The sequence below is a fragment of the Amblyomma maculatum genome, chromosome 1 (assembly GCF_055883805.1).
Source record: "Amblyomma maculatum isolate TAMU_Amacu chromosome 1, ASM5588380v1, whole genome shotgun sequence".
In the NCBI taxonomy this organism is placed as follows: Eukaryota; Metazoa; Arthropoda; class Arachnida; order Ixodida; family Ixodidae; genus Amblyomma; species Amblyomma maculatum.
The window spans coordinates 418,456,008-418,528,096 of NC_139344.1; the positions used below are offsets into that span (position 1 = coordinate 418,456,008).

At 45.6% G+C, this 72,089-nt stretch overlaps 2 protein-coding genes across 2 annotated transcripts; one reads left to right on the top strand and one right to left on the bottom strand.

The window, feature by feature from the left end:
• Nucleotides 1-8,081: 8,081 nt before the first annotated feature.
• Nucleotides 8,082-38,538, bottom strand: LOC146209187 (uncharacterized). Its single transcript, XM_084587365.1, has 7 exons — nt 38,454-38,538; nt 31,788-31,894; nt 19,904-19,957; nt 18,315-18,347; nt 12,792-12,914; nt 9,949-9,990; nt 8,082-8,123 (listed from the first exon to the last, which is right to left on the bottom strand). Exons 1-7 carry the CDS (start codon nt 38,521-38,523, stop codon nt 8,082-8,084), a joined length of 471 nt encoding a protein of 156 aa, XP_084443491.1. The 5' UTR covers nt 38,524-38,538.
• Nucleotides 38,539-52,780: 14,242 nt separating this feature from the next.
• LOC146209188 (uncharacterized) lies at nt 52,781-55,540 on the top strand. The gene is made up of 2 exons (XM_084579772.1): nt 52,781-54,108; nt 54,292-55,540. The coding sequence occupies exons 1-2, from the start codon at nt 52,781-52,783 to the stop codon at nt 55,538-55,540; spliced, it is 2,577 nt and encodes an 858-aa protein (XP_084435898.1).
• The last annotated feature ends 16,549 nt before the right edge of the window (nt 55,541-72,089 follow it).

Here is a 72,089-nt window from a genome sequence, read left to right on the forward strand (position 1 = left end):
CAGCGTCCCCATAGTGGTATTGCCCGCTTGATCAAGGTTGGGATCACTGGTATAAGAGATGCGGTCAGAGGGAACGCGGGACATTTTCTGCTGAATTACTGCACCGACAGATCTCAAGAGTCTCTGCTTGTTTCAGGGCTGCTAAAAATTTCGCAAGGATAGTTCGGTAGAAGGCTCAGGGATGTAGATTGTTGTCCACGCTTAGTTAAACTGTCTGCCCTAATGTTTTGGTTACATTTTTTAGGTTTCTTTGCAAGGGGACAAATGTCAGGCTAAGTAGTAAGAACACTATCTTTGGCCGTAAGTTTCAGTAGTACTTGCGAGCGGGCTAGTTAGCTATAGAGCACATAATCGGTGTGAACGCCTTGGTTTAATTCTCTTGTGTATGTGTTGTTTTCGTGTATAACCATGCAGCGCCAGAGGTCGTCGGAGCCGTACATTTCTCACTTTTCATTTATGTAGAGCTGTAGAATTATAAAAAGTAGAGACGACCTCATTTTCTTGTGGACGGCTGCTTTTATAGAACGCAAGTATTTAGGTATTGTTAAATTCATCAGAAAATATCAGTATATCTGAAGGTCTAAATTCGAGATGCTTAATTTCCTGAGAGAGAGAGAGAGAGAGAAAACTTTATTTTCCACTGGTGTGGGCCGCAAGCCCGGGCCAGGCACGGCCTCACTGCACTAGATGTGTGACAGCCCATGTCACTGCAGCACATCCGCGGCCCACGTGATGGTGGTCTTCTGCCGATGGGAGTCCGTCGCGCGCAGTAAGGTCTCCCATTCCTCCCAGGTGGAGAGCTCCAAGCCCGGCGGGGAACGATCAGCCGGGCACTCCATCAGGGCATGTGTTAATGTATCGGCTGGATGAAAGCACAAGGCACAAGATGGGGGGAAGCACCTGGGTGCATGTGGGATAGTAGGTAGGGCGTGGGAATGGTTCGGGTCTGCAGGCGACGCTATAAGGTTTGGTGGTGGATAATAAGGGATGGGTGGGGTGGGGGGTAGAGCTGATTGATTGATTGATTGAAAACATCTTTATTTATTCAGTATTCTCAGAACATGCGGGTGGGCCGCCTAGTCCGGTAGTCCATTGGCTGCTGCTGCTGCGCTGGCCCTCCCCACCAGCCAGTGCTGACGGTCAGGATCATCGCTGAGCAGAATAGCCTCCCACTGCTCCTCCGAGGGGTTGGGAATGGGGTCGACTAAGGGATTAAATTGGCATGCCCACACCATATGGTAGAGGTTAGCTACCTCTCCACAGTGTGGGCACTGCGGAGAGTATAGTGTAGGGTACCACAGGTGTAATTTAGCTGGTGTTGGGTATGTGTTGGTTTGTAGTCTCCTAAGGATGTTCTCTTCTAACTTATTGAGGGATTTGTGTGGTGTTGGGTACTCCTTTCTGGCTGTTCTGTATGGCGCGAGATTGTCAGCATACACTGCTAAACCTATCAGGTCACGGCACCCTTTATGGTCATCAGGGGGAGACGCCCGGTATAGAAGAGCTCGGGCATGCCTGTGAGCGGCTTCGTTTCCTCCTGGTAGTTCCAGGTGACCGGGAAACCAGATGATTGATGCTTGGTTGGGTGGGTGCTTAGTTAGCAATGACAACCCTGACTTATGAATTAATCCGTAATTGAAGTTGCGACAGGCGTTTTGAGAATCAGTGAGCACAACGGCGTTGGGGTTAGATGCTACAGCTAATGCAATAGCTGCATCCTCTGCGTGAGTGGGGTTAGATGTTTTCACCGAGGCGCAGTTCACCATCGACCCCGCAGGCGTTGAGACTACGATAGTCATGACTCCATTGTGTGGTCCTGCTGCGTCCACGTAAAGGGTGTTAGTCTGCTTGTCCCATTTCTTCTGCAGGGCTTTCCCTCTTGCTATCCTCCTCTCGATGTTATATGCGGGATGCATATTCCGCGGAATGGGGTACACGTTGATGCGTCTTCTCACATCGCGTGGGACCTCTTCCCTTTGGTCAATTGTATAGGGCTGATTAACATGGATCTTCTCGAGCAGTTCTCTGCCGGGTGTTGTAAGTGCGAGCCTATTGAGTTGTGAGAGCCATTGTGCTTCCCACATCTCTTCGAGGGTATTATGTACTCCTAGAGCCATGAGCTTGGCCGTTGGCGTGGAGTTCGGTAGCCCCAGAGCCGTCTTGTAGGCTTTTCTGATGAGTGTCTCCAACTTTTCAATTTCCGACCTGGAGAGGTTAAGGAATGCCGTCCCGTACATTATCCGCGAGATCACGAAAGCTTGTACCAAGCGGATGGTGTCCCTTTCCTTCATGCCATGGTGTTTATTTCGGATACGATGTATCATCCGGAGGATTTGCTCGGTGGATGTTGTAAGCTTCTTCATTGTGGTGGTGTTCTGTCGCCCCTGCGGGATATACTGCCCTAGGATCTTGATCTCCGTGGGTTTCTGTACTGGGTGGCTCTCTATATACACCGAGATGTTCTGTGCTAGGGGTGTCCTCGGGTTCTTCAGAATTAGCAACTCGGACTTTTCCGGCGCACACTGGAGGCCTCTCTCCCTGGCGTACCGGGCCACCGTGTCCGCTGCTGCTTGAAGAGGCTCCTCGATCTCGGCGTCACTCCCCGAGTTGCACCAGACAGTGATATCATCCGCATACAATGTGTGTTTGATGCCGGGAATTTCGGAGAGAAGGCCTGGTAGATCTTTCATAGCTAAGTTGAACAAGAGGGGTGACAGTACCGCCCCTTGCGGAGTTCCCCTCGGGCCTAGAGTGATGAGATCTGATTTTATTCCACCGAAGTTTATAGTGGCTTGCCTGGCTGATAAGAAGTTTTTGATATAGTTGTAGGTTCTTGCGCCACAGTTGGTATCGGCGAGGCTTTGCAGGATATTTTTATGTAGAACGTTATCGAACGCTCCTTTCAAATCAAGTGCCAGGATGGCCCTTGTCTGTGACTTGGGAGGTGTCTCAAGGAGGTCTTTGTACAAGTACAACAGAGCGTCCTGTGTTGATAGGTGTGGGCGAAAGCCGAATTGAGTGTTAGGTAGGAGGTTGTTATCTTCTAAGTATCTACTCAGTCTCGTGTTGATGACCCTCTCTATGAGTTTCCCCAAACACGAGGTCAGCGATATCGGTCTTAGATTATCCAGTTTAAGGGGTTTGTTCGGCTTCGGAATGAACCGAACCTCGGCTGTCTTCCAGGATATTGGTAACGTTCCTGTAGCCCAATGCTGCTCGTTGAAGCATTCCACCAGCGAGGTGATGGTGTCATCGCTGAGGTTAAATAAGAGCTTCGCTGTTATCTGATCTGGACCTGGAGCTGCATTTTTTCTCATGGCCGCGATTTCTGCTTTTATTTCTTCTTTCGTGAGTGGGATGTCCAGCTCGGGATTCGGCAGCCCAGAATACTCCGGCTGTTCCACGACTTGGTCAGTGCACAGATACCTGGTCTTGAGCTTTTCCATCAACTCTGTGTCCGTACCCGGGGTGGCGTGTACGATCTTCGTGAGCCTGTCTTTAGTGGCCGACTTGCTGCTGCTGGGGTCAATTAGGACACGTAGGAGCTTCCAAGTCTTTGACACCCCTAGCTTCCCCTGAATACCGTCACAGAGCGAATTCCAGTTTTGTCTGGCTAAGGATATGGCATAGGATTCTGCCTTTTTGTTTATCTCCTCTATTTTTTTCTTGAGTTTGCGGTTAAGCCGCTGTCTGCGCCATCTCTTTGTCAATGAGTGCCTCGCTTCCCATAAATGTAGAAGGTGCGTATCGACCGCTGGGCAGTCCTCTGTCGTGCAGACCTCTTTTGTAAAGGCTTTCAAAGTGTGCACCTCATCTTTAACCCATTCCTCTAGGTCGGTAATAGGGTTTGCAGGAGATGTCTGGGCCTTTCTCCACCTGTCCCAGTTCGTAACTCTTGCGATACCTATTTTGCGCTTGCACGCATTTGTGCTTATCTCCAGAGAGAGTATGAAGTGATCGCTTCCCAGGTGCTGTTCGGTATTCTTCCAAATGGCGCTTTGTATGTTCTTGGTGAACGTCAGGTCAGGACACGTATCTCTACTGACACTGTTTCCCAGCCTCGTAGGGTAAGTGGGATCGGTGAGGGTCGATAACCCTTCTTGCGTCACTACTTCTTCCAGTTTTCTGCCTTTTGGTGTCGCTGCCGGGTAGCCCCATGAAGGGTGTGGTGCGTTGAAGTCGCCCCCAATCACGTAGGGGGAATGGCCCACTGAGGTCAGAAATTTCTTTATGAGGGAACCCAATTTTGCGTGCCTGTCTTTAGGAGGGCTGTATACATTCAATACGTGCGTGCTTGCCGCTCCTCTTTGGAGAGGAAGAATAGTTATATAGCAGTGCGCAATATCCGGCTCGAAAGGGTCGTGCAATATGGCAGTGTATAATTTGTGCACTAACGTGGCAGTTAACTGGTCCTGCTGGTAAGTGACATAGTCTTGCAGTTTAATAGGTATTAGGTGGGGTTCTTGAATTAGGATAGCTGCCGGTGGGTCAGACTCCTGAGATATAAGTAGATTTAGAGCAGCCTGCTTTCTCCTGTATCCCCGGCAGTTCCACTGCCAGATCTTTACTCTAGGTTTGGCTGGCATGTTGAACCCGTATCGGATGGCTCGTCCACTTGCATTGTACGAGCGAATTTCGACTTATGTCTTTTATACGCATGTTCCTTCCAAAGTGCAGAAATTGCCGTCTCCGTGTATCGTCGGTTGTTTGCAATCTGCTCTCGAATTTCTTGGAATTGGGCGTTCACGTAAATTGGAAAAGCTTGAAACTCCTCCTTGAAGGACCTCAGTTCTTGGATAATTTGTTGATAGACCTCGCCTAAGGCGGGCTGGGAGCTAGGTACTACCTGCTGTTTTTGGTTTTGAGGAGTCGGCTGAGTTACCGGGGTTATTGCGCTAGTAGTAGCTCGCTTAAGCTCTTGGTTTTGGATTGTTAAAGCACTGACTTGTTTTTTCAGACTTTCTATCTCTTTTTTGAGTGCTGCCAACTCCGTGTTATTCTGAGGGGAGGACGAGGGGAGGGGAGGCCACTCTGCAAAGCTCACCTTCGAATCTGAAAGCTGACCCGAGGACGTCTTCTTCGGTGCCCCGGTGGTCTTGATGAGGTTCTCTTTCCCTTGTTCTTTACCCGCCTCCACGTGACTAGCGTTCTGGGTGGAGCCTGTTGCCCGGCGTCTTGAGCTGGAACGGCCGCGGGAGGCGGAACGAGAGCGGGAGACTGATGACGACGCTCCTCTGTGTCGCTGTGCAGGCTGCTTCTTCTGCCTTGGCCTGCTCCTATCTTCTTCATCTTCAAGTTTCGTTGTTGATGCCGCGTTTGATGACGCGGCACTAGCGTTTTTGTTCAGCGGTCTCTGGAATTTCTCCTTGCAGTCTCTTGCATAAGTCTTGTGCGGGCCCTTGCACAGCACGCAAACGGGTGTGCACTCGTGCGTCTCATCTGGACTCGGCGTTCCACAGGTTTGGCAAGCAGCCCCCTTGGGTTTCGGGCAGACATCTGCTCGGTGACCTGGCGTTCCACAGTTGATACAAGCCGCCCTTGTTTTCCGGTAGATGTAGCAGCGGCGCTCTGACCACCCGTAGTTGACCGTGAAGGGAACCTTCTGCCCGGCGAAGACGATGACTGCCGACGTAGTCTTGCCCAGTCGGCGCGCTCCCAGGATGGAATGGCTGGGTGAGGACACGTCTTGGAAGATAGAGTCATCACTCACTTCAGGCTTGATATTATGTATGACACCCCTGCAGACATCATCTGGCAAGGCAACATAAGCGGTGACCGTTATACTCTTGCCGTCGAGGTGCAGACAATTAAGCTTGGCGAGGCGGAACGCGTCTTCCTCACAGTGAGTACACACCATTATAATGTTCTGCTGGCTAACAGCGCGCAGCGTTGGCTTTTCTTGTAGAGGGGTGTTGAGGGCTGCTTGGATCCCTAATTCGAGATCGTAGGAGCGTGGAGCCACAGATTGCAGATCCACCGTGGTTTTAGGTCGGATGATGACTTTGTATGGAAAATTCCTGAGACTCGGTAGACGCGGAGGTCTCGGTGCAGGAGGCTCTCGGTGTTCTTTGTTCCCCTGCTCTTTCTTGGGAGGCGTGGATTTAGCTTGCGCCGCTCTGTCGTTGTTGCCCCGGGACCATATGTTCCAGCCATGGCTGTTGTCTTCCTTCGGGAGATCCTGCGGGGGCATCAGCTGCTGCTGGGATGTTGGTACAAGAGTGAAGTCCATCTCCGTCGGGTCGTAGCCTCTTAGAGAATTCATCGTGGTCGTGGTAGTCATCAATGAAGCGGGAGCACTCACTGGCGAGCGTCTTTAGACCCGCGTTGCGCGAACGCTATGCCGCGCATCCGCGGGCGCACCGGCGTCTCCGCGGCGGTAAGGCACCCCAACCCCTTGGCCGTTAGGGTTAGCGCTCTTCACGGGGTAGCGAGAAGTCAGACAGCCGAAAATGTGGCACTCACAGGCTCACTGGTGGTATCAGGCGATGTCAGGTGTTGAAGGCAACCCGTGGATGCTAAATATATGGTGATCCAGTATTCTAATCCGCCGCAATCGAAGATTGTCAGCGGAGCCCATGAATCGCACGTCCGCTCCCAGTGGTGGAGGAACGCGCTCTAGAGCTGACGCTCGACACGATGGGCCTGCGTCAGCTCACCGAAGGTATGCATGCGCTCCCTCGAGTCTTCCAGGCCCGAGTCCGCCACCACTCGGTTTATAGGTCCTCGGGCGTGCACATTGGCGACCTCGTTGCCAGGACTTCCTAAGCGCGCAGGCACCCAGATCAGCTCGACTTGAAGGGTTGGTTCAGAAGAAACCGATTCTAGCATGCGGAATGTGGTTTCATGGATCTTGCCTCTGGCGAAATTGAGCAAAGCAGTTTTAGAATCGCACAGAATGTAACGAGCTTCAGTGTGGGCAATGGTAGCTATAGGAGCCTCTTCTGCTGATTCCGGAGTAGAGGTGAGTGACAGGGATACAGAGTTTAATGGGCGCCCCGTGTTGTCCATAACCGCCACTGCGGAGCACGTACCCGCACATGCTGCGTCCATCCATACGACGTCCTCCTCGAAACCGTAATATTTGTGGAGGGCGCGTGCCTGGGCCGATCTTCGTGCGGTATGTTAATCAGGGAGTGTGTTGCGTGGGGTGGAAGCTGGGGGTTGTTGTCGGGTATTCGGATACGCAGTCTATCACGTATGTGTCTACCTGTAGCAGTTTTAGTGAGCCGTAGGTATTGAGCTTGTCTGTGAGCTTCAACGAGCTTGTGTACAGTGCTGTGGAGTTCTAGTTGTAGGAGGTTTGAGGTCTGTGTATGAGGGGGAATATGGAGAGTGGTTTTGTATGTTTTCTGAGGAGGGCTTCCGAGGTGTCTATTTCTCTACAGTATATTCTTAGGTATGGAAACGCATACAAAATCATGAGATGTTTCCCACTTGTTCTTTAAGATAGCCTATAAGATGCGCAGTGCAAAGGAAAAACTGTCCTTGTAACCGGGATTTCGTTACTTGCAGTAAGGTGCACCATGTGCATGTATATCGTCGTAACCGCGTTGTATACTAATCGACGGCCGCCTTACAACTTCAAATGATGTGCTTGAAACCTGGACATGCGTTTGGAGATGGGAAGGTTATGAAACGCGGTACGCTGGGGAATATATACTTATGAGTTCTGTCAAAATACGCAAATTTACTGTCATTTCGTAAAGCGTTAGTAAGCTGATCAACGAAAAAGTCAACGTTTATTGCCCCGGTCGGCATCTCTGTGTCGGTTTTAGCATTTCTACAGTCATCAGCCGTTTTCACAATTTCTTCAATCATCAGTTCCAGCTTTTTTTAAATAACGGCCGATGCATGACGTATATATCAGAGGTGCTTTCATATTTTTATGAATTAACGTTGCGGAAGCTCGTCTAGAGATTTGAAAAGATCATTGAAGGGCAGATTTTATTCTGTAAATATGAAATTGATCCGCAGCATTTACGACAGCGTCAACGTACCGTGGCGCCAGTTTCCAGGCGTAATTTAAACATTTGTGATTAATAAAGCCATACTCCGCTATAATAGTTCTCAGTTGGACATCTTTATTCGGTTTCAGGAACCATCTTGCAAGCCTTGTGCAGCATCTGCAATAAATCGAGAGGAATTAGCGTGAATGTTGGATTCATCTATTTCGTTCCATCTTTTTGCATAAATGCAAATTCGTTGTGAAGCAGCCAGCCTATCGGAACCATTCAACACCCTATTGCATCAATAGTACTAACCTTTATTGATTCCAGTGGTGGAGTACAACACCCCTCCTCGCTGAGGGCGTCCCGTTGACTTTAAATGTTTTCAGGGTCGTGGGTCAACGGTGCCGTTTACATAATTTATACTTGCTCCGGGGCAACGAATACTGATTCATATGCTGGAGAAGTGGGATAGTTGTGCTTTTGAATTTCTCCTCATTAGACTGCTTAATAAACCCTGTTCAGCTGCTTCATGGTGTCACCGAGTGTTCGTGTAGAAGTGACCCGGCTCATGGAAAACCCTAGACGCAGTGAACGAGTAAACAGTGTCAAATCTTGTGAATTGAGCATTTTTTATTTCACAGAGAATTTCCCCTATAACCTTAGAAATTTTCAAAAGACGGACAAGAGGATAAAAATGTCCTTTCTGGGTTTACTTTCAGCTGTCTGTCTTTCAGGTTCATAGCAATGCTTTTCTACAGAATGAGAAATGGATGACCAAAATTTAATTTCCTCACGTTGTGACATGCGGAGTGCACTGAACGTATCGGACTTTTCGAGATTCGTTCACACGTGTTTTAGAGGGTGATCTAATGATCCCTTCTTCATACGGACCATGTTATAGCCTAGTAATAAAAAGAATCTGTTGCAAAGGCATTGACATGAATAATAAAAGACCTGGCTCAAAAATTTACAGAGGGTGCCTAAGAGTGTATACGTGCTATAAAGAGGACCACAAGGACATTTTATCAACAGATTACTTCATTGTAAGATCCTCTCAATCCACCCCAAATAGAATATTATTGAACGTAATCCAATTTTCAACTATCGCCATTATTCCACCATTGCACCATAATCGCCTCACAACCCAACATATTCTATTTTAATTTAGTTGTGTTCATCACAGTGCTGTTCATTCAATTTATACGCCTTTACGCCTGGAATACGCCTTTACTACAGCGCAATTAAATCATAATAAACCGTTGTTCACTCAATCCAGTCTAATCACACGTAATCCACTCTGAATCTAACATATTTAACCTGATCGATTTTAACATAATCAAACTCACTTTTATTGAAACAGGCCCTTTGAAATCTGATGTCGGTTGATTGATGATTGGTGTGCGGAGCGATGACCTACCAGTCTTGTTCGACCAACCTGAGATTTTGGTACCTGGGTTTTGGTGGTTCGCGCTCAATGACACCCGGTTCTGTTGTGAGTGAGTAGTACAGGGCGTTCACGTTAAAAAAAAAACAATTGGCTCTGGTTTAGCTTCGGTTAAGCCTAGTGTAAATCTCTATCATAGCCATGGTAACACATGGAATCGATTAAAGGTGCCCCTGTTGTTCTTCTTTGGTCATTGTTGCTGCTGTCGGTGGTGCTGCTCATCACTCAAGCCTTGAAACATCGTCGCAGCGGCATTTCGCAAGACACTATTCATGTTGTTCCGGCGTTTCTGCCGCTTTTTCGGCTTTTTCGGCTTTATCTCCTTTTCATCTCCTCCACAAACTTTCAGCTCACAGCGCAATGTCCCTCGGAGCGTCAGATGCAGTCAACCGACGATCATAACGAGCACGCGTTCTCAGTTGCTCTTCCTCTAAGTTCATAGCGCGGCTCCGTCCAAACAACGGTACCACTGTGTAAAGTGCTGCCTGTCTGAGCGCATGTGGGTGTGGCCGCGTAAAGGCCATGCTTGACTAAAATGAAAAATGGAACGCTTACCTTGAAGATTGACGTGCTTGTGCATTGGACTAACTCCTCCATCTGCAAGACCAAAAAATCAACCATTGGGATTACAGCATAGAGTGAATGAGTTTCGTACTACAGTCTTAAATTTGTTGTCTTAAAATGGGAACATGCTCTCGTGGACTCACAGCATACAATACTCAGAGAAGGCCCGCGAAAAATCAGGAAATAATAGATAAAAGGAGAGTTCCTGTTACGGAAGCATTGCATATATGTATGTAAAACTAAACTCTGCCCGTTGTCTGGTAATGCATTGAGGTTAGGTTCTGTAAGGAATGAAGAGCAGACTGTATTGAGCTGGAGTGAAGAGGTCGATATGTGTAGAACCCTGTCATTGCTTTACAAGGGGCTGCAGCACGCTAGCTTTGAACAATGACAGGTCGCAATCAGAAGCTATGTTTCCGGATCTACAAGGTCAATCAGCTCATTGAAACTGCGCAGTTAAGTCGAACAAGTACCCAAGAGTTGATTTGTTTTTAAGTTTTTACTAGGAAATGTGCGTAATGGAAAATAAGAAGACTATCAGTACGGTGCACTGAGTTGGGCACTGTACTTAGTTTATGTATAACTGTCGATAGTTATTGCTTGTTTCTGTAAAAAAAGATCGAAGTTCGGTCGACACTAACGCGCTGATCACAGAGTAATGCAGCCTAGTCTATACAGTGAAAAAATTGGCATCTGAGATTAGGGAGATTTAGCTTACCGCGATCCGCCGCCGCGCGTTCCACTGCGCATGCCCAGATCCCCTGACGCCGATAGATGGCGCCACATACTTGATGTCGGTACATAGACCTGCCGTGTCGGGACCAATCAGCTTGTGCCCCGCCCACGCGCTGTAGAGAGTCACGGTGGCGGATCACGGATCACGGTAAGCTAAATCTCTATATTATTTACTGATTCCCTCGGCATGCAAGCGTCCAGACAAATAAACACCCGTATAGTCGCTGCTCCGCTAAACACTCAGCACAGCTTGCTTTGGAGCGCTATATAATTATTGCGAAATAAATTTTTCATCTACTACAAAGATGAGACCATTAAAATTCACTAAAAATTTAGGGCGCTGTAGTAAAACAATCGGCTCCCTTTTAAGAATACAACAGATCAAGTCGCCAGAATCGTGTGAAGAGTCAGAAGCATAAAGGAGGGTACGAGACAGCCGGACAGCTTTAGACTCATAGACAGCCTCGTCTCGAGCAAGGTAACGTAAAGTTTACTGCATCACCAACTGAACAAGATGTCCCACAAATTTACATCTTACTACGCAAATGTTGCAAAACGGCGCTAAGGCTTCCGAGGTCAACACTAATCGAAAAGCTAATGGCACCAGGGAGTGTCGAAATTCTTCGACGACGTACGAATGTAAGAGCTTTGGAGAGTCTGTATTCTCTCCGGATCAGCTTCTCTGCCCGTTTCTTCATGATATCGTAGTAAAGGTTGTTTCGTAAGAAGACACCTCGTCTTTGCTGGGACCGTTGATGCCGTCCGCCGAGCCACGGAGCTGCCAGGCCAACGCTACCGAGGGGCCGCGAGCCGCACGTAATGACTGCTGGCAGCGGTAAGATACTCAGGCGCAAGCCCAAACCTAATAGGACATAATGAAACAAATTAACGCGGACGAACAAAGGTTTGCTGTGGAAATCGCCCTAGCAGTACACATGTATGCCGCCACACACACACACACACACACACACACACACACACACACACACACACACACACACGCACGCACGCACACACACACACACACACACACACACACACGCAAGCACGCACGCACGCACGCGCACACACACACACACACACACACACACACACACACACACACACACACACACACACACACACACACACACACACACACACACACACACACACACACACACACACACACACACACACACACACACACACACACACACACACACACACACACACACACACACACACACACACACACACACACACACACACACACACACACACACACACCCGCCGGGGTGGCGCAGTGGTTAGGGCGCTCGACTACTGCGCCCAAGGACGCGGGTTCGAATCCGGGCCTCGGCGGCCGCTTTTCGATGGAGGCGAAAAGCTAGGCGCCCGTGTGCTGTGCGATGTCAGTGCACGTTAAAGAACCCCAGGTGGTCGAAATTTCCGGAGTCCTCCACTACGGCGTCTCTCATAGCCTGAGTTGCTTTGGGGCGCTGAACTCCAAAAAACCAAACCAACACACACACGCACACACACACACACACACACACGGTAAAGAACTCCAGGTGGTCGAAATTTCCGGAGTCCTCCACTACGACGTCTCTCATAGCTTGAGTCGCTTTGAGGCGTTAAACCCTACAATCCAAACCAAACACACACACACGCACACACCTCAGTCAGTCGAAGGGGGGGAGGGTTGAGAAATTGAGGTTGCTATGAAACAGTGGTTTAGCGGTACAAGAAGGATGAAGGTACAGCTACAAGCAATGTGAAAGGGAACATGGGAGGACGTGGTCTTCACGCCTTTTAATGCGCTACCACCGACAGGCGATAATAATCAGTGATAAAGATGCATCCCAAGTAAGCTTGGCCGGCTGCCCTTTCCGAGCATACCTTTGTGCCACCCATTCTCGTCTAGGGGGGGGGGGGGGGGGGAGTGGTGAAGAGTGGCGTCAGTTTATAGAGGAGGTCGTGGGGGCGTCTTGTGTTGGTGGCAGCGCTTTGCAAAGCGCGGAAGTCACGCGCTCCCGTATTCCCTTTCATATTGCTTATAGCTGTACCTAGAAGATATTTCATAATGGTTTGAAAGAAGGCGAAAAAGGGTAACTCACCTTTTTGAAGCAACTGCATCCGAGTGAGTCGGTGGCGAAGTCCCGGAAGATGCCGTGCAGGTGCCCCATGCGGCTGTCGAGGTACTTCTCGATTCCTTCTTTGTTGCAAACGCCGTTTACAGACTGCGCCACAGGGAAGTCAGGTATACTCAAGATGGCATCTCACCGAAACAATTTCATAGCCTGCTGACATAGCGTGAAGTTTAATTCCTGTTTCTGTTTCAGCCTAAAAGCGACAAGAATAGCGTTATATATGACCGGGAGATATCTGTCTAAATGTAAATAGCTTTAAACGGTAACTACGTCGGCGGTAACTATAATCAAATTTAAGTGACCGTCGCATAGAAATGCTGATGTAGAATATTGAACTAATCTGTATGAAATTCAAGGCACGATGCGACGCAGTCTCAGTCCCTCGGAAGCCTGCGTTTGATAACAATCGGTAATTGCGTTGACTTGGTTAGACCACTTCCGTGTATATTGCAGCTGTTGCCGAAAACAGGCCACGGTGTTGTATTTCTTATGTATACGTTTAGTCAAGAAAGTCTTTCCCTATAAGTAAAAGAGTGGTCCCCTTAGAGGCTTTTAAGGCGCTAGTTAAAAACTGACATTTATTGAAGCTATACAAGACTGAAATGCAATCGCTAATGGCTCGCGTCTGAAATACCTTCATTTTTCGTCTTTATGTAGTCACATTTTCTCTTTGCGTCCCCTCTTTGGTTTGCACCTGCCCAATTGCCGGCTGGTTGGCGCAGGAAGTATACAAGGTACCAATTTCGGTTTCTGGGTGCAATGTAGTTTTGAAGCTTACAGTGCACGGATAATACGTCTTAGAAAGTTGAAACGTTTTGAATCGTGGTCTATCATATAGTTGCAGGAGGTGCCGTATTATTTTTCCTATATCTGGAGTATTCCCGGCGCGATGATCTTTACCAAAGTTTTATTTTTAGTGCGTCGCACTACTAGCCGTAATAACGGATTTTGCCGATGTCTGTCCGAAGCCACTCACTCTCTCTCTTTTCGTAAACTTCAAGTGGAGAAGGAGAAGGTGATGACGCGTACATCGCGCGGCCCAACATTGAGGAGGCGGAGGGACAGCACAGCAGCAGCAGAAGTCTCTCTCTCTCCATCCGTCTCTCCGTGAACTTGAAGAGGGGGAAGGGAAAGTGGCAACGCCCGCATCACGCGACTTGACAGTGAGGAAGCGGGGCGGCCACATAGATGTACCCAGTGAGAGAGGGGCGTGTCTATTGCGGTCGTGGCGCCCGTCACTGGGCAGTGTTGCACAAACGTGTGTTACTCTAGAGTGAGCAGTCGTGGGTCGCTTGCGCGTCCTCAACTTCAGCATCTCTCCATTAACATCAGAGGAGTCGCTCCTCAGCCTTCCCGGACAGTAGACGTTCACGCGCGGTGCTCCCTGGATATCGGTTCCGAGCTGCTCACCGCTTCGTGAAGCAGCTTGTGCTTGCCTCCGCACCTTAACAGGCACTCGCCTTCAAGCACGTTTGCCTCTCTCTTGTCTCTTTTCTCTCCCTATGATCCCACCCCAGTCCTTTCGGCCGCAGAACAGTGCATTGTAAAGGGGTACATTGTGCCTGTTTTCGCTCATTTCTGAAGATTTTGTGAGGAAAGCTGAGGACGCAGCTGCGCCGTGTGTTTTCTCCGCGTCGAAGTAGATAAAGCCGAGCCGTCTGGCACCGCGACGCAGGTTCGCCGTGCTCGACGTGCGGAAGTACAACGGTTACGAAGGCAGTGGAATCGGGAGTCCACTGATTCAGATATTACAGCTAAACGGTGCAAGAATCTAGATGCATAAAGAAGGAGGAAACGTTCAGAGCGTGCTCAGGAAACTGCTCAAGACACTGAGCGTCGTCGTGTAACAGATGCCGAAGAGAAGAGGAATAAACGTGTGGTAGAAACTCCAGAACAACGGGCTGCGCGACTGCGCGACTGCAAGCGATGGAAAGGTATAGCATGGATAAGCAGTGCTACGCACCTAATTCGCACTTGATAAACTGCAAATCGGCCGTAAGTTTTTTTAAAACCCCACTTTAGCCAAGCCGTGTGAAAGCGCCACGTGGCGTAGGGGTGATGTGAATGCAAGGGTTATGGCAGGCTAATTCTGATATCACCCTCCCACATGAAAGCAGAGACTTGAGTTGTCAGTTCCTCCCAACTTTCTGACATCATGTGGTTTCGGTAAGGCGTATAAGTCATCAAAAACTATTGCTCAGCTATGTCATCTGCAAGCTACCACCTGCCATCTCCATGCTTGTGAGTTCTCGTTCACAACACCTACCCTGAGGCCGTATTTTTTGATGAAGTGGAAATTTAACGCTATCGCATTAAAAAAACTTGTAAGATTTATAAGAGCTTAGCGTTTCACTGCTTATGCAACGGGAAGGCATGCCTAGGGCGTTTTCGTCTTGTGATGCTTTTTTTGCTCTGAGCTATAGTGCTAGACGTACATTATAAATCGTTTACATCAAATATAACGGAGATATTCCAGGTTTCTTTCGCGAGCATTTATTGCCGCTGATTTCAAGGCTTTAAACTTGTCGATTGGAAATAAATTCATGCATTTCCTACCTCTTTCAAATTGGAATGAGCAATATAGAATAATAGATTGTCTTCTATCGATATGCCGCTATCCAAGAAAGAGGAAAAATTGAACAATTAATGAACGCGAGCCTAATTTACCACCATGCTGAGGCAGGAAATAATGCCCCAAAGACAGTTTCGGAAGTTTTTAATGAACGTTGCCGTAACATCAATTCATTATTGGAATAGGCTTCATAGTTTAAAACAGAAATTTAACAGAGGCTTCCATAATCTACAAGTTCAAAAACCGGCTAGGTCAAAGATGTCCAAATGAAACTTGAATTCGCTCCTATATTGCGCCAATGCCGTAGTCAATATTGCGCAAGGTGAGAGCAATAACAAAATCACAAGTAAAAAACGCGTACACCTGTGTTCCTAATGCTTCATATAGGGCAAAACTACGCTAATAGGGTAGAATTTTTTTTTTTTTTTGCGAAGTTTATTGCCTCAGGGCATAAAAGGAATGTTATGATGAATGAAGGGTGTGGTCAAATAAATGAAAAGACATTGGCTGATGCAATTAAATCGTGAACTATGATGCGGTCCCAGCGTCCAAACGGCATATGACTGCGGATTATGGGGGGAAAGGCCAGCTGCCAGGTGCCGGATCCGCGTCGGCTTCAACGCTGGACATTGCCACAGCAGGTGATGGATGTCAGCTTCTATATTTCTAGACTTGGTATACGGGGCACCCAGGGTGTGGATAATAATACCGAAATTGTGGCCACTTTCGGATCATTTCTTGTGTTAGGGCCACCCAACTCTAATTATCCCAAGCGCCACCTTCTCTGCAAGGGTTAGACCGCGGAGGAGGCTCACTGTACACGGAGGTATAAGAGCACGTGTACGGCGCTGTAGGTGCTCTTTCTTTTTAAAAGCAGGGTGGCATTGTCCAATTTTATGAGATTTGACGATGTCGAGGTTGAGTTTGAAAGGCAGGTCGCAGAATCCGCATGGCTTTGATCACTTAAAAGGTCACGCGGAGTCCATCCATTCAATACGAATTGGATTTGGTATGTGAGCCACTAGACTTTGTATGTTTTGGCAGATTTCCGGCTGGTATACTAACGCGTCTAACTAGCTTTATCACCTGAAGGACATCAGTACGTATGACGATACGGGCCGTGGGAAGCATATGGAGAGGGCGGTCACAGAGCGAAGCGCCTCTTGTACTTCAAGCAGTTTCGTACAAAAAGAAGATGGCGGTTCTGGTAATTGAAATGTTGTTATCTTGCTCATTGAAGACTTGCTAGGATCGTATACTCAGTATAGGATTTCCAGGTTTTTTATTAACTGTTTATCTGCTTCCCTTTTTAAAGATATCGGCTGTCTTAACTTTACCTTGTGCTCCGCACTTCCCGATGTCGCTTCTCAGACATCCTTAGCTCTTCCTCTTTATTTCCTCCTAATTTATCCTTTTTTCTCTATCCGTCTACCTCGTCCTTTCTCTTATTTTTTTTTTTTCAGAAATTCCTCGATATGGCGTTTTTTTTGTTGTCTCTTTGCATCTCTTTGTAGAGTCGCAATTTCTTTCCGGTCGTTGCTATGTTTTTTTTTTTCTCATAATATTTGTTTCTGGCCCGGTTCCGAACCAATTTTTGCCATCCTGTCCAGATCGACTCGATTCTGAGCTGCGTGCCACTTTCACGGCCTTTATGGCTTGTAGAATCACATTCTTTAAATCTCTACAATTTGTCCCATGCAATCTCTCGCAGCCCTCACGATACGTGGCTCTGTTACATCTTATCACTTTTCCCAAGTGAGACCTTCTCCTCAACCTGGGCTTCCGATTGGGAGCGAAAATCTTATGGTTATTTTCACTAGTCGCTCCCAAGCAGGTTTCCTTGCGCCGGGATGAAGATTTCGACTTCCACTGGTCGATCAATATAGGTTGCGCATATTCTGTTGGACGCTAGAACCAACTCTAGGAGCTCTAGTTTGATCCTTCCACCAGAATCGGATCTCGCCGCATGTTCTTTCTCTTTTTGGTGCATTTGGTGGTTTAAAAGATATCGGTAGAGTATATTGGGCATCACAGTGTTTTTTTATTGCACGGGGCTCTCGAACTACGTCTTTTGAAAAACGTCCCCGGCCTTAAAATCATACGAAAGCCAGTTGCAACCCCCTATTTATTAGTCGCAATACATTTTGAGCTGCGATGCGACTTCAGCTTCCCGAACCGGCCCAGAATTATCTCCGCCCTTTAGGGGTTTAGGTGGCGGTGTTGTGATTTGGGCACCCAGCTCCAATTGACCAACGGAAATTGCCATTACTTAAACCGCTGCCAGTAAAGAACGCTTAGCATCCTCTTGATAAAACGTTAGCAAGCAGCTAAGCATCGCCTCCCTCTCCCCTTCCTTTCTTTCTACATTTTTCTTTGTGGTATACAGGAACCCGCTCTCCCTGTCCTATGTGTGCCATGGATCTGGGGATGTTATCTTCGTTGGCTCGGCGGAAGCCTAGTTGTTCAAAATGTCTTCGGTACATACAGGGAGTAACAGGAAATGTCCAGAGCGCTTAGAAGCGACCCATATTTTAATCCGAATGCAAGGACAGTACCAGTTAGCACGTGACTGTAAATGTTCATGCGTTGCTTGCAAACATAAGCCAAGCTAGTTGCGCGCTCACTGGATCCGCAGTGTATGCCGGACAATGCATTGTGGTAATTTATCTTGAACGATGAATTGGCTTGTGGGGTTCTGAGCAGAGCAATTTTTTTTTAAACATGGCATGCTAAATTTGTGACACAGGCGTGAGCATTTACAAAGTAAGTTCTAAACCCTACATGCTACCCCACAACCCGTTTTTAACGAGCTATATGCAACTTGTAGCATTAAATCATGACTATCCAGTTGACGTGGTACAACGTCAGAGCTTGTCGCTAAGAAAACCCACGTCAATTTAAAGCACGCGTCTACTTACTATTCCAGTGGAATCGGTGAAGCACACACGCATCTGGCGACGAGAAGAACAAAACAAAAACAAAGAAAGCGCATCAGCAATGTGCTACTTGGTGCCTTCGCATCATAGCATAAACATCATCCAGCATTATTCATGTACTCGTTTTGAAACTAAGCTCAGCAAAAGCGATTCAAGATTGTCTTGTTCTCATCGCCTACTGGCATCCTGGTAATGATAACAGGGTCAGCCGTACAACAGACTGAGCTTCGGACAAACAGTTGCTTATTGGCGACGTGTAAATGCGAAAATGCTGAAATATTCAAACTGATTCTTGAATATGAGAAAATATATCATCTGGTGTGTCCAAACAGGTAAATTTGAATTAAAGTGCCAGTTTGCTGCTTTTCATTTACATCACACTCTCAGCATCGGGATTTAAGTCTTACCACGTGTATTACCTTGATAATTTTTAAAATTAAATTTAAGGAACATTTATTTAAATTACAGATGACAAGCGAGTTCGCGCATCTCCAACTGCCCAAATACGGGTCTGGTGTTGACGCTCAAGTAACAAAAGGTCGCCCTAACATCCGTATTATGTACTGCCGCTTTGCAGGCTGTTATGATACCTAAGCGAAGCGTATTTATTTTTTTTTTCTTGCAACCTGCACCAAATATTCATACCGCCGGGGTGGCGCAGCGGTTAAGGCGCTCGACTACTGTGCCCAAGGACGCGGGATCGAACTCCGGCCTCGGCGGCTGCGTTTCGATGGAGGTGAAACGGAGTGGCGTCCGTGTGCTGTGCGATTTCAGTGCACGTTAAAGAACCCTAGGTGGTCGAAATTTCCGTAGTCCTCCACTACGGAGTCTCTCATAGCCTTAGTCGCTTTGGGACGTTAAACCCCAGAAACCAAACAACCAACCAAATATTCATAAATTGTCATGAGCTCCGAAAGGTCTCTAATGGAAGGCGATTCACTACTTAAATTGTTAAAATATACGATATCCAAATGGAAGCAATCATTTCGGTACACCTGTGAAAAAACAATGTGCACGAGCACAAGATGCTTATGTGATGCATGGCCCTAGTAAAAGTGTACTGAGGTTGCACAAGCGAGCCTGTTTTCAGCTAACATCCTTTTAGATTAATGGCCAGGCATAGTCGCGAATGAATTGAGATAATATCTCGAAGTATTCTTCATAAAATATTGCACATTGTCACGATTCAGCAACGGTTACCAGTTCACAAAAAGCAGCGGCTGCAGTATGATTTGCAAATAGATTAATTGAAGTTCCGAACAAGTACTCTCAAAATCTCAAATATAGGCCCACAAATGCTAAAAAGATGACGCGATATATGTAATCTGTCCCAGATAAAGAAAAAAAACGAGCAAATGGTAAATTTCAGCACACATATAACATGCTATGCGCATTTATCCGGCGCGCACTCTAACTGCCATGTGATAAAGCCGCGACTCTTGAGACTGGCCATGGGATTCCAGTCTCAGCATGCTCCAAGCACTGGAAAACCTGTACACGCGAGGACAGAATGAGTAGGGGCACAGGTTTTCATCTACATCACAATCTCATCGTCGGGTTTAATGTCTTACCGTGTTTATATCGTTGTTTCCTTTGGCCCAACAGGAGTCAATGACTGTGGTGTCCTGTGCAAAACCAGAATGCATATATGAGTGTTGCGGTGTGAAATATCACATATATAAATTTCATCGCCAGTCTGGCAATATAACAATTAATTATTATTTTCCACGGAACGAGAATGATACCATTTTGAATAGAATTTCTCATGTTAATGCACTCACCGCTTGAACGACGCACTGGTAATCGTATATTTTCCTTATGTATGCATCTGGCGAACTTTTGAACCAAACCCCCCGCGGTGGTGCTATGGTTAGGGCGCGGATGTCTGTGCCCTAAGGTGCGGGATCGACTCCCGGCCACGGCGGCCGCTTTTCGATAGAGGAGAAATGCAAGGCGCCCGTGTGTTGCACGATGTCAGTTCATGTTAAATAACGTTCCTCAACGTTATAACACAAAACAGAGGGCCGCCAAACAACTGTAATGAAGCCTTAAAGAGCTTGCCTATGCACAAGAAAAGTTGTGATACACATTGCTTCTTCCCAGAGGAAGTAAAATCTTAAAACTAGTTTCTTCTAATATTCAAGAGGGCATGTGGACTACCTGCACGCGATTACAGACAGGTGTATAAGGAAGTGTATGATTTGTTGGTTATAGCCGGCTAAGCGGTAATTAACAGCATGGAAAGGCTTCACGGGGCATGGATAAGTCTAATTTTTATTTCTTAACGAAAATATTATTTATGTAATAAAAAATCAGGCGCAGACGCTGACATTAACACTATAGGTGCCAGTGTGAATATCATCGCGAACATCAGAGCCAAAGAGAGCGGCAAAATAAAACAGTCATTCCGTCAACAAATGGGAAATGTCAATAATAGAACCAGAGCGGTTCGCATGCTGTGAGACAAAGCGCCCGAATACGGCGGATAGCAACTCTCTTGCTCCGACCGGAGTCAGGTGGCGCTCGCGAACTGACAGATGTAATGTCTTTAAATATAAGGTATATTTAAAAACACTGGAAGGAGGTACCCTGCTATAGTGGCGCAGTGGTTACGGTGTTCGACTACTGTGACCAAGGATGCATTCGAATCCCTGCCTCGGCGGCCGCTTTTCCTTCGCCGCGACAAGCAAGGCGCCCGTGTGCGGTGGAATACCAATGCACGTTAAGGAACCCCAGGTCATCGAAAACTGCAGAGTCCTCCACTACGGCGCCTCTCACAGCCATAGCTGTTTTGGAACATAACACAGCATTAACAAAACCACACCGAACTAACAGAGAAAAGCCTGTCATTCCTTGCGCTTGCCTAGCTGCGCTTCATGTATGTGTGTCGTCTGTTTTCAAACCTGTAACGAATCAACGTGGCTCCCGTTGCTTCTTGAAAGGCTGACAACAATAGTCTATATGCAATCATTTCGTCCACGTTCAGGGTGAGTCGCTGGATACGTACCAGGTCATTAACACTTATTACAAAGAGCGCAGGGCGAGTCTGCTTCCTCCGCACGCTTCGCTCCGCCGAAAACAGGCTACCACGTGGCGGCGGGTGCAAACGTGGGCCGCAGCCAAACCCCTGGACGTATGCCAAAATCTTTCCGGACATAGTGAATCCGTACTGCGAAATGTGCGGCGAGCCTGCCACCTTAAACCATATAATCCGGGACTTCGCGGAGGATCTGCTGCCGGCAGATCTAGTACCATCTTCCTCGCTGGAACACTGCGATGCTGTTCGCGCCAGCCGGGACCCGTCGTCGAGTCCCGGGCCACAGTAAGAGCGCAAGAGGTCGCTGACAGACTTGGACCACCGGCCGCCTGGAGCAGCTGAATGCAGCCAAATGGAAATAACATCTAAATCGCTGACAAATAAAGTTTTCTATCTCTCTCTCTCACGGTCACAGCGTAAAGCGGGCGCACGCAATAACAGTTCTTCGACCCTTCCTCGAATAAATAATGTTGCAGCGCACAGTACAGAAACGCTGAGCAGCAACTGAATGAACTTAAGTATACGAGATACAAGCGCACAATTTTGCATAGTTGAAAAAAGTTAATTTGGAGAGTTAGTGTGAATGCATCATTAACAAGAGCGAAAAAAAAAGAAAACACTGACGCAGAGAGCTTTGTTGTGTTCATATATGTCTCTCTGTGTCCATGTTTTTTTCTTTTAAAAGCAAAGCATTTCCTGGCTCACGGTAAAAATTTCGTGTGCGTGAGATCTGTCTGCGTGATTACGCGAGATGTGCTCTCCTTCTCTTGCGTTCCTGCCATATGCAATCCAACACTCGATCGCGCGCCAAGGAACGGCACGCACCCGGAGCGTCGGTGTACCGTTCAAATTTACTCGGACTTGCCGGAGAGTGTGTGGCATATACTGCACCTTTCCTTACCTGTAAACCAATTATAATTACATATAGCACTGAACGAACGCGCGCCAAGGAAAAAAAAAGTTCCTCTATGCGGCACGAGGCCCAGTCAAAAGCTCACAAGAGGTACGTAACACACGATGTGCAGCAGCAAAGCGGAGCAGCACAGCGGAATCTGCACCGCAGTGCAGATTCTGCGGTGCTCTCTGATTTTTTTGGCGCTCTTGGGAGCGCTGCACATTTTTGCAGCCGCTCTCCAAGTTGAGGCTGCTTTCCGACTCGCTTTCCCCAAAACAAGAGCGCCAGTTCGCGACGGCAATTTACATCCATAGGGGCAGCAAGTACTGGTCGCCTGCTACACAGAGCAGAAGGCGGAGCCAGCGCTCCGACGACAACAAGCTGCCGGAAAAGGAGAAAACCACCGAAGGAATACGTCACGTGAACTTCCGGCTGGCTCCACCGATTTCAGCGGAGCAGTCTTGACATCTTCACGGAGCGACCTTTGCACGGCGATCGCTCCCCATCTGCGTTTAGAAGACATCTTCCGGAACTGCGCTTGAAATAGGTTTGCTCCAAAAAGAGCAGAAAACGTCGACGATGAGCGTTATGCATCGCGTGAACGTGAGCCGCTGGTGTGCTATGCCTGTGGAATGATGGGCCACATTTCACGTTTTAGCCAGAATCGCCGTTCGTACCAGCTGAAAGTGGGTGAACTCCTGTACAAGGTTTTCTGCTGCCAGTGATGATCAATATAGAACACCTGGCCGGAATGAGTACAGAGCGACACCTAGCCGACAGGAGCACAGAACGGCGCTGAACCGAAAAGATTGATTGATTGAAAACTTTATTGAGTGCATGGGAATTATCTGCGGCCTCTGACCGCAGCCTGACACCACCATCTCGGCACTTTTGGCGCTCCCTTTCTTCTCGACGACGGTCGCCACCTCCGGGAAACTATAGTCAGTGCGATCGATGGAGGTAAGGTCGCAAATGATTCTAGTTTACTATGCCTCTCCCGTTTCAATGCTAAAGAACCGAATCGACGCGCTTGTCGACGATGTACGTGTTTTGGGGTTGGTGGACACAGGTGAAACCATCTATATTATCACACTGCCTTTGAAAAACTGCCTTGGTTGTAAAATTGTTTCGTTGGGATACTGCGGCGACATTGTGTGGTTTTGGTGGCGAACCGCCTAACCCACTTGGAATCTGCTTCGTGAACCTTGTAACCGCCGGCTACACATAATAATAATAATAATAATAATAATAATAATAATAATAATAATAATAATAATAATAATAATAATAATAATAATAATAATAATAATAATAATAATAATAATAATAATAATAATAATAATAATAATATTATTATTATTATTATTATTATTATTATTATTATTATTATTATTATTATTATTATGATTATACATTCCTCTGCATACTACTACTCGTAGGCACTTTCCTTTGTGGTTTTCCAGAGAACTGAGAACGGCGTTAAAACTTAAGGAACGGGCCCATCGTAGAGCGAAACGCCCCGGGTTTGACAATTGGGCAGATGAGTTTCGCCGCTTGCGTTTTTTTTTTTTGCAAACGCTTAAACAATTCGGACCACGACTCTTATATTGTCTTTAGAGAGAAGTGCCACACATCATCCTAGTCAGTTCTGACGGCACGTTCGCAAGCGTTCCATTAAATCGGATTCCAGTATCAACTTAGTTGACTCTCAGGAGTCGGAGATTCGGGATGTTGTCGAGAGTTTTGTCCACATATTTCCTCCGTATACAAACCTCCACACTGCGACTCTGTATGCCTCCCAGCTGGTGCACCATCTAATTCCTTTCTCTTTGACGAGAAGTTAATAACTGCGAGTCTTAAGCGTCTGAGACCATCTTTGTCTCCTGAACCGGATGGCATTCCAGCCGCCATAATAAAAGACATCAGTTGTATCTTCGTACCAGTACTGACTGCTATGTTCATTAACTCTTTCAAAAAGGCTGCCTTTCCTCGTGTGTGAAAAATAGCATGCGTGTTTCCTGTCTTCAAGTCAGGAAACAAATCTCATGTTTCTAATTATCGTCCGATTTCTCTTCTATGTGCAACCTCTAAACTTTTCTAATTAACTTTGCACAATGTACTTTCCTTCCATCTCAAACATGTCATCATACCGAATCGACATGGCTTCATGTCGGGTCGCTCTACTTCTACCAACCTAGTCACGTTTACGACGTATGCCTCTACAGCAGTTCAGAGAGGGCAGGTTGACACTGTACTGTGATTTGAGCGAAGCTTTCGACGTTGTTACTCACTCCTAAGCAACTATCTCCTTGATCGCTCCTGCTTTGTCAGTGTCAATGGACAGATTTCCTTCGTTTATCCTGCAACCAGTGGAGTTCCTCAAGGTTCTGTATTAGGCCGGCCTCTCTTTTCCGTTTTTATTAACGACGTTTCCTCCGTCATGAAGAACTCCTCGTTTCTTCTTTATTCTGATCATATAAAAATATTCAAGGTCATACATTATTTTCAAGATTGCTTGTTGTTGCAATCGGACATATGTGCTTTTTCTGACTGCTGTGCGAAGAATCGACTTACCCTCAATTCTTCCAAAATGGTTGTCTCATTTACTCGTAAAACGCACAGTTTTCTCTACTATTATTTTGTGAATTCTGTGCTGTTGGGTAGGGTTGATGAAATTAATCACCTTGGTGTACTCTTCGACCGCACTCTCAGCTTCTCCTCTCATACTAAACGCATTGCTCAGCGGATTATGCAGACACTCGGATTCGTCTGCAGACTTTCGAGAGAGTTCCGTACTCCACTTCCATTCCTAAAGCTGTACCTGTACATATGCTTGACGCTTTTGCAGTACGCGTCGGTTTTTTGGAATGGCACTTGTAAATCGAACTGGAACAAGGATGGCAGAGTACCGCAAAGCATTTCACGGATATTTTGATATCGCTTTCCTTGCTCAACTTCCTCCTCTCGCTCCACCAAGAGTACCCCACTGAATCTTCCTTCTCTTAACTGCCGCCGTGTCAGAGCAGATATAATTTTTCTGTACAAGCTCCTTCATGGCCCCATTATGTGCCCTCAGCTCATAAAGTAGATCCTTCTGCGCGTTCCTCGAAAGAGCATGAGGGAATTCAGACTGTTTCAAGTTTCTCCGTTTCTTCATTCCCATTCCCCTCTTGACAGAATGCAGATGTTGTTTAACTCTTTTTGTATTCATCTCGACACCGTCCAAAACTCACTCTCTTCATTTATATTGGACGTTCGTAGCTTTGTATTCTAATATGTATTTATTACATATCACATATAACTTCCAATTTCTAGCCTAAGTATTGTATTTAATTTACTTCACGTTTTGCTTCTTCTCTTGCTCAGTGCTGTTTGAAGTATCTTGTACTGCTTTTTATCCGTTTCTTATTTATATTTTAACTTTAAGCTTTATTTTTTATTCTTGCTGCCCACGTTCAATTCTATTTCTTGCTAGTATTTTCCTGTATTTCTAGCCTGTGTTTCAGGTACTGTCCCGGTCCTTTCTGGTGTACCGAAGGGCTCTGTGCTAGCCCCAATTCTGTTCCTTCTCTTTATTAATGACATTGGCAACCAGACAAAATCCAAACTAAGGCTGTTCGCTGTTGATTGCGTCCTGTACAGAGAAATAAAAAGCCGAGAAGATCAAATAATCTTAAACAATGATATAGGAAAGATAGCTGAATGGTGTTCAGAATGGCAAAGGGCCCTTAACTTTGACAAAATAGTTTCTATGACTGTAACGAAAAAGAAATCTAAAGTGAATTTTCATTATGGCTATGGCAGCTTCACAGTAAAGACCGTCACCGAACATAAATACTTGGGCGTCATTATTTCAGCCAACCTGGGGTGGACTGCTCACACGTGGCAAATAAAGCAATGCGAAAGCTCATGTTTTTGAAACGAGCCCTGCAGTATTCCACAATGGAAGCCAAGCTTTCGGCCTACATAACAACCATTCGCCAAATTCTAGAATACGCAAACGTTGTATGGTTCCCGCATACGCAAGATCACATAACCACGCTTGAAGCTGTCCAGCGAAAAGGTGTGCGCTTTATCTACAACAGATATAGGCGTACCAACTCGCCGACGCAGATGCTGTCGGAAATCGGACTTGATACGCTAGCTAGTCGTGCGAGGTTTCACAGCCTGAGGTTTCTGTATATGCTCTTGCATAACAAGTTTAAAGTTGGTTTTGACACTTACATTACCCTCAACACTGCCAGAGAAACGCGTCACAAGAATAAGCTCACACTAGAAGAATATGTCTGAGCAAATATCTTGTTTATGTTTTCCTTTTTCCTGCGAGCAGTACGACAGTGGAACTCCCTAGGCGGTACGGTGACTGCACAGCCAACAATCGAGAAATTCTTAGAAATGGTTGGCAAAAGTGTGCTGTCAGAAAACAAGACCTAATGTTCTTTTGTTTTCCCATTCCGGGAGCTTTCTGTATTTTTGCAATCTTATGAACATGTACAATGTGAAATGGTGATGGTGTTTGATGCGTTTTTGTATTCTTTGCATTCCTTTTTCTAGTGCATTGTCACATTGTCTGAATATTTCCCAGTGTTCTTATTTTTTTTTCACAGTGTCATGCCTTGTCGAAAACATGTCTGCAACAAAAAACAAACTCACTCCTGTAAAAATCCCTGAAGGGATTGGCAGTATATATGTAAAAAAAGTACCACGCACTAGTTGCGCCTGGAATGGTTGTTTATTTTATGTATATTTCTATTACTATAATCAATGTCAGTTATTTGTTTTTTTCTCTATCGTTTTTTTTTTGTGATATGCTCTACAAATCTCTGACTGTGTATATAGGACATGCTACTCATTGTTTTCTTTCTTTCCGTGACACTTTTCGTCTCAGTTTCATTTCATGTGTTATTTGTTTCTTCTTTTGTGTTCTTTCTGTGTATGTAAAACTTACGTGTGCATTTTCATTTATTTTGTGTGCGCAGCACGAAGACCATATGACTGTTCTTGAGCACATTAAATAAAGATTTATTATTATTATTATTATTATTATTATTATTATTATTATTATTATTATTATTATTATTATTATTATTATTAGTAGTAGTAGTAGTAGTAGTAGTAGTAGTAGTAGTAGTAGTAGTAGTAGTAGTAGTAGTAGTAGTAGTAGTAGTAGTAGTAGTAGTAGTAGTAGTAGTAGTAGTAGTAGTAGTAGTAGTAGTAGTAGCCGGCGGTTACAAGGTTCACGGAACAGATTCCAAGTGGGTTAGGCGGTTCGCCACCAACACCACACAATGTCACCGCAGTATAACATTCCGAACTGAATTCGCAGTACTTGCTCAATCAACTTTGCCTCGATTTTCTGGAACAATGTGGGGCCACACTCAATTTTTTCAATAAAGACATCTCTGTGAGCACTCGTAGTGAATCTGCTTTGTGTGAAAGTTCGCCGACCAATCCTAGCACGCTTTCGGTTTCGGACAACATAGGCATTCCTACCATGTCAGCATCGTTATACAAGTGGTTAGTTCAAGCTGTGCCAGTAATCCGTTCGGCGCTGTAGTTTAACCCCTAACCCTCAACTGTGTGAAAAAAAAGTGTTCTGATTACACGTTGCATCATCTGAGTCAGGAATGGCCATTCGTCTTTGTAGGCGACTAACTGCTCTAATAAACCTTTGCATTACCATGTGGCATAAATTTGCCTGCTTTGACTAAGACACTTTTGAACCAATGGCAGTGCTTAGCACAGACAGTTCCCAGCTTACCGCATGCCCAGAAGCATATAAGAAAATTTCTTGCCATGGTAACAAATCGCTGCCAACAAGTGATCGCCACAGTTTAGTGGACGGTGTGTCGAAACATGCTGCAGCATTTTATTTCTCTCGGGACTCGCCACCACGGATTCCCATTTCCCGTACTCAGCACAGAATCAATACTGGGACTGTTGATCCAATTCGTCTGAATCCTTATCGTATATTGCCATCAGAGCACCAGACGATCGAAGAATAAGTACAAGATATGCAACATAAGGGCATCATTCAGGAATCGTAAACTCCGTGGGCTACCCAGGTGATACGACTTTAAACGAAAGATTGCACATGACGATTTTGTGTCGACCATCGACGGCTGAATACTGTTACCAAGAAGGACGTGTATACTCTGCGCCGTATTGATGGCGTCATAGATTGTTTATATTCTGCCCCCTATTTTTACTCAGTTGACCTGCGATCAGGCCAAAAGATAAGACAGCATTCATCACCTCTGACGGACTGTATGTATTTAATGGGATGCTGTTTGGATTACGCTCCAGCCACATTCGAAAGATCTGAGGTGACACATTTTTATATCTTATTTGGACGATCTAGTAATATTCAGATCTACCTTTCTTGAACACAACAGTCGATACGATATTTTCTTGGATTGTATCGAGAAAGTTGGTCTGGTACTAAATTCTAAGAAATGCTATTTTAGAGAGCGCCTGACAGTGGTATTTGACATATCGTAGGCAAGGATGGGGTCTGGCCTGATCTGAAAAAGGTTGAAGCTGTCACTTGTTTCAAACCGCCGAAATCGTAAATAGCTCAGGAGGTTTGGGGGCTTTGTTCCTATTTCCGTCGTTTCATTCCGAGGTTTTTTGACCTACCATATCCACTTACTTGTCTTCTACAAAAATATGTGCCTTTCAAGTGGACTGCCTATTGTGACCCCGCCTTTTGACAGTTAAATTGTATTCTGGCATCAGGACCTGTACTATGCCACTTCTGTACATCAGCTCCAGCAGAACTTCACACTGACGCCAACGCAGTCGGAGTTGGTGCAGTGCTCATACAACGCACAATTGCAATGAACATGTCGTTGCATATGCAAGCCGGTCTTTAAGCAAGACTGAGCGTAATTACACAGTAACTGAACAGGAATGCATAGCTATTGTTTTCGGTGTGCAACAGTTTCATTCATATCTTTGGATGTGCATTTAAATTGTGACCGACCATCATTCCTTATGTTGGCTTGTAAACCTTCGTGACCCCTGTGAACGCCTCGTGCGGGGTGGTTTGCACCTCCAAGAATTCAGTTTTACGGTGAAGCACGGTGATGCTGACTGTCTGTCACTGTTGCCGCTTGAAACTATACTGATTGCGACAATGAGATCTTGGATGAATATATAACTTCTACCTCTCTTTCTTCGGGTTCTTCGGGTAATGCACGATGATGTCAAGGCTCGACACTTGGGTTTCGCCAGCACATTACACAGGACTAAGGAACGTTTTTATTGGACCAAGAGGCATCAAACTACTCAACGTTATGCGGCCAGCTGCTTCCAGTGCCAGCGTTTCAAGCACCCAACCTGCTTTCCGCCTGGTCATCTTCAGCCTATAACGCCGCCACGAACCCGATTCGCACAGGCGGGTATGGGCCTCCTAGGACCATTCCCTGTTCCATCAACGGAGACCGTTGGGTCATAGTGTGCGTAGACTACCTTACGCGGTACTGTGAAACTGCTGCCATACCGTCAGCCACTTTTTCGGATGTCTCGGCTTTTCTCCTACGGTGCATCATTCTTCGAAATGGGCCTCCTCGTGTGGTAATAAGTGACCGTGGGCGACAGTTCACGACAGAAGTTTCACAACTTCTTCGCCTCTGCTCATCCCATTTCCGCCATTCAACTCCTTACCACCCACAAACAAACGGTCTTACCGAACGCCCCAATCATACGCTCAGCAACATGGACGCAATGTATGTCGACTCCCGCCACAAAACATGGGATGAAGTCATCCCGTTTATAACATACGCATTTAGCACTGCTTGATACAAACGACAGGCCACAAACCGCTTTTCTTCTTTACGCCCGACTTCCACGAAGTACTCTGGAAGTACCTTTCTCACTCCCTGCTGAAACTTCACTAGCGCATACTCTCACTTTGGTTGATGAAGCTCGTCGATGCGCCAGACTTCGTACTCTAGCCTACCAAGAACGCTACAAGCGACGCTACGGCAAGCGTCATCAAGATATCAATTATGCCCCTGGTTACTTGGTGTGGCTTTGGACGCCGTTGCGTAAGCGCGGCTTGTCCCAGAAACGTTTGCATCAGTTTACTGCCCCTTTCGTTCTACTGGAATGCCTCAGTGCAGTCAACGTTCTAGTCTATCGCCTGACTACTTAAAGTCGCCGTTCTTGGAAGACTCAAGTAGTAGACGTCGCCCGCATGAAGCACTGCTATCAACTTGACGAACTTTGACTCTCCCAGTGGGCGTCGTCTGAGAAGGGGGCACTGATATGCATTTCCCGCGGTCCTATATTTGAAGGATGATAAGGTATGGCGGGAGAGGAAGAGGAAGCTGGGTCTGTTCGCTCTGGGTGTGCTAACACCCAGTGCATCTAACCTCCGACGTGTATATAAACCTCGTAACAATATTACCTACAGACCACACATACAGGTTATGAACCTACAGATTACAGCGTGCAGTAGTTAACGATTAGTCAGGATAGGATGGTAGGTTAATCGAAACAAAGAAATCTCTTCGCATCACTGCCATATCGCGGAATAGTAAGAAAATATTAATAAAGATAAATAAATCTGTGCAGCCCGAAAATTTGACTAGGACAGTAAAATATTTTACATAAAGGTGAGAAGATAATTGAATAGAGTTGGGTAGCGTGGCCACCGTCCCAGCTCACAGATCAGACCAGCAGAGAAGAGTTTCTAAATTGTTTTGTTTTGCATTTGTTACCATTTTCAATTATTTATTTGTAGACGACTTGAACGTGAACTTGAAGGTTTGAAGGCGCGCTAAATCAGGTTCGTATCTCGAAGTGTATTTTGTATAATAAAGAAATAAAGTTCTTACTGAAACGTAGCTTGATGATTATGTATAATGATCCAAGGATGTTTTGGTTGATCTTCTAAGGTTGAGGCTTCTGTTTAACAGCTCGATAAAGGTTGGGTTGTTTAGTCCCTGTTTACATAATTAAGGGTGTTTCTCTTCGCGTCTGGTTAAGTTTAATTTCGATTATTAGCTTACAACTTGTATTGTACAGGACGGGGCTAACAGCACTTGAATAAGCCAGCTTCTTTACCCTCGTGTCTTGTAAGAGGAAAACAAAATCGAAAATATCAATACCTCTCACGTTAGCTATGTTTATTGGTTTGTATTATGCAGGAATGTGATATTTATTGTGAAACATCTAGAACTGACTCTTTGCTTCTTTCCTTGATACAGGTAGCAACGCATTATTCAAACCTCTGGTGCTATTATCAATTTTTTTTGCGAAAAAAAAAAAATAGCCTACTTTTTCGTTTTTCTTCTCCCACTTACCTGGTTTCACTTGAATTATAGTCTTTTCGGGTTGAAAGATGATCAACGTTACTGACCAGTGGCTAATTCTACTGTGTGTACATTTTGAAACTATATTCGGCTGCGATCGTTCAAGTTCCAATTGAAGCGCTAAATAAGCGCCATGACCTTGTGGTGTACGGTGTGGCGCGAGGATTGCAGGGCCAGCTGTTCACGTTTTCTTTTCCACTCACCTTGGAGTCCATGGCCATTATCCTCATGACTGAAAGGACGAGCCGGTTGACTTGTGGCTTGTCTAAACCGCTGTCCACCGCGTCGTAGACCATCTGGAGTCTAAATTCTAGACAGCGCAAAAAATATATATATAAATGTGACGGCTGCAAATTATATACCTTAATTGTCGCAGTTATGTTCGTAGGGATTTAGTTCCCAAAAGTTTCGGACGGAACATTCTTGGGAAGTAGCGAAGACAAAAGAAAGGGACGAGCTGCAAGCAGGTTAAACAAGCAGACATCAACCTGTCAGTTCCTGCATTTCAACATTGCGTGAATATAAGTGCACTGTTTGAAGGCGTCTTCAGTGACAAAGAACGAAAAAAAAAAGAGATTGAGATTACTAAGAAAAGAAATAATTTCTATGTGTAGTTTTAAAAAAGAAACATTCCTTACCAAGATACTAGCTGAACAGTAGCGTCTTAGCGAATGTGCTTAGAAACACTGTCACAACCGTCTTTCGCAATGAGGCTTGATCTTGAACTGTGTAATTGCAGGTAGCTAAATCGGCTATCCTAAGTTTTATTCTGGACCTATCTGATGATAAAGACCTAATATCATTGGTAGGTTATTCGTAATATTACCACAACGTTTTACTTTTATTTCTCACCTGTCTTACTCTAGCTTTTCTAGAAGGAATTGCTACGGGGAATCGAGCCAGTGAAGACAGACCATGATGGATGGCAATGACATGAGTTTAGTGAATGCTGGCGGGTGCCATGTGCGAGTGTTTCTGCGAAGTTCACTACCCGCTTCTTTTTCCTCGTCCGTAACATTACCCGGGGCCACCACACAATTGTGCCGATCGTGGACAAGGTAGAAGACGAAGCTGATCAGATGCATGACATGACGATGGGCGTGGCTGATTAAGCTTGGCCCAGGAAGCTTTCGGGTCACAAGTTGCCAAGACTCAGCGGCCGAGCGCCAGAAACGCATCAAACAGCACAGGCAGGGACGATGTTCTAACGTGTGGTGGCATCTCGGTTCGTTAGGGTCTTTTGGTAGTGTCTCTAGAGCACAGTGTCTTGTGGCTGGCCTCTCGTGTCGGTGAGGTCCTCTGGGTTGGATCAATTGTATCTCATCGTATATTGTTGGGTCGGGAGGATGGGCAAGCAATAAAGGCGATATCGCATTTGGTCGGGTCTGGTGACTGGGGCAGAACCTGGTGATTCGTGCCAGGAACCCGCAAGCAGACCTTGAGTAGTGAAGCTCAAAGGCCAAGATGAGATGAACTCGCCGCAAGCTACACCAAATTTTCACGGGATGGCAAGCCAGTGAAGAACGACCATGACGAATGGCGGTGAGGTGATCTGAATCTCGGCGGGCCTTGCGCGAGTGCTTCTGTACATGCCACTGCCTTTTTCTTTTTCCTCGTCCGTAGCAATATGGTCACAGAAGCCCGTATAGCTAAGTCGTTTTGGGCACAACAAACAAGGACCACGAAAATGCACGCTTGTGAACAGACTCGAAAGCGACCTCCCCGAGCGAAGACAAGCGCGTGCCAGTCTACGGGTCGACCACATGACGACGAGAGCAAGTGATTAATATTGCAGCATTGCCTCTCCCGGTGGAAAGGCACCGTCTCGATGCCGCGTGGCGAGGTCAGGAAGTACCGCAGGGGCGGGAATGTCAAGTTCACATGGAGAAATACGAAGCAGTCACAGGATGAAAAAAAAATTAGCTTTAGTTAAACCAGCTCCGCTCGGTTGCATAAGCAAAGCCACGTAGTTTCTCTTTCTGTTCTCTTCTTCTTCTTCTTCTTCTTCTTCTTCTTCTTCTTCTTCTGCGGCGTGGCGTGGCTACCGACCGGGTTTAACCGACGGCTTGAAGAGGGGCTCCATCTGCGGTCCCTCTAAAACGTGGCTACCGGCCGGGTTTACGCGGCGGGCTGAAACCTGGCGTTGTATTACTTACGCAATAAAAAACATGTGACACCCTAGCGGGCGTGGATGGGCTTCATTCTGGCAAAGTGCATGACCTGTGATTGTGCATGCGTCGTTAGCGAACAGTTCCTTGCGGGATCACTTTGCAAGTGACGTCATTGAATTTGCACAGCCCTTCGTACAGGCCGAAGAAGCGGCGCAGAAGCTTGTCGGAGCAAGCTCGCTGGAGAACAAAAGTCCATACCCAAACGTGATCGCCAGGTTTGTAAATTGCCTCTCTGTGACGAAGCCTGTAGCGTGGCGCGTCCTTAGCTTGCTGTGGACGGACCTTCAGTCTAGCAAGCTGGCGGGTGGCCTCAGCGTGATGAACGATTTGGTAATCTCTGGCTACTGATGGGTGGGAAACATCTGGTGATATAATTGCGTCCAGCATGGTAAAAGCTTGGAGGCCGTAAACTAAACAAAACAGTGTGAAGCAGGTCGTTTCCTGGACTGCGGTGTTATACGCAAATGTTGAATACGGTAGTATCTGATTTCAGTGCTTATCGTCTTCGTAGACGTATATAGAAAGCAGATCAGTGATGGTCTTATTCAGTCGCTCAGTAAGGCTGTTCGTTTGAGGATGGTAAGGTGTTCTGTGATGACAAATACCATTAAGACGCATAACGTCATATGCAAGAGCTGAAGTAAATGTCATGCCTCTGTCAGTTAAAACGACCGCATGGCCACCGTGACGGACTAAGTGAAAGGTGAAAAGTTCGCAATATCAGTAAAGCTGCCGCGAAAGTGCTATGGTTTCACAATAGAGGGGGGGGGGGGGGGGGGAGGTAATCAGTGGCGAATATAAAGTACCGGTTGACCAACGATGACGTAGGAAATGGCCCGAAAAAGCCCACAGTGACATGATTAAAATGTTATCAAGGAGGATCAATAGGCTACAGCAGGCCGGCGAGCATGACATGCGGCGTCTTCCGACGTTGGCAATTGCGGCAATTTTTAACATAGCACTTAACAACAGCCGCAAGCTTGGGCCAGTAGCATTTCTGTTGTACCCGTGCCAAGGTCTGAGAAAAAAGTAGATGCCCCGCAGAAAGCTCGTCGTGGCATGCTCGCTAAACATTGATGCGGAGGCGTTGGGATCAACAGCAGCTACGGAATGCATGTGGAGGCGTACTTTTTCCTGTAGAGGGCGCCATCTCACAAGCAGAACGACGACAGGCTATGCGCGTCCCCCGAGGTAATCGATATGGGACCACAGTTCAATGCCGTTTCACTGCTGTTGAGCGAGATCAGGCGCCATGAGCGTGCGGAGACAAACGGAGTCATCTTTTTCAAGTGAGGAAAACGGGATAGGGCTTCGAGGTAGAAAATCAGCATCACTGTGTCTATTGTAGGACTTGTACACAATACTGAAGTCGAACTCCTGTAAACGAAGGCTTTAGCGAGCTAACTGCCCTAAGGGTCTTAAGGTTCACTAGACAACACAGTGAGTGATGGCTGCTGACAACACTAAATGGACAACCATACAAATACGGCCGAAATTTTGTTACCGCCTACAGAATTTCAAGACACCCCATTTCAGTAGTAGAATAATTCGCTTTGAAACGAGACAGAGTGCGGCTGGCGTAAGCAATAACCCGCTTAACACCATCTTGCCATTGAACGAGAACGCACCTATGCCGACGTTACCGGCGTCGGTATGCAATTCTGTGTCCGCCCCTCCTCGTCGAAATGGCCAAGTATGGGTTGTTTGGAGGTGTTTGCGAAGCTCCTCGAAGGTCATTTTCTGTTCGACGGCTCAGATGAAACGTTTGTCGGCCTTTGTTAAACGAGTGAGTGGTATGGCTATCCGGGAAAAGGGCTCAAACTTCTGTAGTATGCGCCGAGGCCCAAAAACCGACGCACAACACTCTTATAAGTGGTGATCGGGAAAGTTGAACGCCAACCGTCTTCTCTTGATCAAGGCTAATGCCCTCAGCGCTAACGACATGGCCCAGAAACGTGAGCTGTTGGAATGCAACGTGGCATTTTTCGGGTTGCAGAAAGAGACCGGCCGCTCAGATGGTATCTAGGATGGCCTTGAATTGCTACAGATGCTCCTCGTAGTCGCAGAGAAAAAGACACGTCGTCAAGGTAGACGAGGCACGACTGCTATTTGAGGCCCACTAGGGTAGTGTCCATCATTCTTTGAAATGTGGCGGGAGTGGAGCACAAGCCGAAAGCAAGCACCTTAAAATCATACAGTCCGTCAGAAGTAATGAACGAGGTCTTCTCATGATTACTTTCATAGACTTCAATCTGCCAATTACCCACAATTACTACATTAATCAAGCGATGGAAAGTATTGGAGGTGGCGGAGTCGGTCGAATAAGGCGTTGATGCGAGGCAACGGGTAGAGATCTTTTTCGTAATTTTGTTGAGCCTCCTGTAGCCGACGCAGAACCCGAGTGTCTCGTTTTCACGACCAGCACAACTGGCGAGGTCCATTGGCTTGTGGACGGCTGTATCACGTCATTTCGGAGCATTTCATCAACCTGAGTCTGAATAGCCTCTCGTTCCTTCGCCGACACTCGGTAAGGGTGTTGGAGGAATTCCGTGGAATCAATTATAATGCGATTCTTTGCTACTGAAGCTTGCTTTACCTTGGAAGTTACGGCAAGCAGTCGTGGTAAGAGTCAAGAATTGCATGAATTGCAAGGAATGAGTTTCTGGGCAAGAGACAAAGCAGGATTCACGTCAATTTGAACAGTATGTCCAGAGATCTTGGGAGGGTACTGTTGACCAGCGATAGGGCGCATTGGGCGGAGGGCGCACAGACTTCGTCAAAATTAAGCGGTGGCTTTACCTTGCAGTAAGTGGCGGTATTCGGCGCTAAACCTCGTTAGAAGCAGTTGAGTTCGCTTGTTACTCAAGGCGAAAGCCCCCGAGCGGCGCATACCTGCATGCTTAACAATAAATTCACTCTCGTTTCGCGATGCCTTGAAGAGAGGAAGGGTTAACGCGCAGTCTGTAACCAACAAGCTCGAGCGTGGAGGTAGATTGGCGGGGTCATTGTACAGCCGGAAAACTGGCCAGCCTGCTGAGCATTTGTCAAAAATTGATGGTTGGGTGGAAACAGTCACCATGAGTTCACGGGGGTCATTGATTGCGCCATTTTCTCGAAGAAAATCTAGGCGGGGATCAGGTTCTTGGGGCACTCTGCTAGCACAGTGAAGCAACCAGTGAAAGTTATGCGGCGTATCTCTACTCGAGTGAAGCATACTCCGAGCGGCGTCACTACATACCCTCCGACTGTCCGTATCGGCGCTTGGTTCGAAGGAATCAGGACTGCGTGGAACAGTAGCAGGGCAAAAACTCAACTAAAAATTCAGCGCCGTTATCTACGAGGGCAGTCGTGAAGTGGTTAACGACAATCGATATCTCAGTTCATCCTCGAATGTAATTTAGTCTAGTTGCCGCGGGTGGGATGTCGACCAGTGCGACTGATGGACAAACTTGGGAGTAAATACTGCAATCGTTTTGAGCTGTAACGTGCTTGAAGCGTAAATACCATGCACGAGATACCATCTAGTGCCTGTCACTGCTGTGTGTGTTTCCGCAGCGCTAATAAAGAGATATATTATAACTAAATAAATATCGCTCATTGGTTCTTAAATATTCCTATTCTGCCAACATTAGGGAGTGATGGTGGCTAAGTCCTTAATGAGCCACCGCTGGAAAAAGCATGTCGATTGCCGAAGCAAAACTTCGTACAGGAAAAGTGAGCAGTGTCTTGCAAAGTCCTGCATTTGCGCCTTCATTCACATTTCTGACCCGAAAGGATCAACGAACAAAGGGAAACATAAATAAGGGGTAAAAGATCTGGAGGGTCCAAAATAGAGCAAGGAAAAAGCTCCCCCCCCCCCCGCCCCCCAAAGAAAAAAAAAACATTTTGTTCTAATAGAGCTAACGTTTGGTTCCATGCATAGGTTAACGCTTGGTGCAGTAAACGCTTATTTATCGTGTGGTACGAGTATTGCAAGAAGAGGATGCAACAGGCGTCAAACGAATAAGCATTATAAGGAAGTTTGCTTTCATGAATTAGAATATCAGGCATGAAAGTGGCTCAGTGAGGATATCAGCAAACCAAGCTCCATGTCATGTCATGCGTCCTACTTTGCTGTAGAAGATGCTATGCTTTGGATACAGAGTTTTATGGAGTTGAGGCTTTATGGCAACGAGTGCTAGAAAATGTTTTGTGGCGCAGCATTTTAGGGTTCACTATTTTACTATCCCGTGGTACGAATGTGCAGGAAATCGACAAACAGTGCAGGTTGATTCTACGGGTGAAATCAAGCGTCGACTGGGAGTCCCTTACGTCCGTTGGGGCACCATGCGCAGTATGCAAGTATAGCAATTGAACTGAAGAATTTAAGAAAATTACTTCGTACCATCTGCAATTTGTATCAGGCTGCTTCCCGTTACGCGATGTTGCGCTTTCGAGAGCTGGTTCATTCGTGTTGTTGGTCGAACAGGCTTCCTTTTTTATAAAGCGGCTCATATGCACCTGTACACTAAAACATCGCTGTATAATAACTTCGGCTATGAATCCTAGAAAAGCAATGAATGACGTGTTGTTTCTTCCTCTCCAATTAACAAAAGAAATGAAAAGAAATAGGTAACTTTCAACGTCAGTGTCTACCGCCTTCTCAAAACGGCCACAGTTTCAATCCCCTGACATAGCACAGTGACCGTGATATCTCACCCAGGTCATCTTCGCAGGCAGCGCCGGCTATCAGCAGGACTACTAAGATCAACTGGGCTACTGGAACCATCGCGACTGTTTGTAAGGCGCCTGTTGCTCTGCACCAGACGTGGCGGAGGGTTCGCTCTTGTCCTAGCCGGCTATCAATCATACGGGGCTTCGTGCACAATGACGGCGCGCTTGTTTGACCAGCAGTTGGCATCCCGCGGAAGAATCCGATGTGATGTTTGTCGACCGATAGCCTAGCATCGCACGAACAGAAACAGGGCCGCAGCTGAACTCGATCTGCCGTCTGAATGTGAATTTTAAGCTCACCATTAAACCCTTCTTCCATCTATCGCTATCGCTTGGCCCCCATTTCGATTTCCACGCAAAAGACGCATCAGGAACGCACCATTCCCATCTAGTGAAAGCGTGCTTCGAACTTTGTGCACAGACATTGCATTAACATCCAGCTACCGGCCTCACATTTCTTGCTGCCACCTCTCTATTCGCATTTGTAACAGCCTTTTCTGTGTCTCGCACGTCTCTTTGCTATGCAGGCTTCGCTGTGACTGCAGTGTTTTCAAGGTTGTTTTGGAAATAACCCAGACCTAAGGGGGACTTCGCGTGCGAACCGTTTGGATATTACCAGCACACGTGCAAAGTGCCCTTCATGCAGCCTTAGCTAGCTGTGGAGGTCTGCTGCTTCACTGTTTTGCCCGCTACGTCCAATCTGTTCACAGCTTGAAAACAGAGGCAGCTGCGGGTACACAACACTTCAACGTGACCGCACGCTACAGCATCGTGTTGCGTGCCTTGACTTTACTGCTTTTGCAGCTGTACTCCACGTGCCCCTGGGCAGGCTGCAGTTCTTGTATGTAAATGCTATGGTCATCGTGGAACGAGCAAATACATCCCGCTGCCGCAAAGAGGTCGACTTACTTCTTTTGATCTGACAATTTAGTGTTCTTTGCTCAAATTTGATAGAGGAAGGTTTAATTCTTTGACGACTATTAATGCTCTTAATAATTTTTTTTGCCAATTCGTACTGTAATATAAAGCGAATATTGGCACAGGCTTAACTACATTACTTGCCTCGTGAGGAAGTCAACTCCCGACACGGTTTGAAAAACGTGTCCTGAATACCCCCCACCCCCCTCCCCCCATCCTCAAAAAAAAAAAAAAAATCTGGCGGTGAAGGTTTTGTTTTAACGGCATCGTCCACTTTGGGTGAACTGTCAGGGACTTTTGATGAGCATGTAGTGAGTATAGTTTACAAGCACATGCAGTTTTTCGCAACATTTTGGCCGAGAAAGAGCTGTTCGAATAAAAAACATCAAAGGGCAAATAATAAGCTCCACGCGATAGCTTCAATAGGTCTTTCCAGCTTTCTGAGATCCTCTTTGAATAGGTCTTCGCGGGCAGGAACACTGTTTTTTTTTTTGTTTAATTTTATAGTTAATGTTTTTAGTTGTCACCACCCACACAAGGTTTCCTTTTAATCATACTTACAAGCCTTAATGAATTGAGTTACGTTGCAAACAATAAATCACGATTTATCTCATATTCTAAATAGTTTCGATTCCATGTGACGTGACTACACCTTCGACTAATTCCAATATGCCTCTGGGTTCTTCGCTGAGCTGGATCCTGGACGCCATGGCGTTGTCACTTTAATTACCCCATTCCTCTATGTTTTCTTTTGTGGCAGTGGCTCTTGACTCTCATCTCGTCTATATGTTAGAACGAAGCCGCTCATTTTCCCAGCATTTGTACGCTGATCGACTAAATGTCTTCTATACCACTTGAGTACTTTTTTTTGCGGCGGAAGAGAGTAGAGCTGCAATAGCGTTATTTAGCTCTCAATATTTCAAGGTCAGGAAGGCCAAGAGCCGAGGAATCGGAGGGATAGGGGGAAGCATTTGTCGTGTAGCAGATGTGTAGCATCATGATGATCTGAAAGTTGCGTGGCTTCTGTGGAAAACACATTGAAAAACATGTATGTTAAAGAAGACGTCTCGCAAGCAATGTGAAGGCACCGCAGATGAGCCTTTCACCTCAAGGCATGCGCAAGCCTTACTGCTCCTGAGCAAAAAAAAAAAAAAAGAAAACCCTCATTGCCTTAGGCAGGTACAAGAAATTTTGGGAGTATGAAGTAGAAAATTCTATAAGAACAGTTATTCATGCGCCTTCGAAAACTAAGAGGAAAATCTTGTTTAGTGTTCAGAAGAAGCGACTCGATTATATCGGAAATTCCCGATAAAAAAATTCATTTATTGCGTGTTATGTATCGAAGAAATTCATTAAAAAATTAACTGTGGTTTAGCGTGTGGTTAAACCTACAGCTATGCGAGAGCTATCTGCATGGCTACGCTTAGGTTCGGCATGAAAGTAAAGACACGGCGTTTGCACATAGTAGTTTACTCTATGGTTTCAGCTTTATTTATACCATAGGGGGCACATTTGACCGCTAAAGTGCGATGAGGTGAGAGCCTCTACCGCGCAGTGGTCCGAAGCCCTCCACTACGGCCCCTTTCTTCTCTGTTTTCACTCCCACCTTCGCCATGACATCATTGCGTAAGCTACCAGCCAACATATAAAGCCCTGCTTTAACCGAGTCGTGTGAACGGGCCTGCGTGGTCCAGGGATATCGTGAATGCAGGGGTTTTGGCAGGCTCATTCTATCATCCTCCCAATGAAAGGAGACACCAGCGTTGTCAGCTCCTGCCAAACGTAATCTCAGGAAGCTCTACGCCTAGTTAATGCTCGGCTATGTCAGCTGCCAGCTACCGCCTCCCATGACTTCTTGTTCTTGTTCTTCTTTCTTCGCTCTTCGGACAGGCACGGGCAGGCACCGGGCAGGCACCGGACAGGCACCGGATAGGCGCGGATAAGCATGGTGAAATGGCGAGAATATGACCAATGTAGCTCTTGCTACGAAACTTCTCATTGCTTGATATAATTTACGTTTGTGGGTGTCAATGCTTGTTGAAATGGTATATCAATGCAAGGGTTTTTCAGACACCTCCTGCAAAGCGACGGCCACCCCTCTGGTGGCGGAATTGAAAAAATATCTGGGAACGGAACCGGCCCCATCGTCTGCTAGCCGTGTGTTTCTGTGCAGTCTTAGATTTTCTAACTTGCGTGGCTTTCCCGGCTTGGGTATAAAATGACATCTGCCGATTTCCATTGTATGGGGAGCTCCCCCTTCTCCCATATTTCCTGCATGTATTTGGTAAGGCTGATAATGGAGTCGTCACAATTTAGAAAATCTAAGACCCATCTTGCTGACCTCGTGTTTGGAGAAGCTAATGGAGAAAGTGGTCAAAACAAGACTTGCCAACTATATGGATGGAGAAGGACTATGGCCCCATGAAATGGTTGGCTTCCGAAGGCTCCTCGGTACGCAAGACGTAATGCTGAGACTCAAACATGACATCATGGACAAGAGAAAAACCAAAGACACAGAAGTCATCCTTGGCCTAGACTTAACTAAGGCCTTCGATAATGTAAGGCATGTCGCAATCCTCAAGAACCTCCGAGATCTAAACATTCGTGCAAGAACCTTCGCTTACGTAAGCACCTTTCTCTCAGAGAGAAGACTCAAGCTAAAATTTCTAGAGACAGAATCTTCAATCATCAGGACAACAGGCAGAGGCACACCACAAGGTTGGGTGCTCTTGCCATTGCTCTTCAACATAGCAATGATTAACCTGCCCTCCCTGCTAAAAACAATACCAGAGATCAAGTTTAGCCTCTACGCAGATGATATGGACATCTGGTTAAACACAGGCTCGGACGCAGAAATACAGGAGAAACTTCAGCGCGCGGCTAGAATGGTCACAGAGTGCGCGGATAATATAGGCCTCAAGTGTTCAACGCAAAAATAAGAGCTACTAATCTACACGAACAAAAAGGAGAAGCCAACCTTCGAAATCACAGTGGATGGTCAAAACGTGCCCGAGGTTAATCAGATTAGGATCCTCGGTCTCATCATCCAGGCAGACGGCAGAAACGGGTCCCTGATAGCCAAACTACAGAACTACGCTGCACAAGTAACGGGTCTCATCAGAAGGGTCTCTCTCAAAAACAGGGGACTCAAAGAAAAGAGCCTGCTAAGAATAGTACAGGCTTATATAATCAGTAGGGTAAGATATGCAACACCCTACCTAAACCTGGCAGTAAGGGAAAAGGAACAAATAGACGTCGTAATACGGAAGAGCATCAAAATCGCACTCAGCCTTCCCAGCTGCACCTCCCCGACCAGACTGCTGGGAATGGGGGTACACAACACATGGGAGGAAATAATGGAAGCCACAAGAATAGCGCAAATGGAGAGACTCAGTCAATCCGAGAAGGGAAGGCAAATTCTAGAATGGGTCGGGCTCCAGCACGACAGAGGGATGGACCCCAAGATCAACCTCAGCCAAAACTGCAGAACCAACCTGTACATCCCACCCATGCCAAGAAACATGAGCCCCATTCACAACAAAGAGAGAAGAGAAGACAGAGCCAAAGCCATCGAAAAGGAGATTAGCAAGCTTGACCCGAACTCCGTGGCGTACACCGGGAAATCGGAAGCTGCAGTCGCAGAAGTGGTGGACGGAGCCGGAGCCCCTCTAATCACGGCGTCTATGAAAACAAGAAATGCAGTCATCGCTGAGGAGGTAGCAATTGCGCTAGCCTGCGTCGGCACAAAAGCTAAAGTGATTATAAGCGACAGCAAAACAGCCATTTGGAACTTGACAAAAGGAAGAGTGTCATCCGCGGCTAAGAAAGTTCTCGAATCCAGGGAGATCTCACGGAGGATCACAAATGGACCCCAGGCCACGAATCGGTGTCTGGAAACGAAGCCGCTCACGCGCTCGCCCGAGATATCTACCACCGGACGAACGTCGAGCAGGTCGACAACCCAGAACCCGAGGAGAGTGTAAACACGTACCACGAGATCTGTGAATACTACAAACTAAACAGAAAAACATTCTCCCCTCCACATAAAGAGCTAAACAACGAAGAGGCCAAAAGTCTTCGCAGACTACAGGCCGGAAATTACCCCAACCCGGTATGGCTGCACCATCTAAAAGTAGATGACAGACAACACGAAAACTGTAAAAACTGCGGACAGAGAGGTACACTAGATCACATATTCTGGCAATGCCCCTTTTCGCCTGGGGCAATGGCCAACATTCATGACATGGAAGCTTGGTAATCCCTTCTCCAAAGCGAAACCCTTGAGACCCAAAAAGAAGTAGTCCGCCTGGCGGCTGAGGCCGCGAAGAATCAATGTATCCTTGCGCGCTTCTAGTCGCGGAGTCCCAGCCCCGTTTTCGGGCCTGCGTACCTGGGTGGGGGAGTAGGGGAACCTCTTGTATCGGCGGCAATAAAAATAATAATAAATTCTATGCAGTCCTTGCGTTGTGAATTCTTTTTCCCGCGAGGCTTGCATTTTTGTATAAGTAGTATCCGCTGCCAATGCACTGTGACACAAACTATAAGGCATCTCCAGCGATAGTTTTATTGCGAAAGCAATACTAGGCCAGGTATAACCGCTCGTCGCTGTGTGCCCGTGTCCGTGGTTCCCAGGCAGAAGCTGTCAACTTCGGTCTGTTTTTTTACATGGGACGGTTATATCAGAATCAGCCTGCCAGGACTCTGGCATTCATGTTACACCTATAGGCCACTAAGGTATTTTCATACGGCTTGGTTAAAGCAGGGCTTTATATGTGGCCTGGAGAAGAAGGAGAACAAGAAGTGCGCTCTGTCATTCGCAGCTAAAAATTTCGCTCCATATTTAGGTCAGCAGCGTTGAACCCTTCGAATTTTTTCCTTGGGCAAATGCTCGAAAGCTATAAAAAATGCACTATAAGAAATCGCTTCTCCCAGCTCGGCAAGCAGTACGACCTAGAGTGTACTGTTCGAGGGCACTTCGCTTTAACAGATCGCATGCCTTTCTTGCCTCATATTAACCAACCTTGAATTGTTCATTTATTTAGTGCAGTGCTGCATATTTTTATGGCACAAAATTTTTTGATGCCAATAATAAATCCTGAGTGCAAAGTAAAGACGGATAGGATTAGCGTCAGGTACGAAATTTAATGAATTAAATAGGGTGCTGCAAGGACATGGTGCATGCATTTAATGGCCTATAAGCGGTGCTTGTTATGAGCAGCATCTCTAAATATTTTGTCCTTCTACATAAGCGCATAAACTTCACGAAGCGAAGATTGTAGGCTCTCATTTTTTCGCGTTTCGCCCATATCCGTCCTTATACGCTATAAAACCTGCCATCGCCGCGATCCAATCCGTCGTTGCGGCCTAGCTCATTTTAAACATTTAAATTTTCATCTCGAACATCATAAAAACATAACAAAGGAGATAGTTATTTGTTAGTTATATGTGGTTTCATGGCGCAAAAGCAACTCTGGCTATGAACAACAAAAAACATAACAAAGGAGATAGTTATTTGTTAGTTATATGTGGTTTTATGGCGCAAAAGCAACTCTGGTCATCATGCGCCTACGTAAAAAAAAAAAAAGTAGGGAGAGGAGGCCCGTACTAGCAAAAGCTTTACCGGGCTTGAAGCCAAATAAAAATAAATAATAAGGAACAAAAGCTCACGGATAAAAAAAAAACGTTTTTAAATAGGGAAATAAAAATAATAATAATAAACAACAATAAAAACGAAAAAGAAATGAGGTCCGAGTCGCAAGATGGTCTACTCTGGCCTAAAAAAAAAAAAAAAAGACCTTCCTGAGGTAGCATTCAGCTTTGCAAACAAGACAAAAACAGGAAACAGGACTGGAAAAGCAAAGAACAGCAGCAAAACAATGGATTTACAAATCGCCGGCAGTACCCGCCAAGGCTAATCCCCACCTGTAGTCAACAACAACCTAAACCTCAACGGATGTACAAAAAGCGACAAATAAAGTGCGGAGACAGAGAAAGACGTGCAGAACATAAAAACGTATGAAAAATGATAGACTGGAGGACAAAAGTAAGTAGGATAATCCACAACAAATAGCAACGATAAATAAATTAAATGCGGTGGAAAATAGTGCTTGGTAGTCTCCTTCGGCATAGAAATGGTAGATTTACAAAAATTAACAAAGGAAAAAAACTGCAACAAGGAGCAGAAGAATTAAAAAAAAATTACAGAAAGTGCCAATAAACCACATAAAAGAGATGGAGGAAGAGAAATAAAGGTATAGTGGAGAAAACAACAGAAAACGGAAAAGCTAGAGAACCTAGTCTGATGGAAACGACGTCTGTCACTACACCAGGTTATAATAATCCCGAAAACATCGAGTAGGGAAAACGCTGGAAGAAAATACGTAAAAGATAACTAATGTACCCCTATACCAGAAAGTTTTGCATCAAGAGGAGTCAAAAAAAGAAAAAAAAAAGTACTTTTCTTTTCATAGAATTGTGCGAGGGATGTGTTAAACATCGGGGCGCTTATTAAGAATCGCCTATTAATACCAGAACGCTATTGCGTTGTCAAACCCCGTTCGCATTGTAAACTCAGTAAGTCTACCTTTAATTAGCTTGAAACAGAGAGCCTTCGCGACTTATGAGTGTGTGCCTGTCTCACAATACGAAAGTCCTGGGTTCGACATAAACCCCTTATAAAAGTTGACTCAGTTTCATTTCCGCTCAATTACCTTCCTTCAGTTACGGAACTTCCTTGAGAAATTTAGCTTTAATATGAACATTAAAAACTGCTCCTGAATTTACCACTAATGTTTTCGTTTACGGCAAAGAACGATTACGCCGAATTGTCTGCGATACGGGACCGTTAGCGACATTGGATTAAAATCATGTGAATTCGGCTGATGAATCGATATGCCTTAAAAGAGCGGTGCTGGCCCGGTGTAACGGCGGGTGGCACAGAATGTCTCATGTTTTGGATCGAGGCGCGTCACTATGAGCACATATTAAAAGAGCTTGCAAAGTAAAGGCAAGGTAAATAAAAAAAAATCGCAATTGTTATGTTAAAGTAATTGATCGGTCGATGCAGCATACCCAAAGAAAAGCAGGGTTCACAAATGCAGCTTGTCATTTAGCGCTTGTTTGTAGGAGGCACGTGGTGCGTGTAATCATTATTTTCTCCTCAATGGCAGCAGCATCATCAATGTTTTCTCCTCTACGGAAAGGCTAGAAAAAACTTTATACTCCAGGCCGCCATAAAAAAAACAGTTGGCAGGAGCTGAAAAAAAAATTGCCTTCGGACATCGCCAATGCTCGCAGTGACGCAAGGGTAGGCGCAACTCTTGTCCCGGAAAAATTTTGAAAACGTCCGCTAGGCGGCTTTAAGTGGCGCCCATATAGGCAGTGCACGGGGCGTATAGAACGAAGTTTAAAAACAAAATGTAAATTGTCCGGGAAAATGGCAATTGATTTTAAGAGCAGAAAGTGTGATTGAACACACCCTTCAAAACTCCAATAATGAGACTAATAAATTGCCTCAGCAAAACGAACGCCGATATTGTCATATAGTGGCGAATACATCCCGGCAAGCAGGAAGCAAGAGAGAAGGTTCCAAGGAAACACTTAATTGAGTTAAGTGTCCTGACGAAAACCGAAAAATCCAGTGGGGGCGTATAACAAGCGTGCAGGGCAGTCGCTGAAGAACAGAACACCCGCTACCCTTAACCGTGCCCTATATAAAGTTGAAGACCTTTAGAGATAAAGCGCGGAAGTCACGATTCAAAACTCCTAATGATCATTGAAATTCCCGACGAAATTTGGATCGCAGACATAAGCGACCGCGAGGGGCGTTGCCGCCGATTGAGGAGTAAATATGGAGGAAGGCAGGATGGAGAAATAAAGAATATTAAACGACAATGAAAAAACGAGATAATGAAAACTGAAATAATTCAATGGAAATGAAGAAGACCCTAGACATATATACATAAAGGAAAACTCGGAATAAGAAGGAGGTCTTCTATGACAACCCCAGTGGTAGCTGCCTTCCCTTTAAGCTAGATCAGGATGTCTTAGAACCCGAAGCTAAAGAAGGAAGTTTAATCAAGGAGATTAAATTTATGCGATGTGCGGTAAGGCTCAGAAACAATTGAACATCTTATACAGGAGTGTGGCCGTATCCATCTAGATGTCAATGGTGGCACAGTCACTCCAGCTGAGGCCCTGGGATTTAGAGGTAACCAAGGAGCGTGAATGAATCGGCGGTAGAGGTTAGCAAGAAACATTTTGAAGATTGGTGGCTAAATTCAAAGGAATGAATGCATGGAAGCTAAATCCAAATTAAGCAAGGGTATTAAAAGATACCCCGTATTTAAAGGTAAAGCATTTTGTGTTGAAGAGGTATCTAAGTTAAAAAAGCAAAGAAAGTTTGAGCAAAGGGGAAGCTCTTAACATCCATCTCTCCACCCACGCACCCACCCACCCAATCCATCAATCGATCCACCCACCCACCCACCCAATCCATCCATCCGTCCATCCATCCATCCATCCATCCATCCATCCATCCATCCATCCATCCATCCATCCATCCATCCATCCATCCATCCATCCATCCATCCATCCATCCATCCATCCATCCATCCATCCATCCATCCGTCCGTCCGTCCGTCCGTCCGTCCGTCCGTCCGTCCGTCCGTCCGTCCGTCCGTCCGTCCGTCCGTCCGTCCGTCCATCCATCCATCCATCCATCCATCCATCCATCCATCCATCCATCCATCCATCCATCCATCCATCCATCCAATTAGGATATAGGGAGAAAAATGAGCCTTATAGCTACTGCTACCACCCCGTTTCAAAGGGGACGCTCCTATATGGATGGATGGATGGATGGATGTTTATTTTCCCTCCATACTTTCTTGTATGGATGGAAGCAGTAGCTATAAGGCTCATTTTTCTCCCTATATCCTAATTATTGTTTTAGATTAGTTAACTATACCATCATTCAATTTATTAAATTTTTGTTTCCACATTACTAACATTATGTAACTTCTCTCCTATTAAGCCATCCATCCATCCATGGATGGATGGATGGATGGATGGATGGATGGGTGGATGGATGGATGGATGGATGTTTATTTTTCCTCCATACTTTCTTGTATGGATGGAATATAGGAGCGTCCCCTTTGAAACGGGGTGGTAGCAGTAGCTATAAGGCTCATTTTTCTCCCTATATCCTAATTATTGTTTTAGATTAGTTAACTATACCATCATTCAATTTATTAAATTTTTGTTTCCACATTACTAACATTATGTCACTTCTCTCCTATTAAGCCATCAATCTTCCGTTCTTTTTTTGCTAGCTTCCACCGCCGGTTTATTCACCCGGTAACTGCTATCTCTAAACCCCAAAGCGCCAGGAACAGTGACTGCGCCTGCATGAACTTTCGGATGGTTACCATTACAAACATTGGAGTTACCACATACAGCACATGCGCCATCTTCATCGTTAATTTTTTTTTAGCTGCGTGTTCTAAGGCACCCTGATGTAGCTTCAAAAAGTAGGGCACTGCCCCTTGAGTTACCAAAGAAAGCTTCCTTCCTGATCTGCCTTTTCCAACTTTCGGTATAATTATACGCTCCGTTTCTTTTCCACTGAATTTATCGAATTTTTAACTTCTGTGTTTTTCACCTGTTGCTTAACGCTCTTTATTTCTCCATCCTTGTGACTAGCATACTTACTATTTAGTTTCCTAGCTCTTTTCCTCCATTGTGAGTCAACGCTTTTTAAGTATAGATATTTAAATACTTCAGCTACCCATCTGTTACTGTCAAATTTCCTCAGGCGTTCCTCATATAATATTTTACTCTGAGCTTCCCGTACTTCGAAAGATGCCAGCCCATATCTCCCCGTGCCGCCTCATTTGTGGTTTTGCCGTGGGCACCTAGTGCTAATCGTCCAACGGCCCTCTGATTTATTTCTAATGTTGACTGTACGTCTGATTTTAGGCACAAACCACATTTTGCGAAAGTCCGGGCACCATAATTCCTTTCCAAATACCCCTCAAATCCTCATACCTGTTGTATCCCCACAATGCCCTATGCTTCATTTTCCCGGAATTTCTTCGCCCATTGACTTTAAGTGATTGCTCATGCTTTCCAATGTATGCCAATCCTTCGTTTACCCATACCCCGAGATATGTATATTTTCTGCTACTCTGGGTATTTCATGGCCTTGTATTTTAAGACCCTGATCAGTTGAGCCATTGAAAATCATCAGACCCGACTTAATTCCACTAAAACTGAAGCCTAGAGTGCCCCCTTCGTCTCCGCAATACTTAACTAGAGTGTGCAATTCTTCCAGACTCTCAGCTAGCAGCACAATATCGTCTGCATATATCAAACCGGGGAGGTGCTGCTCTACCGTCTTTCCACCTAATCTATATGACAGTTTAAAACCTAGGTTACTTTCTTGCATCCTCCGTTCCAGGTTTATCATATAAAGCATGAACAGCACCGGTGATAGAGGACAGCCTTGTCTTAATCCTTTGCATACTTTGACATCCTCCGTACTTCTTATCCCTTCCCACGTAATTTCTGCTTTGTTATCCCGCTATATTTCCTGTAGGAACTCTATTATCTCATAACCGATACCTTCTTCTTTTAATATGTTCCACAGGAGTTCCCTGTTTACGTTGTCGTACGCCCCGTTTATGTCCAGGTAGGCCAAATACAAAGGTCTATATTCCACTCTAGATATATCGATGCATTGAGTGAGCACGAACAGGCTATCATCTAAGTGTCTACCATTTCTAAAGCCGTTCTGATGTTCTCCGAGTATCTAGTCACTTTCGACCAATGCTTGCACTTTTAATTTCACCGCCTGCGTGGCCAACCTGCACATAACAGATGTTATGGTTTATGATGTAGCGCCGCCCTGCGGCTGCTCTGAGCAGCGTACCAAGCTCTCCCATAGGGTGACGGAGAAGTTTCACGGCCTTTAAGCGGTATTGAAGGACTGTGATACAACCCTGAATTGCGCAGAGGTTCTTGAGTCATTTCAAATAAATCTGGTTGTATCTTTCCGCACAGAGTGATGAAAGAGCGTGCCTTAGGTGCTTGTGTTACCTAACATAATAAAGCCAACGTGAAGAATAATTGCAGTATTGTGTTCTTTATCTCATTGCCAAAAGCGGACCTCATAGTAGTTGAAAACTCTCTTTTATTATCCTCTTTCTGCGTTTGGTTGTGCATTGTGACACGCCATGAATTTATGTTCGTATTGATAGTTTTCCTTTCACGTACCAGCCTCCAGGGAAAATGACCTCTGCGTAAGGCACCGCACCAAATCAGAGCCGTTTTTCGTAAAAATGTGCATTGCTTTGCGTTGTGTTCGCGCAATGATCTGATCACTTTTGTTGTTATTAACTTGGATGGTGAAATGTTTAATAATATTTAATGATTTACCTCGTTCCGTCTACACTGAACCTGCCGTCGTTCGTAGTGAAACACATAGATGGTGGGTGAGCAAACGACCAATATCGAGGCAGAAGGGCCATCAAGCAGCTACTGGCCATCTATACTTGCATTCGTCCCGATCAGTACGAATTGCCGGACTACGCAAATAAAATTATTCATTGGATCCCGTCGCAGCTCACTTGCTGACCCAGACGGAGAGCCGCTAAACCTCCTCAAGTGTGCCACATGCGTCTTCGTGCAATGCTAGTCATCAGCCCTGGTGCCAACGAATCATGCTTGCTGGGATTATGCAAATTAGTATCATCAGGGGCGGATTCCTGCCACTTTTAACGTGAAGACATCACTGCCACTAGCGAGAAATATCGGGAGTCGCAACAAAATAAAAAGGAAATAAATCGCTTGAAGATACAATTTGTGCTTTCTCCCATGTTGGCGAAGCCTGAAGTGCAAAAGGGAAAGGGACGTGAGAGAGACGCAGGACACGCCCCTGCCCTTTTTTGCAATTCAGGCTTCGCCAACATTAGAAAATTCCACCAACTAGCACAAGAAAGAGGCTGCTGAGTTTCTCCCGTTCGTCAGTACTCAATATTATCGATGGTTTAGATATGCCACACGCATTGGGTAATGGAAAGCGAGGGACACATTCTTCATGACTTACCTCAATTCGGGGACAGGTGAATTAGGCGGTAAATAAGGAGCAGTCAGCACTAGAGTTAAATTTACATATCGGAAACTGGTTTGGGATAAAGTGAGCCAGAACTTCCGCAACAAATCTTTAAACGGAGCAGGCGAGGGCCAATATATCGTAAAATACCTCGTAATCACCCCCTTTCTTGTAATTGCATCCTTCTTTCTTTTTTTGTGAATTTCACATACCTGTACACTAATGAGTTAGCTCTTTCAGATTTTGAGTCCCGGCATCGATGAAAGCCATCGCACGCTAGTGTGGAAGCATTTTTCTCGTCCACTCCGCACATCTACTATTATTGTATTGCACCACACCGTTCAAAGTGCAGCTGCGTCTTTTATGTGCAGTATGAATTTATACGCGATGCAAAGTAGATAAAGGTCCAGCGGCACAGGCTGAATGGCGACATCTATCGACCGTTCCGTCAGTTTGAGCTAATTGCAGGAATCCGCAATTAAGAGCAAAAGTACAAGCCACTGGCTCTCGACGGCTTAGGATGGCTGGCGGCCCGGACTGCTAGCCTAGAGTGGCGCCGTTTCCCAAAGACCGCGACGAACTGATGTAAGATTTCGTTAAGCTCGTTTTTGGGTGGCTTTTGGGGAATATGGGCATGTTGCTAATAGTCATTTAAAAGATAGCTTGCAACGCTACACTACTTAGAAATCACTTTTGTTAAAACATTGTGAGCGCAACTGCACACTTTTGTTGGCCGTCATTTTCTTAGCCTCCATCTTGAATATTAGTGTGGAACTGACGAGTGGCGCCGCCTCCTTTTTTATATTTTCTTCAATAATATTTTGAAAGCAAGGGAGGGTGCCTGATTGGTATTTTACGGTAGGTATATTAAGGCTGTCGCCCCCTTGCCAATGTCATCACTCCTGATTTGCTTTTACGAACCGACAGCAATCACGTTGAACAGAGAGACCTGTGCCCACCATGTACTTGGGACAACGTTAAATACCGTTACTGTTTTTTTTTTGAGGGCGTATAAATACCATCAGACCACCCTCTCCACCCTCTCCTTTGTTGCTGAAACTTGTTAGCGTTCCACGTGGAGCAGATTGTCTATCTTTGCTCACTGCCAGGTGCGCTTTTTTCACTTGAAAAACGTTCACTCGAACCTCGGAGCTGTCACGAAAGGCGCCGCTGTAAACGCGAACAACTCATTCACCTACAGGCGTTGTACTTGAGGCGAAATAATTTCGTCGTTCACAGCATTTCGTACGCTCACTGCGTACGGTGGTGCCCTTGGTTCAACATGCACCTTTTTTTGAGTAGCAGAAACTTCGCATTTGGAGAGCTATTGGCGCTTTTCTTGTGTGCTGTAAGCGTTCAAAATGAGATAAAGATTACGTACCAGGAGACTGAAGTGGATGTTCGCTCGCATCGTGGCGAGATTATCATCTCTGGGGACAACGATATTGAAGATAGTGAAGAGTCGTCAAAACTAGCTCCAGAACCGTCCCACCATCGGCTTAAGCGAGCTGACGAAGAACCCGAAGCTGAGGGTGGAGTGGACATTGCAACTGCTGGACACGACGATGATCACGCTGGAGGTGCGCAGGAGGAGTTCTCGTGGAGGGAAGAAACCCCTCAAGTGGTCCACTATGAGGCAGACTACGGAGCGACTGGCGTCCCAGGCAGGGCTGTTGAGTACGATCAAGAGACCGGCCTTGGAGAAGGTGGTGGTGGTGCGACAATGGGTGGTGGCAGCCGAAGGTACCTGACGCCGACTGGTGGAACTGGTAGAGGTGTTCGTTTAGGACGCATTTTGTACAGTGGTGGTGGTGTGCGACCGAGCTACGGCTTGATGAGTACTCAGTTCGGAAATGGTGGCTTGAATGGCGGACGTCTTGCTTATGCTACACAACCGGCGCTGCTCACGTCTGGACTAGCTTTACAGCAACCTGCTTTTGGCTTTTCTGGGCCTCAGCTTGGACTAGGAGGTACAGGAATTGGCCTGGGAGGCAGTAGGCTCGGCGCCATTGGCGGAAGTCGAGGCATAGGTTTTGGAATGCAGCCAGGCTTAGGGACTGGTTTCGTGCAGCCTGGAATGACGACTTTAGGCTCTCGTTTCATCGGATCACCCGGTGGCATGTATGTTGGCGGAATGAGAGGAGGCTCGGGTATTTACGGGGGTGGTCTAGGTTTATCGCCCACTTATAGAATGGGTGGTGGACAGATTGGAACCATGGGGCTAAGTGGCCTTGGAGGTAATCTCGGAGGTGCACGGCTCGCTGTACCCAGTAGTGGAGGTTACGCTATTCGAAACGGAATGGGCTTGAGCGGCATGAGTGGAATCAACGGAGTACGAAGGATCGGTGGTGGCTCACTGGGCACAGGAAGCGGTATGATGGGCTCCCTGGGAAACCTTGGTAGTGGTCTCGGCTACAGGCGCGTAAATCTAGGAGGTACTGGAGGTGGTGGTGCACTTTCTATGGGAGGGATGAGGGGTGGTTCTCTAGGTATGAATACTGGTCTAGGAAGAGGATCTCTAGGTGGCGGCGGATTAAGAGGTGGATCTATCGGTCTCGGAAGCGAAGGATTTGGCTCTGGCAGCTCTCTCGGGTTAGGTGGAAGTGGTGTGTCTCCTAGTGGTGGCCTCCGCAGGACAGGATCTGGTGGGGCTCTAGGTGCTGGTCTCGCTGGAGGCTCGCGTGGTGGATCTATTGGGCTGAATGGTGGTGGTCTAGGAGGAGGGCGCAGTTTCGGAATAGGAACTGGGGGAGGCTCAGCTGGTGGTTTGCGTGGTGGGTCCACTGGATTAAGTGGCAGTGGGATGGGAGGAAGAGGCGGTCTTGGAATGGGATCAGGTGGCAGCGTTGGAGGTCTTGCTGGTGGCTCACGTGGTGGATCAGTCGGGTTAAGCGGTGGCAGCCTGGGGTCGGGCGGAGGACTTGGCATGGGGGGAAGAGGAGGCTCTGGGGGGTCATTAGGCGCAGGTGGGAGTCTTGGTTCTGGTAGTATCGGCCTAGGTATTGGTGGAGATGGCGGAAGGGGCGGTAGCCTCGGCGGAGATGGTCTTGCAGGGGGAAGCGGTCTCAGCTCAGGTGGTGGAGGACTGGGATTGAAAGGCGGCTCGATGAGGATGGGTGGTAGTGGTGGTACTGGTGGCCTCGGCATGGGAATGAAAGGTGGCTCTGGGTCATTACTCGGTGGTGGACGTAAGGGCGGCTCTTTAGGATTGGGAGGCACAGGTGGCGCCGGTGGGCTGGGGATAGGTACCAAAGGGGCTTCCGGAATGGGTTTAGGCAGTGGGCTAAAAGATGGGAGTTTCGGAATGGGTGGCGGCTTAGGTGGTAGTGGCAGTGGTGGATCTTTAGCTGGTAGTCTGAAAAGTGGTGGACAGGGGGCAAGAGCAGGAGGCGCGTTAGGTTCAAGTGGCCTTGGAATAGGCGCCAAAGGGGCCTCCGGAATGGGGTTAGGCAGTGGGTTAAAAGTTGGGAGCCTCGGAATGGGTGGCGGCTTAGGTGGTAGCGGTAGCGGTGGATCTCTTGCTGGTAGTCTGAAAAGTGGTGGACAGGGAACAGGAGCAGGAGGCGCGTTAGGTTCAAGTGGCCTGGGAATAGGCGCCAAAGGGGCTTCCGGAATGGGATTAGGCAGTGGGTTAAAAGGTGGGAGCCTCGGAATGGGTGGTGGCTTAGGTGGTAGCGGGAGCGGTGGATCTCTTGGTGGCAGCCTGAAAAGCGGCGGACTCGGTGTGGGAAGAGGAGGCGCGCTAGGTACAGGTGGTGGCGGGGGACTGGGACTGAGTGGTGGTTCCGGCCTTGGACTTAAAGGAAGCTCGTCACTTGCTGGTGGACTGAAAGGTGGCTCTTCGGGCGACGGAGTTGGAATTGGTGGAAGTGGACTGTCCGGTCATGGAGGAAGCATCTCTGGTGGCCTCGGAACCAAAGGAGGAGAAGGAGCTGGCACAGGTTTGGGAGTCGGTGCTGGCGGACAAGATGGCGTAGGCTTAAGTGGCGGCTCTAGCGGCGTCAAAGGAGGACTTAGCATTGGTGGTGAAAAGGCAATGTAGGAAACCAACTTCTGACAATAAATAAATGAATGACCTTATGGCCTTCTCTACGTATACCATAAAAAGAATAGTGTAGCAGTTTATTACAAGCTCTCAAGTTGGAAATCTCCAAAAAAAAAACTAACGAGGAACACTGCGGTCATATGGTATATCATATGACCGCAGTGTTCCTCGTTAGTTTCTTTCAGGTAGTCATTCCATTTGTGAGTGTTTTTAAGAAAAATGTAGCGAGAACTACATGGCCTTTTTTATGAGGTGTTTTTTCACTGAAATTGAGAATTTCCTGTCTGCAGCAGAGCTTTTTTTACTATACGGCGTACAAGTCAATGAATCGGCTACGTGCCTAGAGATAGAGATTTGATAGCGGAAAGGACAGGATGGGTAAAATGATTTCCATCTTGGATGGCTCTGCCTACGAAGCAGTTAGGTATGACTGAGACACGTAGGACTTAGAGAATGGACCTGCTAGGCACTCGTGCACGACTTCGTGGTATCATCTCAGCAGGAAAAAGACTGCCGACAGCACATTACACTTCAAGAAATTGGTATGAACAAAATGTTCCATGTGAAAACCGATGGTTCCTGGCTAAGGTTACGTATAATATTTAGGCAAATAGTAATTCTTAGTAAAAAGGATCTTGTTATTGTCAGCCGATCACTTTTGGTCCAAGCTTACTTTTGCGTAGCTTGTACCAAGAGCGGGCTGCCTGCTCTAACAAGACCTGAGCGTCAAGACAAGTAAGAGCAGCGCGTAATTCTTTGTTATGCAGAGTACAGTTTCGACTCTAACTTAGAAGCGAAAACGTTGGACGCGTGGTGTATTTACGAGACACACCTGGCCGCAACAGTGACTCAGGTTTATATGCAAAGACGCATAGGACGAATTGACATAAACAAACCTTGGCTTGCCAAGGGGAGCTTTCATTGTAACGGGGTATCTTTTATGAAATTAATTTTAATATGCTGCCAACTAGTGCTTGAAATAACTTGGACGCTTAACTGTTTCCGTTCAACGTTTCGGTTAAACGTCGACGAGTTTGAGCAAATCAGTATTTGACCAAGAAAGCGGAATATTTGCACTGCACCAAGTTGCGCAAGACCACTGAACTTTTTCTTGAAAATTTTGTTAGCGTGGCTCCACATGAATGTAGCCTCAGGGCTGCCAGGGATAAATATTTAGTCGTTATTCTGATCAATTCACTTCAAATATGTGAGATTTTTACGCAACCTATCGTGACCAGAAGCATCGTGACCAGAAGCTGATCAAAAGACAGCACAGGCTCGCGTTTTCCGGCGACTCACCAGCTCACATATCGTAGACGACGTCCCAGAATAAAATACTAGATGTCCAAAATTAGGAAGAAAACATCTCCGCTACTTGGATCGAGTTTGTGTCACGTACTCTTGTCCAAACCTCCATAGACTGCATAGTTTTAGTCAAATATGCCAAAAATGAGTTCCATCCGCACAAAAGCTAACGCAGAATGAAGGCAGCTTTAGCTTCGGCTTAGGAGCGACATGCTGTAGCACTTTTCCTTTTTTCTCCTCTTTATTCTTTTTCACTGTATGCCACTGCAGTGCCCATATACTTCACTACTTCATACATCTCACAACGCATTCTCAAACCTTTCTATACCGTGCTTCGACAAACGATCCTTTGTACCTTTCAAGATTTATTGAGTTCATTTACATATTCTGGAGTCATATTTTCGACAGATACCGGTCGCCACAGGATGTTCTACGCCACAAGCTCCCTAATACAACGCCTTTAAAATAGAGGGATGTTGTTGAAGCTCCGCCTCTAAGGGTATGTCAGGACAGAGTTATGGTTCTCGTGAGCAGCTGCTTTTACAGATTCACTTTCACATACGCTCACTCCCCCTTCACCCTCCGACATGCACTTTCGCCGTTTCCCTAAGAATTCCAGTGATGTTTGAAGCTGTTGCAAAAGTTTTTTTTCCTCGTCATATTTCACTGCACGCATGCGAGAAGGCGCGTCAATGGTTATTGACGTCGAGAGACTACAAGCCCAAATGCGTACACTGAAGAAGCAAATTTATTTGACTTCACGTAGCATCGGTGCCTTACCACGATTCCATATATATCGAGAAATCCGCAAAAACAATCTTTTTCATTGCACTACACATTAGAAAGAATACTCCCGTGATGGACTGGCATTTAGAATCCGTTGTTTCTACACAATCACTATTCATTTACGGAGTTCTTCATCTCCGAAAACTGTGGAACCAGATGGACTTCGTGCCAGAGGCACTAAGTCTTTTTGGCGTGGTCAGCCTTGCCACACTATAGTAAGTGTTTCCTCGAAGTGTTGGGCGTAGGCATGGTTTCAACAACGCTAACTTAACACTTCGTAAGTAGATCAGGGATGTAAAACATTCTTTCACTGAATTAAATCGCAGTTTACAAGAATAAAATGCATTGCGTGGCCTAAGGGCAGCGTCTTTTACTCGGCTCCAAGGTTCGCGACCCCAATTTCGCTGTTCCGTGCAGAAGCTTTTCTTGTCAGCTAAGCCTTTTACCTTTTGAATTTATTGCTGAAGGTGTGGAGTCAAAAGATTTTGTGTATCCTGACTTTCTCGACACCGTCGCTGCTGTGTTTAGTGCTGAACGAGAGCCTTAACTCTGTTGCGTTAAAATAATGTTCAAAACACTTAGTCATAAATAAGATCACCGGCATTAGCCTTTAAGCATGACACGCCTTTAGCGCCTAGTATCGGCGCCTGGTTATGGAAGCCGCACCGGAGAAGAACTTGGCGGATGACAGAAAAGAGGACCCGGAGGAAACCCTGAACGATTCGGGTCCCCACTACTGACAACACCGCGGTTATAGCCGCTCATGCGTCGCCGCACTGGTTTCTTGGAGCAGAAATGCAAAGGCGGAAAACTGCACTTTATTGTTGGGTACAAATTACAAGAGAAAGCTGATGTGTGTGATGTCATTCTCTGGCTAGTCGGGAGAGGTCGGCTGACCTTGTGACGTAATCAACATTTCGATAAGTCAGGACTGAGTGATCAACACATAAAATTAAGTGAGCCAATCGCTGATTGGTCATGAGCCCACGTCATATGACACACGTGATATGAGCTTGTAGGTGCTATGTAAGGCCATAAGGAACGTGACGTGGAAGAGACATCATCGCACGTCCGAGAGCAGATTGGAAGCTCTTACTGCGGTTTGAAAGCCCAGAAGGCACCTGCCATCGCATGGACGCGCCCATAAAATAACCGGCGTAAGTTGTATACTGATAAACAATTAGTAGTTATCAATGAGTAATTTTCTGAACAGAGGGCTTCATTACCTCACTTGGGCCAATGTCAACGACTTCATACGTTTGACCTTCAATGAGCCACAGCACAAAGTGGGGCTACAAGAAAAGACCATGCACCAACCATATGGTGTAGCACCACCTTTGACCTTTGATTGGAAGTGTGAAATAAGGAAAGACTATACTGACGCTTAAAAAATTGTCTCCACCGAGATTCGATGCACTATCCCTCTGGCTTCCAGCCGAGCGCGCAATCCACTACTCCACGCCGGGCTCGTGAGAAACAAATGATAATTTCCCTTGTATTGCGTGAGAATGTTGGTAGCGATGACAATGACAATGCAGTTAGTTATAATGATGATGATTATAACTAGTCATAATGACATTGATGATAGTAGCGATGACAATTTATAATGATTAGGATGATAAGGGCAGTCATAATGACGTTGCAGATAGTGGTAATGATATTGATGGTAGTAGTGATCAGAATGACGGTAGATTTATTGATGATGATTATGAGTAACAAGAAACGTACGTTTGGTTTTGCAGGGTTAAACCACACCATTTCTGTGTTTTCATCCCACTTGAAAGGGCATGAATCCCCATCATTCATTCAGTTAAAGCGCGAACTAAAAAGACTACGAAAGAAAAAATAGGGTTGCAGAACCTTCAAACACCAAATCGAAGCTCAAAACAACTTTACTAGATTCGAAAAAAAGAACTTCCTTCAAAACAACACTGACTAACTTCCTCAAAAGCTTACCGCAAAAGTCCTGGCAATACGTTTCACTGAAGAAGAACGCAATCAAACAGATAATGGTTAGGGACGAAGAGGTGACTGATAAAAATGATATGGCAAATCTATTTAATTTTTCCAGTCTGTCTTTAGTAGAGATAAAAATGAAATTGAAAGTGATAATACTGCAATCTACGCCTTGTCATACTCGCGGCACCATATTAACATCAATCGGGAGGGCATTTGTAAGCAGATGCTGTCCGTGCAGCCGAAAAAATCGTGCGACGCGATGAAATACCGACGGAATTCCTTAAACGGTATGCTTATTGTTGCCCTATTACTTGCAAATTTTATTTGAAAAGTTATTGCGGGAGCTTTCTTTACCTAATAACTGGCGCAGTGCAATAGTTGTTCCGTTTTTAAAGGGGATAATCGAAGTCGTGTAAAAACTGTAGACCGGTTTCATTCACTTCCGTATGTTGCAATATTTTTTAACACATAATAGCTACACATATTCCACTTTGTTGAAATAAATGGCACATTGCGTCCATTCCAACAAGGTTTTCGGGCCAGCCTTTCGACAGTGACGCAGTTTGGTTGAAACACTCAGCGACTTTCGTAGGATTATAGATGGATGTGAACAGGTAAGTGTGGTATGTGTGGACTTCGCGAAGGCTTTTGATAAAGTTCCGCATTATAAACATTTCTTTAAACGGTGCGGGTTAGAAATCAGTGAAAATATAGTACTATAAATTCAGGCATATCTAGGTAGCCGCTGTTCTGCCGGGGGTGCCACAGCGCTCCGTTTCAGGTCTGCTCTTGTTTTTGTTATATATAAATGAAAATTTCTGCTATCGTAGAAGCGCCTGTCAGAATGAAACATTTTGCCGATGATTGTTTGTTTCCTATAGCTTGCCCGACAGATCAGATGAAAATAAACAGACGTTTAACTCGTGGTGCCTGAAATGAGGCAGGCAAATAAACTACCAAACATTCCCCTTCATGCATGTAACAAGGAAGCAGAATGCATGCCGTTTCAATATAATATGACTGAAAAGCTTTTAGATGAAGTAAAGTGTTTTAGATGCATGGTTAGTGACACAAACACATAATCTTGATCGGCGCACCCGTATTGAATATATCTATTTAAAAGCCTACCAGGAGCTTTTTTTTTTTTTGCGGGCTAATTGCCAAACGCGACTAGAGAAATCAAATTGATTGCGTACAAGGCGTCTGCGTGGCCAAATATAGAGTACGCAAGTGCAATGTGGAATCCGCATCAAAACGATTTAAAACGAAAACTGGAAAGATTCCAAATGATTTCAGCACGTTTTGTATGTTCTAAATACCACCGCACTGATTCGGTCAAAGATATGCTAAAACAGTCAGAATCATTAGACATAAGAAGAAAGCAAAAATGAAATCTTTTTTCTGATAATGAATGATACAATTCAAATTAATAAACAAAACATATGTTACACCTCCTCTGAAGCGTTGCTCACGATAAAACAACAGTAAGTTATTGCAGCCTGTTACATGTACTGATGTGTATCACTACTCTTTTTTTACGACGCAGTAGAAATTTGGAAGAAACTGCCAAGCGACGTTGCGTACCGAACAGATGTAGAAAAATTTGAGATACAAGTGTACACGTTCTTAGAGCACTGCTGTGCAGATCTCTAATTCAATTTTATTCAGTGTACTTTAGCGATGGAAACTTCACTTATAATTGTATATTTTTTCTTCACTGTAATCATTCTCATACAGAGGGTTAACAGTATGAATAAATAAATAAAGAAATAAATAAAAAGGGGAACAATAACTTCATGATTCATGTTAGACAAAATATGAACACAACTACTACCACTCATACTTGAGAAACAGTCTTCGACTTCAAGCCTATAAACTTATTCAGGCTTCCTAGTCAAACTGCTGAATCCGACGCCTCTACGTCAACAGATATTATCAGAAAACAATCACTCTAAAAGATGAATACATGTTATCATTAGGGACTAGTGATGCATAACGTAGAAAATAGTGGCAGACAGGCATCAAGCAGCTGCTGCTGCTGCCGCCCGCTGCCGCTGCTGCCGCTGCTGCCGCTGCTGCCGCTGCCACTGCCGCTGCCGCTGCTGCTGCCGCCGCTGCCGCCGCCACTGCTGCCGCCGCTGCTGCCGCCGCCGCCGCCGCCGCCGCCGCCGCTGCTGCTGCTGCTGCATCATAATCATCATCAGCAGCAGCAGAAGTTCATGTAAACCCGGTATGGTCGACTTTCTAAGCTCCTCAACTCAACCCTCGAAGTCGGGCCCATCTAATCAGGACTGCTATCTGATCAATTTCAGCGAGAGGAAGATGGCGCTGTTTATCCGATGCTGTTTCGTCCTTCAGTTTCGAGCTCATTAGTCGAATCTTATGATTTTTCAATGTTTTTTTACACCGTCATGATTACGGGAGTCTTTGTTGCCACTTTTTCACACCGTGTGGACAGAATTACATAACTGCGCTCACGCTTTCGTTGATCCAATAGTCACAATTGGCTTCGTTGCATTGAGTTTCTTTTTAAACAAGAGCGGCATGACGTTATAGAGCTAATTTTACTACGCATAGATATATTTATAGCTTCAACTTGGACAGCGTAGGAGTGATTTGGTAACTTTTTAACCCTCTGCGGAGGCTCAGAGGCTCGGCTAGTCAGTCAGAGTATGCCGAGTTCGAACCAGACCGCGATGGCCGCTCCTCTTGCCCCTCTGACCAGGAAACTGATTGATTCTAACCAGGCTTATACTTTAAAGATATTCTAAATGACTACCAATCAGGCCACCGCCTTTACCCCCGCCCATATAAAGGCCTTTACATGGGGGATGAGCGGCAATTAGCCCTCCACTATACCAATTCATTGTTGGGCCCGCAGCTTTAAAACGTTTTGACCCTGCTTTCTCTGGCAGCTGCCCGCACTGTAGGGCGCGTGTTCGGATATCTACAACGTTGTATGTGCCTGCCCCTCCAATCCCGCTAGCACCCGCATCCCAACCCAACCCGGGAGAATTGGGAGGTGACTCTGCTCGGCTGCTCTCACCTGCAGGCCCAACAGGACTTTGTCGGACAAGCCAGAACGATAGCAAACGCCACTGGGGTCCTGCACTAAGGACTCACCTTAGTGCTTATGAGGGCCAGCCTCGAAGGGTCAGTTCGTGCATAACCTCATGTAGTTTTATCTGTCTGTAAATCTTTTACATCAACCCCCCCCCCCCCCGTTTCGATGGAGGCGTGACGGAAAAGCGCCCGTGTGCTGCCGTATGACATTGCATGTTAAAGATCCACAGGTGGACGAAATTTTTTCAGAGCTACCAGCACCTCTTTCTCTCTTCTTTTTCTCATTTCGCCTTCCAATACATTGCGGCGCGGTGAGGTGTGTCCACTAATCTGGTAGCATTACTGCGCCCATTTCCGTTTCTCAAAACAAAGAACATTTTTAGGCCGTACGTTATGAAATGCCTTTACTGAGCCACGTATTCAATTTGGCGCACATTTACATTAAGTCATTCCAGTGTGCATCCCGCCGGGGTGGCGCAGTGGTTACGGCGTTCGACTACTGTTCCCAAGGATGCGGGATCGAATCCCGGCCTCGGGGGCCGCCTTTCGATGGAGGCAAAAAGCAAGGCGCCCGTGTGCTGTGCGATGTCAGTGCACGTTAAAGAACCCCAGGTGGTCGAAATTTCCGGAGTCCTCCACTACGGCGTCTCTTATAGCCTGAGTCGCTTTGGGACGTTAAACCCCATAGACCAACCGATCATTCCAGTGTACATGTTTTGGAGTTTTGAATTACATATGTAGAAAGAAAATTAATTGTTTACTAGCAGGTCTAGTCATTCTATGGGTTAAGCATTGTTGTTTTTCATGTAAATGGCTTCTGGTAATTTCTGTAATCACGAGATATTCAATTTTTTTTTTCAGTTTACGCAGTATTAGGCGTGTTTAAGTCCACAGCACTTGTTTTAAATGCATGAAAGCTTTATTGTGTTTAAACGTGCGTGTCACTCAATTTCAACAAATGAACAACGTTAACAAGCTGCTGGATAGCTAGTTTTAAAAACGAAATCTTTTGCAAGTAGCTCAATGCGAGAAGACTGTGTGCAGCCAGGCTAAGCTTAGCTTTCGTACGATGATAAGTGAGCAAGCCTTAATGCATCAACTAAGAGTGAAAAATTTACAGGCGAAATGCAACGTATGAAGTACTAAGATAAAATGAAAGTTGCAGAGTAAACTGCAAAATATTTACACCTCATGGTGAAAATGAGGTGTACAGCTTAGCCTCTAAATTTCTCTAAATTGAAAGCTAAGGCGAAGGTTGGCAGCGAACCTACAGACAACTATAGTTCATGGTCGAAAGTAAATTCAACGACACAAGGTAACCGCTAAACTATTTAAGGTACGCTGTAACTCTCACAACTATCAGTGCACAAATTTGTAAAAATGTGCACCTATAGTAAGGGTTACCAACCTTCCAGTCATCCCTCGGCCTAGTGCTCTTGCGCTATTTGACCCAATTAGTCAACTAGCTAATCGCAGGCAATTATGGATCTGTTTCTTGAATCTGGCAATCTTCTGCGTCGAAAGCCTCGTGTGAATGTCTTAGAGAAAATATCAGACCATAGAATGCCAAGTTTATCCAAGAAACTGTACTCTGCATCAAAGCTTCAAACGCAAGAAGCAAGTATTCCCTCTTTCTAATGTGTGAGTAATGCAGACGTTTCATGTACAATAGAGAGCTGGTTTTCTTACTATGTTCTTTTACCAGATATATAGCACCTATTTTCAGCTTATGTATATCTCCTTCAGAAACTTAACTTAACGATGCAGAAGCGATTCTTTGCAAAGAAAACGGATAATTTTGCGCACAAGCAATCCATGGATATGGCGTTTGAGGCGGAAACTGATGAAACTTTCAAAAGTTCCTTTATCGGGCCTTACAATAAGATTTCCGGGCTAAGCGAAGCATTACGGAACGCCATCGACAAGACCAAATATCATTTCCACAGTGTGCGCAAGAAAATTTTTATTGTTTTGTCTATTGCACGCTGTGCAAGAAATCAATCCTTATCCTTCTTGAAGATGTACCGGTTATGTATGACAAGTTATAGAGAGCGCAGACACTGAACCGGGACTTAAGATCTGTACCACGTCACCTACGAAGAGCTGCAGGCCGTGGTGGTTGGCTTATCAGGTGTGCATTTTTACAGACCAGTTTAGCCTTGACTCGATATTAGTTCAGCTACCTGCTCTCCAAACTGCGGCAGCAGTCTACACAGCACGAAATGCCGGTTAACTTAAAACCCGGTGCTACCTTGTGAAGTGAATCGAGAAGTGGTTGGCGAAGAACGAACAAGCTTTATTAAAGGTTAGTAGTATTTATAGCCGTTGCCTAGCCACGTCACCGCAGCTACTGTCGTTAACAGTGGCTTAGCCGGTATCTCGGTAGCATTGGCGGCAGCAGTGGTCACGACGACATACTTCTGATACATTTTCTGTACTGTCGCAGATTTCCGCTGATACACGCGATAACTTCAACAGCAAAAGAAAACGAAGAAAAAGAGCCCGTCCTCGTGCCACGCCCAAACTTCTCGTCATCGGAACCAGGGATCGGTGATCCGTTTGGCGGCGGTACCATCGACTGACCGAGGATAAAAAGCGGCCACCGTGGCATCTAGGATCACATTGGCGGCAGCAGTGGTCACGACGACATACTTCTGGTACATTTTCTGTACTGTCGCAGATTTCCGCTGCTACACGCGATAACTTCAACAGCAAAAGAAAACGAAGAAAAAGAGCCTGTCCTCGTGCCACGCCCAAACTTCTCGTCATCGGAACCAGGGATCGGTGATCCGTTTGGCGGCGGTACCATCGACTGACCGAGGATAAAAAGCAGCCACCGTGGCATCTAGGATCACATTGGCGGCAGCAGTGGTCACGACGACATACTTCTGATACATTTTCTGTACTGTCGCAGGTTGGTGCTCCCCCTTTTTTTATGCGTACCTTTAGTCAATTCTTTGACCGCTGCTGCTGCCAAGCGTGTTTCAATGCCTGATGATGTTGAATGTCCGGAATGCCAGTCAGTGGTGGAATATCGAAATGACGTTTCCTGCAGCATATGCCTCACTGAGTTCCACGTAGGAAAGTGTGCAGGCGTTTCTGAAGCAACACTGAAGTCAAAAAAAGACTATCGAAAAACTTGGAGATGTCCTAAATGCAGAGGGCCGAAAGCCAATATGCAACCGTTTGAGAGCGCAGATGCAGAACCAAACCTACAGAGCATGTGGAATATGCTGCTAGCCATGAACAAAAAACTGGAAGTGTTAATGCCACTGAAAGAAACTGTTGATGATGTGGAGAAAGCTGTGCAATTCATGTCTGAACAGTTGACTGGTTTGCTGGAACGAGTAGAAAAAAATGAGCAAGAAATAACAGAAATCAGGAAAAGAATTAGAAGGCTAGAGGAAAGTGAATGCACTGAATCACTCCTAACTCAGCTTAATGACTTGGAATGGCGGAATAGGCTCGCCAACCTGCAATTTCATGGGATTCCCCAAACTGAAAAAGAGGACCTTCTAGGAAAAATTAATGCCATTGCTGCTAAGACTCAGCTCCCGCCACTCTCCTGTGACGATGTGGATGCCATACATTGTATGCCTTCAAAAGCAGATACGATCCCTGCTATTATCTGCCTATTCGCAAAGCACAAAACCCGGGATTTGTGGTGGGCAAACAGGAAAAAAATAGAAGATGGTACAGTGCACGTGCTTGAAAACCTGACAAAAAGGATCCGCGAACTGCTGAAACACGCAAAGGAATGGGCAAAGCAACATGATTTCAAATATGTCTGGCACCGAAATGGCAAAATATTGGTGAGGAAATCTGACGGCTTGTCAGCGATAGTCATCTCAAAGGAAAGCAAACTTGATGAACTACATAGGGGCCAGGGCCAGGGGGAGTAAAACACCTTGCGCACCCTAAATGGACCCGCCTCCTTCCCTTTTCAGCCAAACAAAGCCTCAGTTCTTCATGCCATCTATTCTAAACCCTCCGTGTACTCAGAAAAAGAAAAGCATGTCCTTCTTTCACGTTAATGCACAATCACTGCGTAACAAAGGTGACGAGTTTGAATCATTCCTTTCTGCACTTAATTTTCGTTTCAACATAGTGATGATGACTGAAACATGGTATCAAAGCAGTGATGAAGCCTTAGAATCGCCAAACTATAACACGTATGTGCAAAATCGCGTTGATAGACGAGGTGGGGGCGTTATGATAGCGATAGACAGAAATATAAAATGCAGCGTTCTTACCGATTTCACCGCAACTAATGATGACTATGAAATACTCTCTTTGCAAAGTGGTAAAAACATCTTTTCTGTATTGTACCGCCCTCCAAAAAGCAACTTCTTGAATTTTGCCTGCTTCCTTGACGAATATCTCCAATGGATCACAGAGAACAATCTTAACGCTTTCTTGGGGGGCGATATAAACATAGATTTTCTTTCACATTCAGCTAATAAAGTAGAGTTAGAGTCAATACTGCAGTGCAACGGCTTTAATAACGTCATAAATGTCCCTACGCGATTACAAGCAGCGACAGCAATCGATGTGTTTTTTACTAACTCTTCAGCTGATGGTCTGACTTCTGGAGTAAATGGCCACATAAGTGACCATCTTCCAATATACATGCTTATTGAGAGTGTCTCCTGTCCTAAAAATCGTAAGTTCCCATTTACTACCTTTCGACGAATTAATCATGACACAATGGATCATTTTAGGGCAGTATTATTAAATGTTAACTGGAATATTGTGCGAAACAAAGAGGACCCAGAAGAGGCTTACAATACTTTTATTGCCATATTTAAATCTATTTACGAACAATGTTTTCCTCTTGCAACATCCAAAAAACCGCGCAGAGCTCGCAAACCATGGATAACCGCTGAATGCCTCAAGATCATAAAAACAAAAACAGACCTGTACAATCGCTTTATCCTAACCAGGTCATCGGATGATCTTGTGCAATTCAAAGCATACCGGAACAAAGTTACGTCTTTTCTTCGTCAGGCGAAAAAAGAATACATGGAAAAACTATTCAACCAAGATTTATTAAAAAGGAGCGATCTCGTGTGGCAAAATATAAATCGAGTTTTAAATCGAGTTACAACTGCTACTAATGCACTTGAAATGTTGGTGAACAATGAAAGAGTGAGTGGGAAACAACTAGCCGATGAGTTCAATAATTACTTTGTGTCTCAGGCAGTTTCCGGGAATAACAGTTCTAGTAACGTGAAGTGCATTGACTCGCGGGTTGTTTCCAGTGCATTCTTGTCTCCAACCAGTGCTAACGAAATCGAAAATTGTATCCTGGCTTTACGAAACAGCAAGTCTCCTGATATCGACGACCTCAAAACTTGCCCTGTCAAACATGTAGCTGATGTAATCAGTCCAGTGTTGGAATATATTTTTAACTGCTGTATTGAGCATGCAGTATTCCCTAAGAGAATGCAGTTCTCCAGAGTCACAGTTATTCACAAAGGTGGAGACCGGAATAATCTTTCAAATTATCGTCCCATATCTATTTTACCTGTTTTCTCAAAGTGCTTTGAAAAGATCTTGTTCACACAAATATTACGTTTTTGTGACAAATACAACATAATAACGCCGAGTCAGCATGGTTTCAGAAAGAATTTTTCAACAGAAACTGCATTGCTAACACAAAAAGAGCTAATTTTAGAGTCTTTTGAGCACAAACTTCTAACTCTTGGCACATTCGTTGATTTTTCGAAAGCATTCGATCGCATCAATCACAAAATAATGTTGGCTAAACTCGAACACTACGGTTTCCGCGGACAGTTTTTTCATATATTACAGTCCTATTTATGTTCTAGATCACAAGTAAAAATAAACAATCACTTATCAGATGTCAAGCACGTGGTTTCTGGTGTTCCGCAAGGTAGTATCTTGGGACCGTTGCTGTTTCTTCTTTACGTCAATGACGTTGTCCGTATCAGTAATCTACCAACTTTTATGATCTATGCTGACGACACCAGTTTATTTTTCAAAGCTGCCCAATTGGTAGATCTTGAGAAACAAGCTTGAAAATGCCTACAGTCGCTTCTAGAATTATCTCAAAATAAGATTTTAAACATAAACACTGAAAAAACCAAAGCTGTGCTGTTCAGGCCTCGAAACAAGTTGACAAATATGCCACCACTCTGTTTAAAGATCGGGGCGTCATGCATCCAAACGGTCTCGGCGGTAAAAAGCTTGGGCGTTATTTTCAACGAGAATTTGAGTTGGAATGATCATGTTGATATGGTGATGAACAAACTGTCAAAAGTTGTCGGTATCTTGTGTCGATTGAAATATTTTATGCCAAAGCGTATTAAGGAAATATTGTGTAATGCTTTGTTTTCCTCTGTTGTTAAGTATTGCTTTTTGGTGTGGGGTACCACGACGTTTACTAATATTAACCGCTTATACCTCCTTCAAAAGAAAGCCGTTCGAAATGTTATGAATGTTCCCCGACTTGGACACACTGAACCAATTTTCAATGAACTTCAAATTATCCGCTTGCCACAATTATACGAAACATTACTCTTGCGGCGGTATGAAATCGGTGTTCACAATAACAACTGCCTGGTAATAAAATTGTCAGGATTGCAACGCAAAGAGTCCATATACACTACACGAACGACACCCAAATGGCTTGTACCTAAGATCCGAACAAATTATGGTTACCAAATGCTGAGCTACACTCTCCCGCATGAATTAAATAAACAGTATGAACGAATGTATAAATAATGAAAAATCGATTGTTTTATGTTTGTTCTTGCTTCTAAAAATGATATTATGCTATGTACCACTGCAATGCCTCTGTAGGGTGCGTCGGCCTCGTCAAGCCTTTTTACTGGCTTTTTGCTGGCGCACCCAACATCCTCAAGATGTTAAATAAACATTATTCTTATTCTTATTCTTATAAACCCGTGTTCATGCGTCACAACACCTTAGTTGTATATGATATACCGCTCTTGTGTGGTGCGTCCTACATTGGACAAACAGGGAGATGCATCAACCAGGCTCTGATAGAACACACGCAGTCACTAAAGGCCGGCACGGGCAGCAGCCTGCCCATTCTTCACAAACAATGTTCTTGTTTGCCAGCCCTCGGCAAGAACCTTTTGAAAAGATATGGACAGTGCACACAGGAGATACATGAGGCTTATCTGAGTCAAACCCATGTTGGCACGTGTCTCAGCTGTCCATCTATCAACCTGTTATCAAAAGAGGCTGCCTATCTGAAGAAGTAAACCACCCTTTCTTGGATCTTTTTAACATTTTCAGAAAAGTAATAGCCGTTATTGTTTACCTAACCACATGCCCATTATCCATTCTTCATCCGCATCTTGCTGTTTGCATTTTCTCATGTCACCCTTCCCATAGGCACCATTGCTTGTTGAAACTTTTATTACCTTCAAGATTTTATTGTTCTTATCCAGCCTTTTACACTGCCTTGCCTGCTAATTAACCTGTGTTCACGTTTCAAATAAATTTAATTTGTAAGTCAGCACTTGTGCTGTTTGTACCTTTCCACCTCCTGTTTTTACGCTGTTCCCCTTTTTAGCAGTGTTCAACCAATCATTCCTAACAAAACCCTCGCAAACCCTACTCCGCTTGTTCGTTCATTATTCAGCTGTATGAGACCTTGGCCAATCCTGCGTAACTCCTGCCAGAATCGAGTTGTCTCATTTCACATTTCATGTTTACTTCTGCTCTTGACAATGGTGTGCACTGCTCATTTTGTAACCTTTCTCTGAGACGTAAGTATTTTCACGGTGTTGGTGACTGGGGCTAGCTGAATAGAGCTGGTACAGATGGTAATCCGTGGTCAGAGTTTAAAATACTACTTGCGAGTGCAGAGCCGATACACTTCGTCAATCGCTCCGACGCCCCGTGACAATATCATATTGCCATGCTGCCTTCAGTAATGTACATGACTGGATGGGAAATGACATTGGCTGTTTTTTGCCTGCTACTTGCAGTACTGTGATCACTTATTTTATCTTCTAACTTAGCTATTCCACAGGACAATGTTTCGTAAAAATGCAAGCAACCTGGCCGCTATGGCAGCTCTTCGAAGGAGGAGAAAAGCAAGGCGCCCGTGTGCTATGCGATGTCAATAAATGCTAAAGAACCCCAGGTGGTCTAAATCTATGGCATCTCTCATAGCCTGAGTCGCTTTGGGATGTTAGACCCCATAAACCAACCCCTGTCTCACAGGGTTTAGTGTCGCAAAGCGACTAAGGCTATGAGAGCTGCCTTAGTGGAGGGCTCTGGAAATTTAGGCCACCTGGAATTAATAACATGCACCGACATCGCACAGCACATAAGCACCTAGCATTTCTTCATCGAAGCACAACCGCCGTATCCGGGATACAATCCTACATACTTGGCCCTGCCGCCGAGTGCCCGAACCACTGCACCACAGCGGGGGGGAGGGGCAGTTATGTCTGAAGGCTAGTTGTAAATCACCACTTCTTAACACAGTGACCGTATTGACTTAGTATCCAGAGTAGAAAGAGGTGATGAGGAGGGGTGAAGAATGAAAAAGGTAAATCGAATGGGGATTGAGAAAGACTCATTCCACTAGCCAACGTTTCTTCAAGTGGACTTCATCTTACAAAGATAACACTGATAACAATTATTTCCCACAGATAACTAGCCACTGGAATACGGGCAAAGCGGGTCTATTTCAAGTATATGTGATTATATAATTTTAATATTTCATAACAATTGGGATTAATATTTTTGTTTTCAGAAATTATCTACCTTCTGGAGGATTTGCTGTGACAGAGGTGGCACAGGTTGCTTGAGGGATTCATGTTACGGACATTTGAGAAGCCTGCTCAGCACCCGGAAGTAGTTGAAGGCAGCAGGCATAGTTTAAAACCAAATAAAGAGCTAAGTTTTGGGTTGCTTCCTGATATTTCATACTGTGCCAGTCATTATTTAGCCCATAGTAACACATCCCTTGTCAATAACGCGCAAAGTAACGAGCATTTGAAGCTAAGTGCCATGCTAATTATACCAGACACACCAGGGCGGTCGTGTCAATACACCAGCTGCAAACACCAGAGCAGTAAACCTAGCACCGACACACCAGAATAAACACACCAGGTCCGGCATACCAGACCGTGTCTGAAACACACCACAATAAACGCACCAGGCCCGGCACACCAGACCGTGTCTGAAACGCACCAGAATAAACACACCAGGCCAGGCACACCAGAAACCGTGTCTGAATTTCCGCTCTGATGGAAACAGCAGACCTGGGCTGGTGGAATTTTCGATAGGGGACACATCGTAAACAATGATGGAGTTCGTCTAGATACGCAAGAAAAAGCTGCGATTGAGCAGTGGCCTCAATCTCCTGGGAAGAAAGCTGTGCGCAGATACCTGCGACTGTGCACTTATTACTGACGTTTTTCAC

Bases quoted from the DNA above. Each gene is read 5' to 3' on its own strand.
- LOC146209187 (XM_084587365.1), bottom strand. From the start codon at position 38,523: ATGGTTCCAGTAGCCCAGTTGATCTTAGTAGTCCTGCTGATAGCCGGC. The intron at 31,895-38,453 runs GTGAGATATCAC...TGCGCTGTCTAG, and splicing joins TGCCTGCGAAGATGACCTGG to AATTTAGACTCCAGATGGTC. The intron at 18,348-19,903 runs GTAAGACATTAA...TCTCGTCGCCAG, and splicing joins GAAACAACGATATAAACACG to ATGCGTGTGTGCTTCACCGA.
- LOC146209188 (XM_084579772.1), top strand. From the start codon at position 52,781: ATGCACCTTTTTTTGAGTAGCAGAAACTTCGCATTTGGAGAGCTATTG. The intron at 54,109-54,291 runs GTCTCCTAGTGG...CACTGGATTAAG, and splicing joins GGGTTAGGTGGAAGTGGTGT to TGGCAGTGGGATGGGAGGAA.